The 62,384-nt window shown below is 40.8% G+C and overlaps 1 protein-coding gene across 1 annotated transcript; it reads left to right on the plus strand.

Moving 5' to 3' along the window:
• Positions 1 to 24,264: 24,264 nt before the first annotated feature.
• On the plus strand, positions 24,265 to 57,748 carry LOC127637996 (vesicular glutamate transporter 2.2). The gene is made up of 12 exons (XM_052119353.1): positions 24,265 to 24,765; positions 26,316 to 26,571; positions 26,886 to 27,004; positions 32,890 to 33,004; positions 38,847 to 38,934; positions 39,011 to 39,097; positions 52,482 to 52,624; positions 52,788 to 52,937; positions 54,942 to 55,074; positions 55,171 to 55,281; positions 55,418 to 55,545; positions 55,761 to 57,748. Exons 1-12 carry the CDS (start codon positions 24,680 to 24,682, stop codon positions 56,106 to 56,108), a joined length of 1,764 nt encoding a protein of 587 aa, XP_051975313.1. The 5' UTR covers positions 24,265 to 24,679; the 3' UTR covers positions 56,109 to 57,748.
• Positions 57,749 to 62,384: the final 4,636 nt, after the last annotated feature.

A 62,384-nucleotide genomic window follows, 5' to 3' on the forward strand; every position in this document is an offset into this window, starting at 1 on the left:
TGCTAGGGTAACCCCATGTGGTTGCTAGGCAGTTACCATAGTGATACTTATCAAGTCTCCTTGCCATCCTGATTGAAATAAATCAACCCAGTAGTCTCTCTGATTTTCTGGTGCAGAGATATGTGTTTTGTTACTCGGTTGGTAGGGTACTCTGTTTAGTTGCTAAGGAGTGGCTTGGCAGCTGCCAATCATGAAACTCCAAAGGCTGCTTGTCAGTATGAATGATATAAACCAACTCCCATGCCTCTGTTACATTCAGAATGGATGTTATCCCTCTATGGATTTTGGTTGCTAAGGTGCTCGACAATGGTTGCTAGGGAGGGGCTAGGAAGTGTTGAGGTGATTCATGATTGGTTGTTTGTTGTCCCGAGTCAAACGAGACCACCCTTGTGTTTCTATGACACTTTTATCCGGAGATATCCCTTTGATGTCTTTCATTAGAAGTCTATAGGACTTGTTGCTAAGGTGCTTTAAATTGTTGCTAGGGCGTGGCTTGATAGCTTCACAATGATCCCGAGAGACTGATTGGTTGTCTGAGTAAAATGAGCCCGCCCCCTTGTCTCTATGACACTGTGATCCAGAGCTATGTTCAATACAATATCCCTATGCAATGTCATTTCATGGGCCGTCCTACACCATTGTAAGTCAATGGGGCAACTTTGGGCAGCTCCTGCCCCCCAGGGTGCAACTTTTACCCCATATTGAGGTATGCTCTTACAGAGCCTGCCAGCCTCTTCAAATGTGGCAAATCACACGTTTCTGCTGAAATTCTCGCTCGGAGCTGTGACTCGTCAAAGTTTGTCGCAATGTTAAGTCTATGGGATTTTTTAGGCCGCTTTTTTGCCCCTGGGGCAAATACCGTACCCCGATCAGCTATAAAAGTCATTCCACACCTCTCCTCAATAGGCCGCATAATTTGACGCCTCACTCAGGGGTGTGTGACAAAAGCTGCGGGACAAGTTACTGCCGAACTTTTGTGTGGAAGAATAATTATTATTATTATAATAATAATAATAAGTATGGCGAATAACAATAGTGATGCCTTGCCTTTGGCAAGCACCACTAATAAGTATGGCGAATAACAATAGTGATGCCTTGCCTTTGGCAAGCACCACTAATAATAAGTATGGCGAATAACAATAGTGATGCCTTGCCTTTGGCAAGCACCACTAAAAATAAGTATGTGAGATTACAATAGTGATGCTTTGCAAGCACCACTAAATAATAATAAGAAGAAAAATAAGTATGTGAGATTACAATAGTGATGCTTTGCAAGCACCACTAATAATAATAAGAAAAATAAGTATGTGAGATTACAATAGTGATGCTTTGCAAGCACCACTAATAATAATAAGAAAAATAAGTATGTGAGATTACAATAGTGATGCTTTGCAAGCACCACTAATAATAAGTATGGCGAATAACAATAGTGATGCTTTGCAAGCACCACTAATAAGTATGTGAGATTACAATAGTGATGCTTTGCAAGCACCACTAATAATAATAAGAAAAATAAGTATGTGAGATTACAATAGTGATGCTTTGCAAGCACCACTAATAATAAGTATGGCGAATAACAATAGTGATGCCTTGCCTTTGGCAAGCACCACTAATAATAATAATAAGTTTAAATAGGATTTCAGTAAGTTGGCTTTCACAAGCCAGCTTAATAAGTTGAAGTACAATATCAGTAAGTTGGCTCTCACAAGCCAACTTAATAAGTATGTGAGATTACAATAGTGATGCTTTACAAGCACCACTAATAAGTTTAAATAGGATTTCAGTAAGTTGGCTCTCACAAGCCAACTTAATAAGTTTAAGTAGGATTTCAGTAAGTTGGCTCTCACAAGCCAACTTAATAATAATAAGTTTAAGTAGGATTTCAGTAAGTTGGCTCTCACAAGCCAACTTAATAATAATAATAATAATAATAATAATAATAAGTTTAAGTAGGATTTCAGTAAGTTGGCTCTCACAAGCCAACTTAATAATAATAATAATAAGTTTAAATAGGATTTCAGTAAGTTGGCTTTCACAAGCCAACTTAATAAGTTTAAGTAGGATTTCAGTAAGTTGGCTCTCACAAGCCAACTTAATAATAAGTATGTGAGATTACAATAGTGATGCTTTGCAAGCACCACTAATAAAAATAAAAATAATAAGTATGTGAGATTACAAGTGATGCTTTGCAAGCACCACTAATAAAAATAAAAATAATAAGTATGTGAGATTACAAGTGATGCTTTGCAAGCACCACTAATAATAAGTATGGTGAATAACAATAGTGATGCCTTGCCTTTGGCAAGCACCACTAATAAGTATGCAAGAGAACAATAGTGATGCTCTGCCTTTGGCAAGCACCACTAATAATAATAAGTTTAAATAGGATTTCAGTAAGTTGGCTCTCACAAGCCAACTTAAGAAGTTTAAGTAGGATTTCAGTAAGTTGGCTCTCACAAGCCAACTTAATAATCATACAATTTATTTATAGGCACCTTTAATACTCAATGACACCTAACAAGCACAGTATCGAATGGTTATCAGAAGACTGCAGTAGGCTACAACCTAATGAAATTTAAACAAGAGTTTTATAAACAGAATTACAGAAATATGGTGTGATAGGTATTATGTATCCTGTGTTATGACATTTCACAATAGATACAAATGCAAAAATGTAATTTTAAGTAATAAAACAAAAACCTAATATGAGAAGATTATTTTAGGTGTGTGCATTAGTGTGCAGCAGCCAGTCAATGCCACGCAGGTGCCAAAGCCACAGTAGACACTTGCAGTCTGATGGGTTGTACATGAGTACAACAGCATGCCGAAAGTGGTGTTGCAAGATGGACATAGTTGTTTTCTGAAATAAGAAAAGCAAATAATTAATAAAAATGTGATCATATTCAAGGACAAGGACATGACACTGCATAAGTATAATTTTTCTTTGTGTTATCAACTCTTTCTCCTTATCTCTATGATGTGACACTTGCTGTATATGGATTTTCATTTAGAAAGATCATTTTAAAGTTCATCTCAATGCCATATGTTTGTAATGATTCTGTCAAGGAGGAGGGGAAATGACAAATTCCAGTTGAGCAGATTCAATAGACTGCAGATTAAGGTAAACATAAAAAAAAACAGTTTTGCAGACTTAATCATCAGAAACAAAGAAAAACACCAACAACAAAAGAAACATAGACATAAGGATATAAAACGTAGACATAAGAAACTAAAGGTGAGGTTGTAACCATTAACCAAAATAAATTACTTCTCAAACGGATGATGAACATAATCATTTCTTATAGTTAAAAACAAGGTTTTCACTAAATTAAAATGACAATAATACGTAAAATGCAAGAAGACATTGTGTATATGCTGTATTTCCATGTAAATTTGTCCACTACTGTATATTAAATAGTGTAAGTTAATTATGAATACAAAATAAGCATGGTATGTTTGCACAACAATGACTTCAAAAATGAAAATAATTTAGTGTTTAACAATGGCACAATTAAATGAAAATTGATACAGTAATAGTCAGGGTCACTCTGAACAGGAATCCATTGAAAGAATGAGCAAACCTATGAAGGAACACTTTTTATGAGTGTTTGAACATGGGACATGGTGTAAGTGCTACAATGCACTTTGATGATTGGGGTGAATTGGTCTTTTCTTTTCTCCAAAACTACACAGTAAAATTACCTGAAAATAATTACAGTAATAGTCAGAGTCTGAACATTAGTCAAATGTAAGAATGGGCAAACCTATGAAGGAACACTTTTTATGAGTGTTTGAACATGGGACATGGTGTCAAGTGCAAGAATGCACTTTGATGATTGGGGTGAGTTTGCCTTTACTTTCCTCCAAAACTATACAGTAAAATAACTTGAAAATAATTACAGTAATATTAAGAGTCACTCTGAACAGGAATATATTGAAAGAATGAGCAAACCTATGAAGGAACACTTTTTATGAGTGTTTGAAAATGGGTCATGGTGTCAAGTGCAAGAATGCACTTTGATGATTGGGGTGAGTTTGCCTTTACTTTCCTCCAAAACTATACAGTAAAATAACTTGAAAATAATTACAGTAATATTAAGAGTCACTCTGAACAGGAATATATTGAAAGAATGAGCAAACCTATGAAGGAACACTTTTTATGAGTGTTTGAAAATGGGTCATGGTGTCAAGTGCAAGAATGCACTTTGATGATTGGGGTGAGTTTGCCTTTACTTTTCTCCAAAACTACACAGTAAAATTACCTGAAAATAATTACAGTAATAGTCAGAGTCACTCTGAACAGGAATATATTGAAAGAATGAGCAAACCTATGAAGGAACACTTTTTATGAGTGTTTGAACATGGGTCATGGTGTCAAGTGCTACAATGCACTTTGATGATTGGGGTGAGTTTGCCTTTACTTTCCTCCAAAACTATACAGTAAAATGACTTGAAAATAATTACAGTAATAGTCAGAGTCACTCTGAACAGGAATATATTGAACGAATGAGCAAACCTATGAAGGAACACTTTTTATGAGTGTTTGAACATGGGACATGGTGTAAGTGCTACAATGCACTTTGATGATTGGGGTGAGTTTGCCTTTACTTTCCTCCAAAACTATACAGTAAAATGACTTGAAAATAATTACAGTAATATTAGGAGTCACTCTGAACAGGAATATATTGAAAGAATGAGCAAACCTATGAAGGAACACTTTTTATGAGTGTTTGAACATGGGACATGGTGTAAGTGCAAGAATGCACTTTTATGATTGGGGTGAGTTTGCCTTTACTTTCCTCCAAAACTATACAGTAAAATGACTTGAAAGTAATTACAGTAATATTAGGAGTCACTCTGAACATGGATATATTGAAAGAATGAGCAAACCTATGAAGGAACACTTTTTATGAGTGTTTGAAAATGGGACATGGTGTCAAGTGCAAGAATGCACTTTGATGATTGGGGTGAGTTTGCCTTTACTTTCCTCCAAAACTATACAGTAAAATGACTTCAAAATAATTACGGTAATAGTCAGAGTCACTCTGAACAGCAATATATTGAAAGAATGAGCAAACCTATGAAGGAACACTTTTTATGAGTGTTTGAACATGGGACATGGTGTCAAGTGCTAGAATGCACTTTGATGATTGGGGTGAGTTTGCCTTTACTTTCCTCCAAAACTATACTGTAAAATGACTTGAAAGTAATTACAGTAATATTAGGAGTCACTCTGAACAGGAATATATTGAAAGAATGAGCAAACCTATGAAGGAACACTTTTTATGAGTGTTTGAAAATGGGTCATGGTGTAAAGTGCAAGAATGCACTTTGATGATTGGGGTGAGTTTGCCTTTACTTTCCTCCAAAACTATACTGTAAAATGACTTGAAAGTAATTACAGTAATATTAGGAGTCACTCTGAACAGGAATATATTGAAAGAATGAGCAAACCTATGAAGGAACACTTTTTATGAGTGTTTGAAAATGGGTCATGGTGTCAAGTGCAAGAATGCACTTTGATGATTGGGGTGAGTTTGCCTTTACTTTTCTCCAAAACTATACTGTAAAATGACTTGAAAATAATTACGGTAATAGTCAGAGTCACTCTGAACAGCAATATATTGAAAGAATGAGCAAACCTATGAAGGAACACTTTTTATGAGTGTTTGAACATGGGACATGGTGTCAAGTGCTAGAATGCACTTTGATGATTGGGGTGAGTTTGCCTTTACTTTCCTCCAAAACTATACTGTAAAATGACTTGAAAGTAATTACAGTAATATTAGGAGTCACTCTGAACAGGAATATATTGAAAGAATGAGCAAACCTATGAAGGAACACTTTTTATGAGTGTTTGAAAATGGGTCATGGTGTCAAGTGCAAGAATGCACTTTGATGATTGGGGTGAGTTTGCCTTTACTTTTCTCCAAAACTATACAGTAAAATGACTTGAAAGTAATTACAGTAATATTAGGAGTCACTCTGAACATGGATATATTGAAAGAATGAGCAAACCTATGAAGGAACACTTTTTATGAGTGTTTGAAAATGGGACATGGTGTCAAGTGCAAGAATGCACTTTGATGTGTGAGGTGAGTTTGCCTTTACTTTTCTCCAAAACTATACTGTAAAATGACTTGAAAGTAATTACAGTAATATTAGGAGTCACTCTGAACATGAATATATTGAAAGAATGAGCAAACCTATGAAGGAACACTTTTTATGAGTGTTTGAACATGGGACATGGTGTAAGTGCAAGAATGCACTTTGATGATTGGGGTGAGTTTGCCTTTACTTTCCTCCAAAACTATACAGTAAAATGACTTGAAAGTAATTACAGTAATATTAAGAGTCACTCTGAACATGGATATATTGAAAGAATGAGCAAACCTATGAAGGAACACTTTTTATGAGTGTTTGAAAATGGGACATGGTGTCAAGTGCAAGAATGCACTTTGATGTGTGAGGTGAGTTTGCCTTTCCTCCAAAACTATACAGTAATATAACATACTTGTATATATAAATTGTGTGTGTGTGTGTGTGTGTGTGTGCTTGTGTTTTAAATATCATTTGTGTTTCAAAAGCCTGTTGTATCATATTAATAATTTACATTAACATGAAAAAATAAAATAAATAAATAAACATTTATACATGATGTATAATAATTAAATGTATACTTTATATATACACAAACATTAAAATCAACAATACAAATGTAAAATAAATGTATGATAATTAACATCAATATTACAGATTTCATTAGCATTAATAAATATATTATAATAATTAATGTATACTAATATATATATATATATATATATATATATATATATATATTATATATATATTAAAAAAAATTATGTAATAATTAATGTTAATCATATTTAGGCATACAAACATTAAAATAGTAAAAAAAAAAAAAAATATTTGTGTCCTAATAAGATGGAAAATAGCAGAAAATAGAGTCAAAAAATCAAGTTTGACCTCTTTCAGCACCCATACCGTAAGGACACGATTAGACGCGCATACTAAAAAAAGATGTGCGGCTGGCTTGACCGTGTATTTTCAACGCGCGGCCCACTTGACCGCAGTTCGTTTACATAGTGTTTAGTTTACAGTTTTTATGTTTGATTTCCCCATTGTGGGTTGTTCCTTTGTGTTTACCTGTTTGTTAACTAAATAAAGTTTAGACTGCATTTGGATCCGCATCTCCTCGTCTGCCTCGTTACTCAAGCGTTACACAGGCACAGTTATTTGACAATACCATTAATCTCAAAATTGCAGAATATCAGACAGTAAGCATCCTAGTCAGCTAAAACCACAGGCAATAATTACATTTATGTTGGATAATATTATAAATCTACATTGCCTTTTTTCTTGTTTGCTTGTTTTTTACACTACAGCTCCAATCAACAATCTGACATGCATTTTTATTTTTTACATTTTACAAGTGAATATACAGTAGGCATCAAACTTTATTCTATACAATATAAAATATGGAGACCTGTTTAATACTTTTGTAAAGTGGCAGAGAGAAATTGTTGCAATTTCTAATAAAATATTCTTATTCTGTGTGCTTCAAGAATCAGCCAATTTAGACTCAAATTAATATTTTAGATGAACTGATAATTTAAAGAAACACCTGTATATTATCCTTATATCTAACCATGCCTTTATATCGGATGATCCAAAAAAAATTCTTATTTGCTTTTACATTTATTCATTTGGCAGATGCTTTTATTCAAAGAGACTACATATAATAACATCATAAGCAATTTATCTTGAGGAGACAGTAGTACGAAAAGTGCTGCATTACAAAGTTTCACTAGCAAAAAAGTAGTATCCAAGACCAATTAGAGTGCAACAAGAATATATATGTAGCCTGAATGGGCAGTTCCTCTGTAATATATTTGACAAGCCACACCCCTTAGAATTGTGTTAAGTCATTGGGATCCTATCGCTGCATCTCTGTGGAGCCTCCCTACTCTGGGGCCTTCAGCTCCTAAAATAAACACAGAGACTCAAATTAACAACAGAACATGAAACAACGAAAACACTGTTCACCCCGTAATATAAGAGAACTCTGGGCACTGTTAGAGAGCTCATAAAGAAACAAACATAACACAAATACTCAAATATCGAATTAACAAACAAAACAAGAATATGAAGTGCAGGAAGATAATGATTAGCAACCCAGCAAACATCAAATAATGTAAAAAATAAATAAAAAAATCCTCCAAAATAAATACAAGGAAAATGTTCAACCCACACCACTAGCACAGGCCAGGCATCAGGGTTTGAAAATGTTTTAAACAGGACTTCCTCCTCAGTCACTAACCCACCTTGCCAGGTACGTCAAAAACAATCGTCCCCTTAGTGCCCCTTGCACGGAGCTTGGACGCGGACGCGTGGCTCTCACTTACCAACCCGTCGAGCTGGTTGGCCAGGACCATCCGACTCAGCTACGCGATTCAGTTCACCAGGCCCCCGCTTTCGCTGGCATCCACTTTACCTTGGTGCACGGCGAAGACGCCAACACCCTGCATGTGGAGATCGGGACCCTTTTACTCAGATGCGATAGAGCCTGTCCCTCCAGCTGAGATGAAAAAGGGTTTCTACAGCCCTTCATCGTACCCAAGAAAGGCGGCGGCTTACCGCCGATCATAGACTTGCGAGTTTTCAACCAGGCCTTGCACAAACTCCTGTTCAAGATGCTCATGCAAAGACACATTATAACTTGCGTCCGGCATCGAGATTGGTTTGCAGCGGTAGACCTTAAAGAGGTGTACTTCCACGTCTCTATCTTGCCTCAACACCGGTCCTTCCTACGGTTCACGTTCGACAGCGAGGCGTATCAGTACAAGGTCCTTCCTTTAGGCATGTCCCTGTCCCCTCGCGTCTTCACGAAGGTGACAGAGGCAGACCTTGCCCCGCTAAGGGAAGTGGGCATTCGCATACTCAATTACCTCGATGACTGGTTAATCCTAGCCCACTTTTGAGAGTTACTGTGCGCCTACAGGGACCAGGTGCTCAGGCACCTCAGCCTTCTACGGCTTCAGGTCAACTGGGAAAAAAGCAAACTTACCCCAGTTCAGAACATCTGAGCATCAGTCTCAATGACAGTGCACCTCACCAACAAACGCACTCAGTCGGTGCTGAAATGCCTCACCTTATTCAAGCCAGGTACAGCGGTTCCTCTAAAAAAATTCCAGAGGCTCCTGGGGCATATGGAATCCCTGCAGCGGTCACGCCGCTGGGGTTGATGCATATGAGACCGCTTCAGCACTTGCTCCAGACTCAAGTCCTGAGATGGGCATGGTGCCTCAGCACGCACTGTGTGTTCATCACCCCCGCCTGCCGCCAGACTTTCAACCCCTGGACAGACCTCTGCGGACAGGAGTCCCCATCCAGCAGGTGTCCCGACACGTTCTTGTCACCACAGATGCCTCCAAACAGGATTGGGGCACCGTATGCAACGGGCATGCAGCCGCCCGCTCCGGCTGGGTTGGCACATCAACTGCCTAGAGTCGAAGTGAGCAACAGATGGGGAACATCTAGGTTACTGTTGTAACCTCCGTTCCCTGATGGAGGGAATGAGACGTCTGTGTCCCCCTGGCTACAACGCTGAACCGAGCCACTGCTATGGCTGGATCTTACTCTCGGCTCCTTAGTGCAAAACATGAATGGACAGATGCATGTTTCCTTCCGTTTATACCTGTATGTCCGCTGGAGGGACATGCAAATTCTGTCTGCCAATTTCTCATTGGCCTTTTCTCAATTTCAGAGGTAACCGAGGCCTTCAAAGGAGTGCCCTACTGTCACTTAATTCGACACAATGTCTTGTTCCCTCTATCAGGTAACGGAGGTTACAACAGTAACCTAGATGTTAACTGTCCTGTAGCCAATTAATTGTGTAATAATTGTCTTTTTAAACTGACTTTCTTTCTCATTGCCATAGTTTCTATTTCTGTTTTTTAAGAGATTCAATAAAGAAACATTATTTTTGTATCCACGTCTCTTGCCCTGCTTATTGGAAACTTGAACCTGTGTGCCCTTTTTTAGTTGGGTTATTTCCCTATGTATGTTTGAGGGTGTACGTTTGAGGGTGGCGTAGTCAGCTATTTAAAAGTCTTTAGATCTATCAAATGACATTTATCCCCCCATTCTTGCTTTCACCACACACACACACACACACACACACACACACACACACACACACACATATATATATAGGTGAAACTCGAAAAATTAGAATATCGTGCAAAAGTTCATTAATTTCAGTAATTCAACTTAAAAGGTGAAACTAATATATTATATAGACTCATTACAAGCAAAGTAAGATATTTCAAGCCTTTATTTGATATAATTTTGATGATTATGGCTTACAGCTTATGAAAACCCCAAATTCAGAATCTCAGAAAATTAGAATATTGTGAAAAGGTTCAGTATTGTAGGCTCAAAGTGTCACACTCTAATCAGCTAAACACCTGCAAAGGGTTCCTGAGCCTTTAAATGGTCTCTCAGTCTGGTTGAGTTGAATTCACAATCATGGGGAAGACTGCTGACCTGACAGTTGTGCAGAAAACCATAATTGACACCCTCCACAAGGAGGGAAAGCCTCAAAAGGTAATTGCAAAAGAAGTTGGATGTTCTCAAAGTGCTGTATCAAAGCACATTAATAGAAAGTTAAGTGGAAGGGAAAAGTGTGGAAGAAAAAGGTGCACAAGCAGCAGGGATGACCGTAGCCTGGAGAGGATTGTCAGGAAAAGGCCATTCAAATGTGTGGGGAGCTTCACAAGGAGTGGACTGAGGCTGGAGTTACTGCATCAAGAGCCACCACACACAGACGGGTCCTGGACATGGGCTTCAAATGTCAAACGTCTTACCTGGGCTAAAGAAAAAAAGAACTGGTCTGTTGCTCAGTGGTCCAAAGTCCTCTTTTCTGATGAGAGCAAATTTTGCATCTCATTTGGAAACCAAGGTCCCAGAGTCTGGAGGAAGAATGGAGAGGCACACAATCCAAGATGCTTGAAGTCCAGTGTGAAGTTTCCACAGTCTGTGTTGGTTTGGGGAGCCATGTCATCGGCTGGTGTTGGTCCACTGTGCTTTATTAAGTCCAGAGTCAACGCAGCCGTCTACCGGGACATTTTAGAGCACTTCATGCTTCCTTCAGCAGACAAGCTTTATGGAGATGCTGACTTCATTTTCCAGCAGGACTTGGCACCTGCCCACACTGCCAAAAGTACCAAAACCTGGTTCAATGACCATGGTATTACTGTGCTTGATTGGCCAGCAAACTCGCCTGACCTGAACCCCATAGAGAATCTATGGGGCATTGCCAAGAGAAAGATGAGAGACATGAGACCAAACAATGCAGAAGGGCTGAAGGCCGCTATTGAAGCATCTTGGTCTTCCATAACACCTCAGCAGTGCCACAGGCTGATAGCATCCATGCCACACTGTATTGAGGCAGTAATAAATGCAAAAGGGGCCCAAACCAAGTACTGAGTACATATGCATGATTATACTTTTCAGAGGGCCGACATTTCTGTATTTAAAATCCTTATTTTTTATTGATTTCATGTAATATTCTAATTTTCTGAGATTCTGAATTTGGGGTTTTCATAAGCTGTAAGCCATAATCATCAAAATTATATCAAATAAAGGCTTGAAATATCTTACTTTGCTTGTAATGAGTCTATATAATATATTAGTTTCACCTTTTAAGTTGAATTACTGAAATTAATGAACTTTTGCACGATATTCTAATTTTTCGAGTTTCACCTGTATATATATATATATATATATATATATATATATATATATATATATTATTTTATATTTTTATGAGTGGATGGTTAAGTGCTCATGGAAAATATGTGTTTTTAGATTTTTGTTGAAGACAGCGAGAGAGTCTGCTTCATGGATGGATTTGGGAAGGTCATTCCACCAATGAGGTACAGTGAAACCAAAAGATCCAGTGACTGTTCTGTATGCTAACATCAGAATCTTGAATTTGATAAGTGCATCAACCAGCAGCTAGTGAAGAGAGACAAGGAGTGGTGTAACATGCGCTCTCTATGTTTCATTAAAGACCAGATGTGCTGCTGCATTCTGGATCATTTGCAGGGGCCTAATTGCACATGCTGGGAGGCCTGCAATAAGAGCATTACAGTAGTCCAGTTTAGGCACGACAAGTGACTGAACAAGAAGTTGTAAAAAAAATTAACTGATCAATTGTCACACATTATACATACATTTCTGCATATACATGGTGAAATTATTTATTTTTCACATATCCCAGCTAAGCTGGGGATAGAGTGCAGGGAAAGCCATGATACGGTGCCCCTGGAGCAGAAAGGTTCAAGGGCCTTGCTCAAGGGCCCAACAGGGGTGTCTTGGTGATGTTGGGGCTTGAACTCCTGACCTTCTGGTCAGTAACGCCTTAACCGCTGAGCCACCACTGCCCTTTTTTTCTTTTTTCAGAGTGGAAGGATCTTATTTTTACGGAAGAGGATTAGGGCCAAGCAATAATAAAATAAAATAAAGCCATCTCGAGATTAAAGTCATTATAATGCGGATTAAACTCGTTAAATTTCGAGAAAAAAGTCGAAATACAATCTTGAGAATAAACTCATTAAATATCGAGAATCAAGTCATTATAATGCGAGATGAAAGTCGTTAAATTTCGAGAAAAAAGTCGAAATACAATCTTGAGAATAAACTCATTAAATATCGAGAATAAAGTCATTATAATGCAAGATTAAAGTCGTTAAATTTCGAGAAAAAAGTTGAAATACAATCTTGAGAATAAACTCATTAAATATCGAGAATAAAGTCATTATAATGCGAGATTAAAGTCGTTAAGTTTCGAGAAAAAAGTTGAAATACAATCTTGAGAATAAACTCATTAAATATCGAGAATAAAGTCGTTGTGTTTCGAGAAAAAACTCGTTAAGTTTAATCTCGCATTATAATGACTTTATTCTCAATATTTAATGAGATTATTCTCAAGATTGTATTTCGACTTTTTTCTCGAAATTTAACGAGTTTAATCTCGCATTATAATGACTTTATTCTGGATATTTAATGAGTTTATTCTCAAGATTGTATTTCGACTTTTTTCTCGAAATTTAACGAGTTTAATCTCGCATTATAATGACTTTATTCTGGATATTTAATGAGTTTATTCTCAAGATTGTATTTCGACTTTTTTCTCGAAATTTAACGAGTTTAATCTCGCATTATAATGACTTTAATCTCGATATTTATTGAGTTTATTCTCAAGATTGTATTTCGACTTTTTTCTCGAAATTTAACGAGTTTAATCTCGCATTATAATGACTTTAATCTCGAGATGGTTTTATTTTTTTATTATTGCTTGGCCCTAATCCTCTTCCGTATATTTTAAAATCTATATGATTGTTTTTTTCTTCTTTTTTGTCTTTGTAGTCTCTTTTGTTGTGCCAGGGCTGTAATAAAAAAATATTCTCTGTCTCTGATTCAATACAGGATAGTACTCCTTTTGTCTAAATCATAAATGACTGTGACATTTTGTCTTGGTCTTTCTGATGCCATGCTTCTTCTTCACAGTTTTGATGGTGTGTCTCCTGCCTGTTAACCTGTGAATAAATAAGTGCCTTGCATTGATGGACTTTTGGATTGATCAGTTTCCCTAACACCGGTGCCGAAATGTTGTTGTGGTAATGAAAGAATTGAAACAACAATCTCTCAGCCTGGCTTCCTGCTGATTTGTCTTTCACCATAGAGATATGTACAGTGGCAAGAAAAAGTATGTGAATCGTTTGGAATTACCTGCATATATAAAAAATGTTGTCTTAAAATCTAGTATGGTCTTCTAAGTAAAAAATTATGAACAAACAAAATCTGTTTTAACTAATATCAAACAAATTATTGTATTGTTCTTGAACATATTGAATACATCATTAAAACATTCACAGTTTAGGTTACACAAGAAGCATCTGCTGACGTGTACCATGCCTCGCAAAAAAAATATTTTAGAGGACCTTGGATGAATAATTGTTGCTATGCATGAAGCTGGAAAAGGCTACAAAGTTATCTTGAAGAGCTTAGAGGTGAGGGTGGCATAGTTACCATTTGTCCAGTTAGACAATAAATTGTCTGTTAATGGAGACAATTTTGTACTGTGGATACTCTCCGCAGAAGTGGCTGTCCAGCCAAGATTTCTCAAAGGGCACAGTGCAGAATGCTCAATGAGTTAAAAAAGAACCCTAGAGTGACAGCTAAATACTTAAAGGAATCGTGGGAGCTTGTAACATACTTTCCTTTCTACGGTATTTGTAAATGGAATTTGTGCATCAACAGCTTTTTTGTGGAGGCCTCTCTCAGACACAGGCTCTGGGAGGTTACAGTCACGGTTCTGGTGAGCCCACAGGTTTGTTTTGTTGGTTTTGTCATTTTCGCATCCTTATGTTTTGCAGGCATGCTCGACTGGCATGATCTGTTTCCATGAGAACATTCGGTGTTCTCAGGGTGGCACCGATCATGCCACTGATTAGCTTGCTGAGCAACACCTGTTCCAGCCTACATATGCCCTCATGCTTCTATGTTTCTTGATCACATTGTTATACTAAGTTGAGTACTAACCTCGCTCTCCTTGTTTAGCTGGTTCTGTCTTGTCACTTGTTGGTTGCCCATTTTTTTCAGGTTGTGGTTTGCCTTCCAGTCTTCACTGAGTTCAGCCTGGTAATCCACCAAGGAATTCTGGTCTATGACCATGTGCTGGGAATCTACACTTCTGCTGTTGCTCGCATTGTCTACTGGGCATCTCTCTTATCATCTATCTTCTATGGAGAATACTGCCAAGTTTCTCATGACTTCCACAATGCACACACTCCACTGACGAACACACAACTGTCTATTCTACATGGTGGTGCATTACTGACTTTGTGAATAAATATTTTGGAACTGTTACGTCTGCTCCTGGGTCATTCTGTCCAGCACCTACACGTTACAGAACAATCTCCCCACAACATGGACCCAGCGGAGGATTCCACTCTTCGCTCTGCCCTCTCCCAGCAGTGAGATCTGCTGGGACGTCAGCAGGATCAGATCGCTGCCACAAATCAGGCATTGTTTCCTCACCAACCCCCACGATGCCTGTGTCTTCCGGACATTTTGAAGCCCACATTCCTTATCCTAACCCGTATTCAGGTGAGGCTGAATCCTGCAGCGCATTCATCTCACAGTGTTCCCTGTTCCTTATGTTGCAACCTTCCATGTTCGCTTCAGACACCACGAAGGTGGCTTGTGTCATTACATTTCTCACCTGTAGGGCTGGTGAATGGGGCACTGCTATGTGGGACAACTGCTATCCCTGCTGTGCTTCTTATCAGACATTTATTTCTGATCTCCGGCAAGAGTTTGTTCGCTTGGCTCAAGGTTGGGAGGTGGCGAGGATTTTGTCCCATTTCAAAGAGATCGACAGGTTGTGGATTACGTGATCGAGATTCGCACTCTTGCTGCTTCTTGTGAATGGAATGATCACAATATGAGAGATCGCTTTCTGCACAGGCTTTCTGATGACATTCTGGATGAGATTTATTCATTGAATTTACCTCCACAATTTGGTGGTTTGGCTATTCGAATCGATCAACGCCTCACTCTACATCGCTGTCACCATAATATTCCACCTGCTATGGCAGTTGATCATACTACACGCTCTGCCTCTCTAGCTAACTTATCAGAAACTCGACCCAATCATGAACACTAGCAAGTTACCAGGACTCAGATCTCCCATAGGGAGAAACAGCGGCACCTTATTAATGAACTGTGTCTGTATTGTGCTGCTCCGGTCACCTTGCTGCCACCTGTCCATTAAAAAGTCATCGCTCTTCAGTAGGAGAGGGGCTACTAGTGAGCGCAACACCACTGGATAAATCCCCTGGACTTCAGACACTTCTTCCAGCTCGACTGTATTTTGGATCGGCCTGTCATACCATTTCTGCTTTGATTGACTCTGGCCCTGAGAGTAACTTTAAGGAAATTGAATTAGCATCCAAATTGCAACTTTCCACATTTCAGCTGGATGAAACTATCAATGCCCATACCCTGAGCGGAACACCACTGTCCATCATCACTCATTCCTCTAAGCCAGTCATGTTCATTTTGGGGAATAGTTGAATACTGAACAGTTGAACATTCCTCCTTATCCCATCTCTATCAGCTCCGGATTTGTTAGGGCATACTAGGTTGATAAAGCACAACCCACACATCGATTGGTCAACCAACACTGTTCTTGCTTGGAGTCCTTATTGTCTGTCGCACTGTCTCAACTCTGCTGTTTTCCTAATCCAGTCTTGTATTACATTGCATGATGAACCAGCATACTTAACCAGAGTTCCGTCGACATACCTTAATCTGAGGGCGGTGTTCAACAAGTCCCATGCCGCAACCCTTCCTCCTCATCGCCCGAACAACTGTGCTATCGAATTGCTCCCTGCCGCACCTATTCTAATTAATCCCAACCCGCAAAACAGTTTATGGTGGAGGTGAATGCATCCGAGGTTGGTGTCGGAGCAGTCCAGCGCTCCCCCTCAGATGGAAAGATGCATCCGTGTGCCTTTTTTCTGCATAGTTTAACCCTCTTGGGTCGATGCATCCTGCTGGATTTTTTCGTCATTCCAGCGGAAAAAATTCTCTGTCATTTTGGGGCATACAGATAAGTGTAAGACATAATTAGAGACTATAAAGGGTCTACTTTTATTTGTGTACAATCATAATAACAACAAAACCTTTTGTAAAATAAAGAAAATAAAAAAAGGTGAGCTGTCAGCAGTCTCTGGGTTCGCGAGCATATATCTGAAACACATCACAAAAATGAACTGAAACTCTGCGAATACTTATCACACAAACATGAAACATATGTCTACAGAAAGCTTAAAATGTCTACTTTTAAATAAAACAATTCAAATTTAAAACAAATATTCTCCTGCAATGTGATCTATATGAAACAAAGCGATGTACAATTTCTCCTGGCTCCACTAATTATCCCTAATGTGATCACACCCACGGACAGAGGGTGCTATTCATACGGTAATATGCTGAGGCGATGAATGCAAATGGTAAACGCCCCCGACTGTGCCTTAAAATCAAAGTTCACTCACTTTTCTGTGCATTTGGAAGATCGCATGATACACAAGTGAGAAAACTCCTGGATAGTGACGAAGAGTTAACATTTTTCTCAGAAGAAGAGCGGGACTCCGATGAACGTTTGCATTTTGATGAGTGACTTGATCCAGCCGAGGATACAATTTCAGACGAGTAAGTCATTTAGTTTTCATTAGTTGACATGCTATTTTAAACATGTACATATTTTACTAGTGGGACTGTTTCCAGACTTGCCAGCCAGGATTCAGAGTATTGAAATTTTAAATATGTCCTAATGTGCTTGCAAATATGTGTTCAGGTTAAATTAGTAAAATGCACTTTAAATATGCCCATATTAGAAAATCAGCATGTTATAATGATTTCTGAAGGATCATGTGACACTGAAGACTGCAGTAATGATGCTGAAAATTCAGCTTTGATAGCAATTGCATTTTACAATATATTCCAATAGAAAACTGTTCTTTTAAATTGTAAAAATAGTTCACAATATCACTGTTTTTACTGTATTTTGGATCAAATAAATGCAGTCTTGGTGAGCAGAAGAGACTTCTTTTAAACGGTGTAGGTCTAAAATTAAGTAAAAGTCTTTATGTAAAGAAAATGTATAGTCAGATTACTTCTTTTAATTTAAAACTTGATAATTAAGTCTCCTCACATTCATTCTCTTTCTGTCACATTCCTCATTGATAGACCCCTCCGGTCTTTGTCTCCTCAGGTGTGAATTACAATCAGTATTCATGTTGGTTCACGCCTCCTCGCATATGACCTTTCTAACACTAAAAGTGTCTTACAAAAGTTCAATTACTATATTGTTTTGTATGAATGAGTGATCAGGATGGTTTTTTGTAGCAAAAACTCTAGGCTACAAGATCCAGTTCTCAAAAGGCTTGTGGACAAATGTTTAGTATGTGTTATATGGCCTTATTTCAGTGACTTAGTTTTTTTTATTCTAAAAACACATGCATAAACGTTATTTTCTCCAAAATACAAACATGTACACACATGTTGCTCACATATTATTGTAGCTCATTAATGTGTTTTTAAGCAACTGAAAAAAGCACAAATGTCAAGGCATGTCAAAACTTCTCCAGGGCCCAAAACATCCTCAGACCCCAGAGGGTTAACCCCCAGCTGAGGGGAATTACGATGTCGGCAACCGAGAACTGTTGGCTGTTGCCACTAGTTAGAGGGTTCGGGAGCATTTAGTCTGGGGCGAATATGCCCATAACTCCTTGCAGTCATCGTCTATGGGGTTATCGCCCTTCCAGTACAGCCTCGGTTGCCAGCCCCCTCTGTTTCCCGTACAAGGACCCAATGTCCAGGTTCCATCCATTCATGCCTTTTTGAGTTGCAGACTCATGCAGACTGGCACTCACATTAAGAGGTCTGCGGACTGGCTCTGGGTTAAGGCCCCAAATGATGTGTTTGAGCAGTAGGTTTGGTTGTCCTCTAAGGACATCCCTCTCCAATTCCCTATCGTAAGCTGGGTCCCAGGTTTATCTTACCAAGGTGAAAAAAACCACACCATCAAAAAACCACGTGGTAGTTTGTCGCAAACAACTTCTACACCTTAAGTATAATCTTTAATTTTTTCACATTTCAAGAATCAAATCCATTTTACATTTAGTATTACATCCCGCCACTCCCGTCCCTCCTCCTCTGCGTCTTATTGATGGCTCTCTGGCGTACATGGTCAGGAGACTGATCGATGTTAGGCAGAGGAGCAGAGGGTTCCAGTACCTGGTTGACTGGGAGGACCTGAGGAGAGGTGTCAGGTCACATCCTGGACCATGCCTCTCTGTTTCTTTGCCAGATTGTTGCCTCTGCTCCTGGGTCATTCTGTCCAGCACCTAAATGTTACAGGTTTTCTCTGAGTTCAGCACAATAAGAGTCAGACCAGAGAGAAGAGTAAAGGATGCAGCGACAGTAACTGGAACACTTAAGTTAATCCTACTGTATGTAACTGAATGTAATGGCTGTCCATGTGAACTGGAAGGATTTATATTGTAGTTGCTCCATTATGACACAAAAAAACTCTTAATTCACCACATGCCATCCCAGATGTTTATGACTTTCTTCTGCTGAACACAAATTAAGAATATTTCATCTCTGTAGTTCCTCACAATGCAAGTGAATGGGTACCACATTTTTTAAGCTCCAAAAGGACATAAAAGCAGCATAAAAGTAAACCATAAGACTCCAGTGGTTAAATCCACTGTCAGAAGTGATTTGCATACTTTGTGCATATTGCCACCTACTGGGCAAGGAGGAGAATTTATAGAAAAAATAGGACCTAAATATTGATCTGTTTTTCACCCACATCTATCATATAACTTCTGAAGACATATTTTAAACCACTACTGTTTTATGCAGACTTTATGTGCATTTTAGAGCTTCAAATTGTTGGTACCTGCTCTCTTGCATTGTGAGGACCTACAGAGCTGAAATATTCAACTAAACATTGATGTTTGTGTTCAGTAAATGATGAGAGAATTACATTTTTGGGTGAACTATCCCTTTAAACAATGCCTTGATTTTGAGATTTTCAGCCTTCTTAATCCTTAAACGCGTGTTTATTTTCCCAAACACAATTACATATTCTGGTCTTTAGAGACCCGGTACTTATATCTATCAAAAATGGATGTACAAAATGCCCAGATAGTGTCAAATTTTCTAAGACAATTAGAAAATAATTAAATAAAATATATTTGTATATTTTTATTTGTTTTATTTTTCAAAAATCTAAGAGATAATGCAACAAATCAGGACAAATATATAACAGGATTCATTATTTTCACACTGAAATTTCATGAGGTGCAACTGGCTGTCAAACACATATTGAGCTACACATAAGATACATCAGCTACACTTAAGTTACACATATGTTACCGATATGTATTTTCTACAGCACTTATTGAGTCTAAATAGGTGAACAACTTACATTATTTCAGTAGTACACCCAAATTATAATAGTCATATCATACTGTTCATGTGTTACACTGGCTATAGGTTTATTCAATGTTATTTCTACGTCAGCTTGCAATGTCAAATGTAAATGGGACTGTGGTGGCTCAGTGGTTGAGGCTCAGGGTTACTGACCAGAAGGTTGGGGGTTCAAGCCCCAGCACCAACAAGATGCCACTGTTGGGCCCTTGAGAAAGGCCCTTAACTCCAGGTTGCCCCGGGAGTCCCTGTAATAACTGCACTGTAAGTTGCTTTGGATAAAAGCATCTGCCAAATGCATAAATGTAAATGAAATCAATCACTGAAGCATAAGTGCCACCTTTAGTAATAAATAACAAGCAGCTTATGTTCAGTATATGTACATGCATAAATGGGATACTAATTCACATATTCAACAATTGATAATTCATTGTTGCATAAATAAATAAATGTGATAAAATATTTATTTGTATGAGTACTAATTTATCTTGTAATAAACAAAGAAATAGATATTCTGTGATAGTAATAAATAGATTAAAATTATTATAAAAAAATATTATTTATGGAAGCTTTTTTTTGTGTTACACTATTTATAAGAGATAGACTGAGGCATACTAAAGAGGTTTGGGCACAACTTAAAAAAAATGGATGAAAAGGCCTGAGGTAGACTATGTGTTTTAGGGTTAAAAGCTGCCTTTTCACTGCATCCGTCAAACGACAGAAGATAGACCGGAAGTCATTCATTTCCAATGGAGTGTAGCACAGGGGCTGCATGAGGTCCCAAAAGTCATCGGATCAGGGGCGGGTTTACGGTTTCTGAGGCCCCAAGCAACCGACCAAGCTGGGGCCCCATTTCGAAAATGTATGCTTAAAAAATTACATAAAATTTATTTTAAATCATAATTTTACATTCATCCTATCAACCATTGTATCCAAGTACATTCAAAATGTTTAATGAAATAAAATTCTTGTTAAAGATAATTAATGCATTTTTTCCACAATACAGTAATATTTACCTACATATATTTTTACAATACTCATATTTATCCTTATTTTTTTGTGAGCAAAACCTACTACACCCAGTAACATTTTGGAATTCAGTTGTTATTTATTAATATTATAACCCAACAATTATGTATTGTTGTCCGGTTTGTCATTATAATATGATACAGTATTATTATTACTTTGAGGATTTTGACTTATTTACTTTCACCTGGAGTTTATATACTGATGCTGAGGCTGAGGCTGTATTTTATGTACGCATCGTAGGCAACATTCGTTACAGTAACAATAAACATACAAGGCAGGGCGGCCCCTCAGCACACCATCAGGAAAAACCATCGCCATTTATCAAGCGCTGAAGCTTTGCTTGTTGAAGAACAATCTGGAATAATGTTAAACATTGTAACAGTCCCCTCTTTGCAACCTGAACTTGTTCATAACGTTAAATCTGACACCTGCACAAAAACAAAAAACAATCTAGACACAGTTCAACGACTGAAACAGAACGCATGTGTCTCGGCATGCATTTTTGAAACCTGAAGCTCTTATTAACTTGACACAGTGTCTAAAAATGTGCCAGTCCTCCGTGAGACACTGAAAAAACAGCGAGACGCGGTGCTGCGGGTATGGGCGTTCATCCAGAGCGTGTTTACACAGGAAAACAATGGAAAAACAGAACAGATGCAGGCACAAACACACTCGGTGTGAACGGCCCCTAACTCATCCGTTCGAGCGTATCTGTGAGTGAGCGCGCGTGCGTGAAACAAGTTCATAAATTACAAACCCGAACCCTACTTAAAAAACCCTCCTGTCCCGACCTCGGCGGCGTCTAACGTGAACCGCTCTAAGACCGCTGACAACAGCGTATTTGCGCATGTACCCAGAACATCATGTCACCCCTCAAGCATTTTTACATTAAAATAAACACGTGCGACTAGACCGTATATGCTACCGCCCGACCGGAAGTGATGTATTCATGCAAAACTAGTGAGACACTTTTTTTCTAAACGCCTGATACTTCTGAATTAATAATGTTGAAGTCAGAAATTATTAAGTTGAAAATATCACAACAAGCTTTTGGAATTACAGTAAACGTGTGATTAAATGTGTACAGGTGGTTTTTATTTCTGCACACGAAAAACCTACATCTATGAATTTGATTCATATTTGCTGAATTAGGGTTGTTGTTGCTGTTAAATATCATAATATTAACTGTAAAACAGTAATAGTGATAAATAATACTATTAATAATAAATACTGAGTGAATATTAGTCCTGAATTGTATTGAATTCATTCATCTGCTCAACAAAATCATACACAGTATTGTCATTCTGAGGTAAACATTTGGTAGCTTCAAATGAACGAAATCATCGACTGCCACTAGAGGGAGAAATACGACAGTGGAAAGGCGGCTAAAGGGTTAATACATAATAATAATAATAATAATAATAATAATAATAATAATAATAATAATAATTTAAAATTCTGTTATTGAATAACCTTCATATTGTTCCAAACCTGTATGACTTTAATGCGTGGAACACAAAAGGAGATTTTAGGCAGAATGTTAGCCTTAGTCACCATTCATTTTTATTATATGGACAAATAAAAGAAAGATGCAATAAAAGCGAATGTGACTGAGCATGCCAATTGCTAACGTGCTTTTGTGTTCCATGGATGGGATAAAACATGTGAAAGCTAAAACAGTGAGCTTAACAGTCATTCTGTTTTTTTCTATTCTAGATACATATCAGTATAAGAATTTAGGTCAACAGAAAAAAAAAAAAAAAAACACTTTATTAACATTATCACAAAAAAAAAGATTATTACATTTTCTGGGTGACTATCGAGATGTTCCTATGCATTTTCTATGGTCCTGTCAGTGTTATTCAGCGCATTGCTATGTGGTTGCTAGAGTATTCTGGCCTCAGAGGTTACCAGGGCATTGCTATGTAGTTGCCAAGGTGCTCTGTGTTTTTTACCTCATTGGTTGTTAGGGTGTTTGCTTACTGGCCCAAGCGAAAAGAGCTCACCCCAAAGTCTCTGTGACATTCTGGTCACTAAATACGGCTCAGATCTCTTCTTCAATGTTCCAATGTGTTGTGGACTTGTTTAGCTGATTTGTGTGTGTGTGTGTGTGTGTGTGTGTGTGTGTGTGTGTGTGCATTTACAACATTACCAGACAATGTCAAAACCACATACACACATTAACAGTAATCTAAATTCTATTTCAGGTCTGTTGTGTGGCTCAGTTCCATTTCTTGGCTTTATTTATTTTGTTCTGTGCACCAGATGGCCACTGAATACTTGAATCAATTTGTCCCTAAAAAGTAAAGCCAGAAACTTTCGCATGATATTCGATATTCAAATGATAGAAAGTACATGACATGTAGGCAACTTTTTACCACAAAGTAGGCTGCTTATAACAAACACCATAACATAAGTGTACTAGCCTAGAACAGTAGTTACTCAGTTACAGTTATGCAACTTTACAGCTCAAATAACATATTTTCGCTAGTAAGCCTAATGTAAGACCTTAAACTATTCTGATTTTAAAACTTAAATTAGATTAACCCTCTAATAAAGTATTTTATTTATTTATTTTATAGGCTGTGGTGTAGGCAGCATGTGATTCTAACTTGTATTGAACACAGAACACTAATTTCTTAGGAACAATGCCGTCCTGTCTTAGAGCGCCCACTTGTGGTCATATTTCGTAGATAAAGACAACCTTCTCTCTCTCTCTCTCTCTCTCTCTCTCTCTCTCTCTCTCTCTCTCTCTCTCTTTTTTTTTCGTTAAATGACTAAGCTAACATCATTTGTTATGACCTATGATTTATTCTTGGATGAAAGAAAAACAACTAACTCCAGCAGCAGCTTGTTATATTGTCTTGTCCACTTTCCTAATCCTCAGTGAAAACTGATTCCATGAAGGTGTGCGTCTGTGAAAGCCCACCTGATACAGCCACTCAATGATACTAATATAAGATTACTGCTAATTGTGTTTGTCAAATAATCTTTGTTTAGTGCTAGATGCGTGCCTTTGTATTAGTTCATATGCCTGAGTGATTGGTGGAGCGCGCAGGTGTGGAGCGCGCTCATTCACTGTCTGCGGGTTCATGGAACAGCTGGACGGACGCGCGTTCATTCTCCACGATACTGAAGGATCTCCTGCACCTAGTGCTGTCTTCCACCTATCCACATTTCGGTTTCTTCTTCTTTTTTCTTTTCTTTTTTCTTTATCTTTTTTTTTTTGTGCATTTCCTGCCATTTACCGGGCTTTGGCTTTTTCAAATGTGAATTCTGAGATTATATTCTTTATTCGCGAAAGAATGGAAAAGCGAGCATTAACAGAAGTCGAAGGAAAGGGAGATTCGAAGGACATTTCAGAGACTGTGAAAAAATATTTTATTTGACTGATTATTAAGGATATAAAAACAAAAAACTTTTCTTTTTTTTCCCCCACTGTGTCAGATAAATACTGCTCATTATTCCACACTAAAGGAATATGCTGAAACATCTTGCAGTCCTTTCAAATTGAAAATTCTCATTAATATCGAGTGGAATATCATTTTTGGAGATGGATACGATGAAGGATCGAGTTTTGGCCCCCGGGAAGGAGAGACTGAGGAATCTGGCGGGGAAAACCCTGGGACACATGCACAGGTCTCAACCCATTCTATTGAGAAAATCAGACATACAATTATAAACTAATTTATTATAACACTGTCATAAATATGTGTTATTCGATTATTATTTCAATGTCAATGTATGCTATAAAGATCCCCTGGAATTCACATCATGTTTTCCCCCTTCAAATAAATCCATAAGGATACATAACATATTATTTATATGTATCACTTGAAGTGTATATTATAATTCTTTTCAGTATTTTTCGTTACGAGTAGAAATAGATCTATAGATAGAAGAATTCCTCGAGGATCGTTTCCTCTGCCCACAGCGGCATTAACTTAATTAATAATTCATGAATAGAAAGTCGTGACACGACGAGCTGAGCATATAGCTTACTTTTATTAAAATTATTATTATCGAATACGTTATTTGTACGTTTTTTGCTTGTCTTTAATGAAAATAGCTAAAGACTGTAATGATTTTATTGTCACAATTAGATTTCAGATTAGTCAAATGTAGGACCTTGATTTTTCGCAGCTTTTCCCGTTTCATTTAATATTTTCGTTTAATATATATATATATATATATATATATATATATATATATATATATATATATATATATATATATAGTCGGAATAATCTTAATTGTTATTTTTGTAAGAGAACTTTATTAAAAAAATTAGTTGAGAAATATTGTACGCAGATAAATAAAAGAATCACTTTGTATTTTGGGTCAGAAATTATGAAACGTTCAGATGTGAGAGGTTCAGTGGATGTGTATCACAGTGAAAAAAACAATCTTCACTGCCATTCGATACTAGCCTATATAGGCTTTAACAGTCAATAGGCTGGCACACAATTATAGTGACAATGCGTGTATTTCGTTTCGTTTACTATTATTATGTTTTATTATGGGATATGTAGCCTAATTGTTAAGGAATTGTAAAATAAAAGAAAAAATGATTTCAACGCAGCGCGGGGGGGGGGGTGGATCATATAGTCTATCGAGATATATTTCTGCCTGCATTTCTAGGCTACATGTAGGCATATTTCGATGATCATGTAAGAGATAGAAATGCTGCAATGCGGTGCAAATAACTCCAGTCGTGATCAGACAGATCAGAGAAATGTCTAATGCTGGATAAAAAAAACTCTGTCTGTCCTCTACTGATGCTTGATGGATTTCATTATTAAATCAAATAAACCACTTTTTCTAACGTGTTCTCAATCGAGTGTGTTATTAAAAAAGGGGGAAATAACTCACTCTATAAACACACAATTGGCAATCACAGAACGTTGCCCTAACGTTAGGTACCGTTTGGTAATTTTTACAAGCAATTTGGACATTCTGAAGAAAACCTATATAGTTCCCAGAACATTACTGGGTCGTTTATGCGTGATAACTTAATAACAACGCACAAATAACGTTTTCTAAATGTTTTATTATTATTATTATTATTAAAAAACCTTAAAGTTGTATTTTTCATAACCCTAGAATAACGTCCACAGACCGCCTGTGAACCAAAAATGGTTTGCTAGATATATGCAGATCATGAAATGAGAGCTGCTGTATCTTCACAGGGTGATGGAGAAGAAGCAGAAAACGGGTGAGGTTATCGAGCTGACGGAAGATGGGCGGCCCGCGCAGATTCAGGAGAAAAAACCTCCTCTGTGCGACTGCACGTGCTTCGGGCTCCCGCGCCGGTATATCATCGCCATCATGAGCGGCCTCGGCTTCTGTATATCCTTCGGGATCCGCTGTAACCTCGGAGTCGCGATCGTCGGCATGGTCAACAACAGCACCATTCACAAGGGTGGCAAGATCATCATTAAAGAGGTGAGAGAGAGAGAGAGAGAAAGAGAGAGAGAGGGGAGGGGGCAGATAACATAGAATTACCCTCCTCTCAGAGAGAATGCCCCTCCCTCATGTTCCCCTGTCAATCAGATCTTCACTATCTGATTCCTTATAATAAATAAATACATTATTCTTCCAGATTTTATCATTGCAACACATGTTATTCTGATTTATAGGGGAAAAAAGAAATGCAGAATCACATAGTCAGAATCATAGCTTTTGAAGTTATCCCTTTATGGATTGGCAGTTGAATTAACAGTGTTGTTGTTGTTTTTTTAATATATTTTTTTTATAAGAAAGCCAAGTTTAACTGGGACCCTGAGACGGTGGGAATGATCCACGGCTCATTTTTCTGGGGATATATAGTGACACAGATTCCGGGAGGTTATATATGCTCACGACTGGCGGCCAACAGGTAATTCACTGCACACATTTATCTGGTTATGAAAAAATATCCCTTATAGATAAAATAAATACATTTAAATAAAATGTCGTTTATTTAATGATATGTTTAAATAAACAAATTACTTAAATTAAGTGTATTTATTGATTAGTAAATTGATTGATTTATTAAGTCTATATCTAATAATAACAGCCTATTACAGCCAAAGGCAGTTTTGTTAAATTAGTTTTGGTCTTGCAGAGAAAAGACTTCTAGGTGTTGGTGGAGCATGTGAGCATGTCTGTTATCATTAATGACGAAAGCATGTCTTCTCTTCTGCTTTCAGGGTTCATGGCAACCAAATAACGCACAGAAAAGTCTGTCTTTACAAATGCCTGCCACAAATATATAGTATAGCAAATAATAAATCTATGTACAATGACAAAATTATTTTTATTTTCATATGAGTCATAAAATATTGATTTATTAGTAGGCCTACTTCACTCCAAAAATGAAGTCATTACATTACTTAATTGAATTTGAGAAAGGTTTTACAAGCAATTAAATTTATTTTATTCAAATTAAGTCATTTTCATTCAGCCAACATCATTTATTAGGATTAGGTCAAATAAATGTACTATAGTAGTTTTAACTCAACTTTATTAAATTTGTTAAACTAAATTGACTAATTTTAAATTTTATTTATTTTCTTATGTTTGTCCATCTTAATTTACTTTATTAATAATTAATATATGCCAGGTGAGCAAAGGACTGTGAATTTGTTGCACTGTCAATTTGAAAGTAAATGTCTAGCAAGAGAGATAATGAGCTTAGCAGCACTTGAATCAAAACATCATTACAATTTGAAAGTCCATCCTCAACCTAAGCACAAGCACCAATCTTCACCACAAGGGTAACCCCCAACACTTCAACCAAACAGACACTTTTTAAAATACCATAATAAATAGAACAGAACATTAATCTCCTTTTCTCATCTTGCACAAAAATGCATAAAATAACACTTAATTTCAACATTTATTCACCCCATACAGTCCCACACAAAGCATGCTGGGAAATGGAAATCCCCTGCCCAGTTTCATCAATGCTACAATGCTAAGTATTCATTTAATCCAAACTCAAATGGATTAACCCCTTAAACCCTGGTGTATGATGCTGCCCACCATTTTTCACACTCAAATTTAAAATCTCACCATTCACACAAACTAATTTGTCAGATAACTGAATATCTCGGCCTCTGAGTGGACTAGAAGCTCAGTCTCAGTGTCATTAGAAAGCTGAGTTTCTCCCCTTTGTGAGAATATAAAACATTTTATCATCAATAGTCGAAAACTTCTTGGTTACTGTCGTAACCTCCGTTCCCTGATGGAGGGAATGAGACGTTGTGTCGATGTAATGACACTAGGGGTCTCTCTTGAGAGCCTCAGTTACCTCTTATCTTTGAGAAAAGGCCAATGAGAATTGGCGAACAGAATTTGCATGCCCCTCCCTCATACATACGGGTATAAAAGGAGGGAAGCGTGCATCTGTTCAGACAGGTTTTGAGTTGAGGAGCAGAGAGTAAAGTCCTGCCATTTCAGCAGCTATTACAGTGTTGTGGCAAGAGGGACACAAGGTCTCGTCCCTCCATCAGGGAACAGAGGTAATGACAGTAACATAGATGTTCCCCTTCTGTCACTCACTCCACATTGTGTCGATGTAGTGACACTAGGGGTCCCTATTTAAAAATGGCACAACACTGAACCGTGTTACGTAGAATGCTGATGCAAGTGAAAGCAAGCTGCTGCGTGCAAAAATTGCAGGTGCATCAGACTGCACGTAACCCTCTCCAAAGTCCCAAAAGACGTTGTGCATTCCCCACATCCCTGAGGGGGGAAGCGACGTAACTAGCATGGGAGAAGGCCGTGCCAGCCACAGCCTTTTCTCTCTATGTTTTCTCTCCATAGAGTGTCAGATGTGGCCATCTAATGCTATAACATGCATCTGGGAAGGCGTTCTTTTCCTATCCTATTCTTTCAGGGGGAAAAGACCCCGCGGAGACCACATCCTGCCCAGCAGGGGAGGTTAACATGTGGCAAAATACGTGACATGGGCTTACCAGCCACATATGGATGTGGCGCGGTGGTAGGTCCTGCCTCGATGGAGAGGAACTCTACAAACACAGCGACTGGGGGGTGAGATGCATGTCCACTTCACTGGGGGAGTAGAGCACACGTTTTTGTCTCAGGAGAGGGGAAAGGCACTATCGCAAGCGATACACCCAGCCAGCTGTTCCGTATTAATTAATTCTACGTGTTCAGACCAGACAAAACACGGGATGAGACCGGCTCAACCCGGAGATTGTAAAATCTTGCAAAGGTATTGGTTGTTGCCCAGCCCGCCGCTCTGCAGATGTCTGCTTGAAAGGTGCCAATGGCCAGTGCCCACGAGGATGCCACACTCCTCGTAGAATGGGCTCGAACCCGCAATGGGGGCAGGCACGGCTTGGGTCTGGTAGGCCAACGCAATGGTGTCCACGATCCATTGGGCAAGCCTCTGTTTGGAGACAGCATTCCCTTTCCGCTGTCCACCAAAGGAGACAAAGAGCTGCTCTGAGCGTCTAAAGCTCTGCCTGCTATCCAAATAGGTGTGCAAAGCACGCACTGGACACAGCAACGCTAAGGCTGGATCTGCCTCCTCCTGGGGTAGCGCTTGCTGGTTCACTGCTTGATCCCTGAAAGGGGTCGTAGTTGAGTATGCAAATGCCCACTACCCTTAACGGGGCAAGAGCTGCCTCTGTGAATTTCGTGAAGCCGCGAGGGGACAGACCAAAGGGTAGGACCTTGTACTGATACGCCTGGCCGTCGAACGCGAACGGTAGAAAGGGTCTGTGACAGGGTAATATTGAGACGTAAAATATGCCTCCTTCAGGTCTACTGCCGCAAACCAATCTTGATGCCGGATGCATGTCAGAATATGTTTCTGCCTTAGCATCTTGAACGGGAGTCTGTGTAAGGCCCGGTTCAGAACTCGCAGGAGCATCCGAGTGCATGCACTGTGACCTTTGTGGCCTGGAGGGTGAGGTTGGTCGGCGAGCGCAGATCCTGCAGCACATCAGGATCAGGACTACCCAGGTGCAGATATTTTAACGCCTTGGCCTGGTAGACATGCAGGAGGTCCATGGCGTGCAGGGCGGAGTTGGCCTGTCCAGCGGCACTGTAAGCTTTGGTCACCAGAGACAACCTACAGGCCTTGGAGGGGAGTGACGGTCGATCCCGCCAGGTGCACCGCAACTGCCTTATCCACCTGGGGTAGCTCCATGTACCCGTGGACCGTCCCGCCGTCAAGGGTAGTGAGAGCGGACGAGCGAGGAAGTCGGTTTTGCCCTCCACAACTTCGTCAGCTCATTATGCACCTCCGGGCAGACGAGCCGGTCTCGTCTCAGAACCAGACTGAGGCAGACGCGCGTGCTGGGGAACAGGTTGTCTGCTTGGATTCATCAGGCAAACCCACAACCGTTAAACTCCCAAAATCTCCTCCAGTGCCAGCCGTGCCAGCCCTATACCCATGGGTAGAAGGTGCGACATGGGGGGCGGCTAGAGTGGCTTTCCGTCGGAAGAAGGAAAGCTGCTACCGGGGCTTAGTCTGCACTGACGTGCAGAAGAAAAGAAAGCCACTGAAAATGCGGCGTATCTCCAACAGTGTATGTTCTTTTAGAAGTGAATGGAACAGCAGTGGGTTTTACTCAGCTCGCTGAAACACAACCGCTCGACTCAGAAAAAATCTGTCTGAACAGACGCACGCTTCCCTACTTTTATACCCGTATGTCCGGGTGAGGGGCATGCAAACTCTCATTGGCCTGTTCTCAAAGATAAGAGGTAACCAAGGCTCTCAAGAGAGACCCCTAGTGTCACTACATCAACACAACGTTGAGTGAGTGACAGAAGTGGAACATATTTTTTGATGATTTGTTCTGCATGCTTTTCCTACTGGACGGCATATGTTGTTCTGGACATCAAAGACATAACATTGGATTACTCACACATGCAAGCTCACAGACAAGTAATTTTAGAGAACTTCCTAAGGTAAAAGCAGATATAAGATTTTTAGCTATTTGGGGCTTACAACTACAGTGATCGGAGCATAAATAAGACGTTTGTATTTGATGACTTACAGAAATCATATTTTATGTTGTGATTCTTTTGAAAATCTTTCGAACTGTGGTGTTAAGTGCAACATAATTAACTGTTCAATCACATTCCTGATAATAAAAGCTTTAATTTGACATATGACTTCTCCATTTATTTACTATGTGAAGAAATATATATTAATATGCGCTATTTTTTCAATGCAAATGTTTTGAGGCCTTCTTTTGTTATTTTAAGTAACATAAATTCAGAAGTGATGTTATCTCCGAAAAGTTCAGTTTCTGAGCTTTCAAATGATACCTCGTATGACTTATGTATACAGAGACTTTGAAGTTTTAAGGGTAAACTTTTCTCACGGTATTGCGTCCCCCCTTTGGATTCACCGGTGAGTAATTGGATAGAACACAGTTAAATCAAGTTGTGACAAAATTTTCTATAATTGTGTTGCTTTAGTACATTTTAATGAAGTAAACTGAACAACCTGCAAAAATATTTTTTTTAGTGTTTAACGCTAAAATTCTAAGCAGACAATGTTCTCGTAATTGTCACTATTCTTAAAAATTGGGCTTGCATGAAATAAATGATGTTTAAAGCTAACTTGTGTCATTTTTACAGTGCTAAAATACTTCCCAGCAAACACAACGTTCCCCTAACATTAGAGTGTGAGTCCCATTTAGTTAAATTTAAAACTTCTAATGTTCTATGGGTTTATATATATATATATATATATATATATATATATATATATATATATATATATATATATTTATTTATATAACCATAAATTAACACTCCAAGAAATTGCAGGGAGGTTTTTGTGTGACACCCTATTGAGAGGTTATAAAGAAAATATAATGGATCAAACAAGGCATGGTTTATAGACTGATTATTGATGTAATATTGCAGTTTGGTTGGGAGAACCATTATTTTAACCTAAAACAAACTTTCTATTTCCATAAAATTAAACTAATAATTAAAAAAAATCCTGACTAAACAAAGTAGAACCTTAAAGCACTGTGCTGGGAATGTTCAGGAACAAAAATAAAATAATTGGGTTTGTTAATAGCAGAGACAACCATAAGAAACAATTCATAGGTTGATTTCCTCAAAAACGGCAAACACTGTCTCTGTGGTGCTGTCCATCATTGGTTTGTTTATTTAAGTGGCCCATCCAGTCCAGCACAGCAACATTGACTCAACCTATGGTAGGAATTGTGGGTGGGACTATCTGGTTGTTTGACCAACTATGGCAGATGGAGGGTGGATTCATAAAATCAGTTGCAGAAATTACACACTTCATCTATAAGGAAATTATGTTCTGTTGACTGTTGTAAATGGTGCAGTAGTGGATAAAACTGCCATCATAAAATGTAGCCTGTCTTCATCAGAATAAAATGAATAAGTTAATGTAGTTTTTAGATTTAGTTCTCTGCATGTCTTAGCATTGAGAATGTTGAAATGTATGCCTCATTAACATAAATCTGATGGATTTCACAGTGTGAAAACAGATGGCTGTAGCCTGTAAAATAGATTAATAAAATATGTGTTCCTTTGAGAATGCCTAATTATTTCTCTGTTAGACAGTGACAACTTTGGGTACTATTGCCTTTATAAATATTCTTTACTATGAAACTTTTTTTGCTGAATCCAAAACATGCTTTAAAGATTGCATTCATTATGACATTTAAACAATGCTGGCCAATGATTTATTTCATGGTTCTAAACAATCAGAAATGATTGGTCAATGCAGTTTCTCTATACTTTGATTTGCAGAGTGTTTGGTGCTGCTATCCTGCTTACATCAACACTCAACATGTTCATCCCGTCGGCTGCACGTGTGCACTATGGCTGTGTCATGTTTGTGAGAATTCTGCAGGGCCTTGTTGAAGTAAGTACATTAAATGACTAATTCCCCAGTAGTTACCAGTGGTTAAAGGACCAATTCAACTTCAGATCTATTGACAGCATTTGTGACATAATGTCGTTTACCAAAGACAACAATTTTGACTCATTCATCAGTTTGTGAGGAAGTTTAGTTGACAGTAATGCACTTAACATGGAAGTCTATGGGGCAAGATATTGTTAAAATACACAGTTTCAAAAGTAAAGCCACACGATTTAGGCACTAATACTAAAAACGTTTGTGGTTTGAGAAGGGTTTAGAAAGGGGCTTATTTATGACTAGAAAGTCATTTACAAATGTATGCAGTTATAACAATATAAATAAAAGGCTGACTTTCATGCAATACTTGCTAAACAGTGAGCATTTGAACTTATATGTTATATGTTATAAATGCTCAATAAATACACTTATTATTACTATATTAATCAAAAACATAAACATTCCTGAATTTATGATTTGTGTCTAAATGCTGAAAAACTAAACTATAATAGTTAGATTAAAAAGTGAGATTATGTCATTTTGCTGCAGTCTTTGTGTTTATATTTATTACTCTAATCAGTGCTGAGTAGTAACAGATTACATGTAACCTGTATTACGTAATCAGATTAAAAATCAAGTATTTGTCATTTGATTAAGTTATGTTTTTAAATACTTGTAATCAGAATTCAGTTCATTTTTTATGGATTACATGATTACAAGTTAATTAGACAACAGCAGTAAATTGTTCATAATTTATTGATCACCGTAATTTTTTTAATCTACTTTTCACTCTAAATCAGCCTACCTACAATATACGTTCAGTAACTCTTCGAGTGTTTTGGAAAGAGAAAGGGAGGGTTGTGAAATTGCACAGAGACCTGATACTCTGTATTAGCCAGGTGAAGATGAAGCAGTATAAATCAGCATTTGACCACTAGGTGTGAAGAGATCATTTCAAGTTTAAGTGACATGGGGCAAAACTTCACTGTGCAGTAGGCACAGAAGGTTAAAAGTTCATACTTCACTGTTTTAAGATGAAAGCTTTGACCAAGCAACATCATTGCAATTGATTTTATGATAATTGATTTTCGTTAATTTTCTGTTGATTTTAAGTTCATTAATGTTTGTAATATTGCAATTGTTGCAAAACTTGATGTCTCAGTATAAGGGACATCAACAACTTTTAAACAATGTCATAAGGAGCTGTTTACGTGAGTGTAAAGCGATTACAATGGAAAGGAGGAGGCAAGAACTGGCCTGGCGATATAAACAATATTTTAATGATGAACTTATACAAAAGACAAACACACACATGACGGACATGTCCGTAAACGATCTCTCTCTCGTCGCACCACCATCCGCAATCGGCCTTTATCCCTCTCAGAGGCTTAATTAGCCTGATAAGGGACCGGGTGTGTATAATCACGACCAGGCCCCGCCCTCCACCCTGTCACATTCCTCCCTCATTCTCTCAAGCAGGGGAGCCCCCGGCATGACATACACCCCCCCCCCCCCCCCTCTTTCCCTGGGGGAGGGCATGCCCTAAGCCCCGTCTGCCGGCAGGTCATCCCCGTCCAAGGAGAGGGAAACAGAAATGTTAAAAATGGTGTAACAGTGTAGTTTACCCCCCAAAAAACCCTGTCAAATTTAAACGAGAGGGAAAAGGCCAACGCGGATCGGCACTTAGAGAGAGAGAGGAGAGAGAGAGATGAAAAAAAAACACTTAATCGCCAGTTCTCCGATACGCCGTAGCTTGTTCCTCGGCCACTCCTCCACCCTCTAACGGACGACAGCCACGCCTCTCCGGGCGGATCTTCCAGCCCCTGGCAGACGGAACGCACAGCCGCATTCTTGGGGAACAGAAGGGGTATCCCCCGCCCCTGGCAGCGGTTCTCCTGCTCCAGGCGGTCAGCAGCGAGCCCTTCCCCGCGTTTCAGCGGCCGGTAGGGGACTCCTCCGCCCCTGGCAGCGGCGCTGACTGCTCCAGGCGGTCGGTTAGGAGCCCCTTCTCCCCTCACGGTCGGCGGCCATTCCTCTGCTTCCATGTGGCCGGGCTCCTCCGTCCCCCTGCAGGCGGCCGCGGCTGCTCCGTTGGGATGGATGGTAGTGGCGAGAACTCAAATAAAAGAGTTATGTTGCAAGTAATCCAAAAGTAATCCAAATATAATCAGATTATATCACACCAAAAATGTAATCTGCTAGATTACGTTACATTTTGCAATTTTTCACTTAATTTTTAATCAGGACCTGATTAAAACTCATAAGATATCTGACTGTAATGTCTTGACTCAGATGTGTTGTCGCTGTCTTTGTCACACTAATGTCAAAATAATTATTTTACCTAAAGTCCTCTACGAAAACACTTTTCAGGTCTAAAGTCCTCTACGAAAACACTTTTCAGGTCTTCAGGCTCATTCACAGCATATATCATATAATAAAGTATTATTACCATCAAACCATACTGAAGTTACTGTACATAGGTTTATAATATTGGCAACTGCTTAATAAATGCTTCACATGTGTCCACTTTACAGTAAAGTGCATTTTCATAGGTTACTAATGTTAAATGTGTATCATTAAGCATTTACAGCATATTAGGTGAAATGGCTCACTATTTGGCAAGTACTGTATGAAAGTCACCTTTTTTACACATGTTGTTATAATTGCATACCAGTGATTAGGAATGCTTTTGTGAATTCACAATTAATCATTAATAAAGCACTTTATAAATGCTTAACAAAGGGAACATCAACATACAGTACATGGTACCAAATTAAAATTGTACTTACATCCTGTTAACTTATCACACTGGAATGTCAAATGGAAGGTCAAGTTGAGTGCATGCATTGTGAGACACAGCATTCACAATATTGCAATAAGTCAAGTCAAGTCAACTCAAGTGTATTTTATTTGTATAGCGCCTTTCACAACACACATCATTTCAAAGCAGCTTTACAAAAGATCAGGCATTAACAGACGATAAAACTATATAATGTCAATGAATCATCATTGTGTAATTAGATAAAATAAGATTTTTAATCGGGTTTAAAAATAATTAATTAAATAATAATTGTATTAATAACCCCAGAGAGCAAGCTGAAGGCGACTGTGGCAAGGAACACAAAACTCCATAAGATGTTGATTAATGAAGAAAAATAAGCTTAGGAGAAACTAGACTCACTGTGGGGGCCAGTTGACTAACAGCATGAATATAATGCCAATATTACGTTCAAGTCATTAAATTAAGTAAGAGTTAAGGGTCAGTGTTTAATTAAGTTTGAACTGTAAGATTAATTACTAATGTCTTTGAAGTTGTCAATTGTCCCAATTGTCCTTGTTAATTGGCTGATGAAGGCTATTGTTGGCAATTGTTAGTCTATGCATTTCATTTCAAGATCATAGTCCCTCAATAGACCGAGGTGATGCAGGCAGAGATCAGGGATGTGAAACGCAGTTCAATCACGGTGTGGTCCATCCTAAATCCAAGGTTCAGACAATGGCATATGAAGTATCCCATGTCTTATGGTTGGAGTTGGCATCAGTTAATCCTCTGAAGCCCATCATAATAGACTGAAGTGAATGTTTGGCTGGCACTGTCTGCATTTAGTCATCATCATTCAGCGAAACGTAGCAGTGGAGTCCAATACGAAGCAGGAATGGTGCTGGATTCAGCCAGTTCTTTTGACCTCAGGATAGGAGTCCCGAGGTTGAGACAGGGAAACAAATAAAATAATATAAGCATAGATGCCATTCAATTTACTGAAGAGTTATACCAGAAACATTGATCATGATGATCAATGTTTCTGGTTTCTGGTTCCAGCAGACCCAACTAAAGCAGCCTAATTTTGGGTTGGAGTATAAATTAGGTGTATGCCTAGCTAAATAGATGAGTCTTTAGTCTAGACTTAAACTGAGTGAGTGTGTCTGAGACCCGAACAGTGTTAGGGAGACTATTCCATAGTTTAGGAGCCAAATATTAAAAGGATCTACCTCCTTTTGTGGATTTTGATATTCTAGGAACTATTAACAGGCCAGAATTTTGCGATCTTAATGAACGTGATGGAATATAGAGTGGTAGAAGATCACTGAAGTACTAGACCATTCAAAGCTTAGTACGTAGTTAACAGAATTTTAAAATGAATATGGAATTTAACAGGTTGCCAATGTAACAATGATAAAATTAGGCTAATATGATCATATTTCTTGGTTCTTGTTAGCACTCTGGCTGCTGCATTTTGAACCAATTGAAGTTTATTTATTGATCTTGCTGGACATCCTCCCAGTAATGCATTACAATAATCTTGTCTTGAGGTCATAAATGCCTGAATTAGATTTTCGGCATCAGCAACAGAGAGCATGTGCCTTAATTTAGCAATATTTCTTAGGTGGAAGAATGCTGTTCTTCAAACATTGGTAATTTGATTTTCCAAGGACAGATTGGTATCAAATATAACACCTAAGTTCTTCGCTGTTGAAGATGATGTAACAGTGCATACATCGAGAGTCAAATTATATTGTAGTGGCTTATTTTTAGAATTTTTTGGTCCAATAATTAGTACCTCTGTTTTGTCAGAATTGAGTAGAAGGAAATTTCTGGCCATCCAATCTTTTATTTCATTGATACACTCTGCTAATTTGGAGAATTGTGAAATCTCATCAGGTTCTGAAGAAATATAAAGTTGTGTATTTTTGGCATAGCAGTGGAAACTTATTCCACGATTCCTGATAATTTCTCCCAGGGGAAGCATATACAAGGAGAAAAGCAGAGGCCCTAAAACTGATCCTTGTGGCACTCCATACTTTACTTTTATTTGGTTTGACAATTTTTCATTTACACAGAAAACGTGGTAAGTCATTTGGGTATTCCATAAATACATAACATTAGCATATTGTGAACATTCAGTATACATTCTCTTTGCTACAGGAATAGTAAGAATAGTGCTTGTAAACTTGTCCGAACATACTGTAGCATATTTTATTATTAGAACCTGTGTAATCTTTTGACATGTCGCTTATGAGTTTAAAAAAGCAGATGTTACTTGTTAAGGTACCAGGATAGTTAAACAAGGTCCTTAAAACCAACCTGAAACAGCAAAGCAAACACACTGAAAGCACGGGAGTGACAAGAGAACAAACACATAAAAGAAACGCTTGAAAAGGGGAGTGCTGGCTTGTGACGCCATCTCTTACTCAAACAACACTCACAATGATGAACATTGAAAGAGTATTAGCAGCTGCCCTCTTTGACTTTCTGATGCTCATCTACTATTCTCTGCAACTGTTAGGACAAGAGAGTGTTTATTGTAGAATCTACAATGTAGATAAATTGCAACCCATTTAAGGTTTTATTGTAACTGCAGCCATTCGTGCGGTGTGTATTGACATTAGCTCTCATTCGCTTGCTCCAGCAATTTGTGTCTATCAGTGACTGATTTTGTGACAATTAGCTACTAATGAAGATTTAATGGGAGGCATTAGTGTGTTGTGGTGAATCAGATTGGGTCTGCTCGAGTTTGCAGAAGTCGGCATGGATCATTAATCCTTATTTGAAATGCTATTGTATGTGTTAATGTTAATTTGTTAAATGACTGAGGTTAGATTTGTGTGTTTTATGCACTCTTTGTAAGCCATTACTTAAATGGCTTATTATTTTAATTACAACAACAACAATTAATAATAATAATAATAATAATTATTATTATTAGCCAATAATATAACCAAATAAACAAGATCGGGGAACCAAATGTAAAAGTTGAATTATCTGTCATTGACGAACTCACATTGATTGACCAATAAACTGAATATTGTAAAAAAATTATTTCATACTATTATATCTTTGTGTGTTCAGGGTGTGACCTATCCAGCATGCCATGGCATTTGGAGCAAGTGGGCTCCACCAATGGAGAGAAGTCGCTTAGCAACCACCTCTTTTTGTGGTAAATGCACATCTCAATTTATTACACAGAATTATTGAGGCTGCCTCTGTAAACCTTTAAAAACACCCTGTTTCAGGTTCATATGCTGGTGCTGTGATCGCCATGCCATTGGCTGGAATATTAGTGCAGTACTCAGGCTGGTCTTCTGTCTTCTATATATACGGTACAGTTTTTTTATTTACATTTTGTATCTTTGTTATTTGATATGAGGATATGTACCCAATTTTAAGGAAAAGTCCAGCCAAAAATCTAATTTCTGTCATCATTTACTCACTCATGTCATTCCAAACCCGTATGGCAGAGTAGAACAACAAAACCATATGATTTCCTTTCTTACGTGAAACGTTAAAAGAAAAGTTGAGCAGAATGTAGAACTGATATTTATTATTAAAATTATGGGGACTAGAGGTCTCGAACTGAACCCAACCTAAACGTGAAATCGCCCACTCTCTTTATAATTTCTTTTGAAAAGATAAAATAAAATTGACCTAAAAAGCCCATTGCTCATCTGTGTTCATCTGTGTTCCATTCAGATAATATATGAATAATTTGCACTTCACATACTGCATTATTGTAATCGGTAAAAACGTCATACTAATCAAATAGCTGTGCGTCATACAACCAACCACTAACCTTGTACACCTGAGAATGAATTGATAGGTGTGTCAGAAACAAGCTGTAGCAAAGTCAATGAAATGGAAAAACATCCCGCACACTATCCTGGCTTGCAAAGATTATCAAAAATGTTATAAGCAACATTTCAAGCCAGGATAGTGTGTGGGATTTTTCAATTTCATTAACTTTTTTACTCACAGACAAAAATATTGCAAGTTATTGCTAAGTATATGTCTTTGACATACAGTTGAAGTCAGACGTTTTCATACACCGTAACCAAATACATTTAAACTCATTTTTTCACAATTCCTGACATTTAATCGTAGAAAACATTCCCTGTCTTTGGTCAGTTAGGATCACTACTTTATTTTAAGAATGTGAAATGTCAGAATAATAGTGGAGAGAATGATTTATTTCATCTTTTATTTCTTTCATCACATTCCCAGTGGGTCAGACGTTTACATACACTATATTAGTATTTGGTAGCATTGCCTTTAAATTATTTAACTGGGTCAAACGTTTTGTGTCACCTTCCACAAGCTTCTCGCAATAAGTTTCTGGTATTTTGGCCCATTCCTCCAGACAGAACTGGTGTAACTGAGTCAGGTTTGTAGGCCTCCTTGCTCGCACATGCTTTTTCAGTTCTGCCCACAAATCAGATTGAGGTCAGGGCTTTGTTATGGCCACTCCAATACCTTGAATTTATTGTGCTTGAGCCATTTTACCACAACATTGGAGGTATTCTTGGGGTCATTGTCCATTTGGAAGATCCATTTGCAACCAAGTTTTAACTTCCAGGCTGATGTCTTGAGATGTTGCTTCAATATATCCACATAATTTTCCACCCTCATGATGCCATCTATTTTCTGAAGTCCACAAGTCCCTTCTGCAGCAAAACACCCCCACAACATGATGCTGCCACCCACATGCTTCACAGTTGGGATGGTGTTCTTTGGCTTGTAAGGCTCACAATTTTTCCTCCAAACATAATGATGGTCATTATGGCCTGAAAGAACATTATAACAGTTCAATTTTTGTTTCATAAGACCAGAGGACATTTCTGCAAAAAGTAATATCTTTGTCCCCATGCGCACTAGCAAACAGTTTTTATGGTGCTTTTGGAGCAGTGGCTCTTCCTTGCTGAGCAGCCTTTCAGGTTATGTCAACAGGACTCATTTTACTGTGTATATAGATACTTGTCTACGTGTTTCCTCCAGCATCTTCACAAGGTCCTTTGCTGTTGTTCTGGGATTTGTACTTCACACCAAACTATGTTCATCTCTAGGAGACAGAATGCATCTCCTTCCTATGATGGCTGCGTGGTCCCATGGTGTTTATACTTACATTTACATTTAAGCATTTGGCAGACGCTTTTATCCTAAACGACTTAACAGTGCACTTATTACAGGGACAATCCCGATCATAATGGGACACAATGGTGGTGGCTGTGGGGATCGAACCAGCAACCTTCTGATTACCAGTTATGTGCTTTAGCCCACTACACCACAACCACTCCTACTTGCAGACTATTATTTGTACAGATGAACGTGGAACCTTCAGGCATTTGGAAATTGCTCCCATGGATGAACCAGACTTGTGGAGGTCCACAATTAATTTTTCTGAGGTCTTGGCTAATTTCTTTTGATTTTCATGTCAAGCAAAGAGGCACTGAGTTTGAAGGTAGGCCATAAAATACATCCACATATACACCTCCAATTCAGTACACCTCCTATCAGAAGCTAAATGGTTAATTGTCTAAAGGCTTGACATCCTTTTATGGAATTTTACAAGCTGCTTAAAGGCACAGTTAACTAGTGTATTTAAACTTCTGACCCACTGGAATTGTGATATAGTTAAATAAAAGTGAAACAATCTGTCTGTAAACAATTGTTGGAAAAATTACTCGTTCCATGCACAAACGACTTTTCAAAACATCTAGGTTACAGATGTAACCTCCGTTCCCTGATGGAGGGAATGAGACCTTGTGTCGAAGAAGCGACACTAGGGGTCTCTCTTGAGCGCCGAATATGCCTCTGATCTATGAAAAAATGGCAATGGGAATTAGGCAGACAGTATTTGCATACCCCGCTCCGGACATACGGGTATAAAAGCAGGCAAATACGTCAAGTTCATTCAGGAATTTTCTGAGGAGCAGGAATGGTCCGGCCACTACAGTGGCTCGGCTCAGCGACGTGGCCGGGAGGACACAACGTCTCGTTCCCTCCATCAGGGAACGGAGATTACATCCGTAACCTAGACGTTCCCCGTCTGTCACTCACTTCGATGTTGTGTCGAAGAAGCGGCACTAGGGGTCCAATTGAAATCACGCCATGCGCTGATTAACGTGTATTTACGTGCAAAGGCAACCAGTTGTGTCAGGCTGCACGTACCCTTCCCCAATGCCCCATAAAAGACGTCGGAGCCCTTTTGGTTACCCTAAGCCGGGGAACAAGGCGACTCTTGCCCATCTGGGAACAGGCAGAGCGAAGCCGGGCCTCTTTTCTCTCTATATTTCTCGCATAGAGCAAAGCCCTTACATTCATCGTGGGAAGGGGGTCTTACCCAGTTTCCTATTCTTTCAGGGGGAAAGACCCTGTGGAGATCACACCTGCCCAGCAACGGGGAGGTAAGTGGCGAGATACATCACATGGATCCTTAGGTCGCATGTGGAAAAAATGGCACGGTGGTAGATCCAGCCTCAAGGAGGGGGGAGTTACTACAGCATGGCGACCGGAGGGCAGCTGGCACTGCCTAAGGGAGACGTGGGTCCACTCGCAAGGGGACCGCACCGCTGAAAATACATACAGGAGGAGTCCACGCAGGAGTCCGGACCTGTGCAGCACCTATACAGTACGGGTAGATTAAGTACCCATAGTGGATTGGGTCAGCGAATTCCTCTGCTGAATTGCGAACCATAGGGCTAGGGAGGAATCATCCAGGGATCCGAATATATGGAATCTCCTGGGAGAGAAAGCACACAATTTTACCTCGACCGAGGGAGGCTAGGTGCAAGTGATCCACCTGGTCAGTTCATCACCGAGTTCTACCGGCTCGGACCTGAGAAGACACGGGATGATACTGACTCAACCCTGAGATTGTAAAATCTTGCAAAGGTATTAGGTGTTGCCCAACCCGCTGCTCTACATATGTCTGCCAGGGAGGTACCCTGGCCAGTGCCCACAAGGACGCAACACTCCTTGTTGAGTGAGCTCGGACCCGCAAGGGGGGGTGGCATGGCCTGGGTGTGGTAAGCCAATGAAATGGCATCCACCACCCAGTGGGAGAGCCTCTATTTGCAGACAGCGTTCCCTTTCCACTGTCCACCAAAGCAGCAAAGTGCTGCTCAGAATATCTAAAGCTCTGTGTGCGGTCCAAGTAGGTACGCAAAGCACGTACCGGACACAGCAATGAAGGGGCTGGGTCTGCCTCCTCCCGGGGCAGCGCTTGCAGGTTCACCACCTGGTCTCTGAAAGGCGTGGTAGGAACCTTGGGCACATAGCCCGGTTGCGGTCTTAGGATCACATGAGTGTCTGTCGGACCGAACTCCAGGCAGGCGTCGCTAACAGAGAACGCTTGTAGGTCCCCGACCCTCTTGATGGAGGCGAGCGCGATCAGCAGGGCCGTTTTTAGAGAGAGGGCCCTGAGTCCAACTGATTCTAGCGGCTAGAAGGGGGGTCTCTGAAGGCCTGTGAGGACCACTGAGAGATCCCAGGAGGGGAACAAGCTTTGCCCGGGAAGGATTTAACCTTGAGTCACGGCTGGCTCCAAAGGAGGAGACGACGGGTGAGTCGGAGTAGAAGAGTAGTGATTTCCACGTGCAGGGATTTGGCATGTTCACCGTGTACTGTGGTGAAGTGGACGCCAGTGAAGAGGGGCGAGGGCCTGGCAAACTGAATTGTGTAACCAAGTCGGATGGTCTGGGCCAGCCAGCCAGCCTGACGGGTTGGGAAGTGAGAGCCACGCATCCAAGCTCCATGCTAGGGGCACCAAGGGGATGATTATTTTTGATGTACCCGGTGGTGCGGAGCAGGTAGTATGGCGTCGGGAGGTGCGGACGCGTCCCGAGGCTCTAGTGCTGAGAAAAGTCTCAAAGCACTTACCTTGCTCCGCACTCCCGTCAGGGGGCGAGTTCGTGATTGAGGAGGAGGTCCTGTAGCGGCGTCCTCTGGACTCGTCTGAACCGGCCGGCCGGAGAACAGTCGTGGGGCTGAGGGTGACAGGGTGCCGTGAGAACGTCATTTGCGGGCCAGGTGACCCAGAGACAAAGGAAATAGCTCTTTTATTGAGAACGTGGGTACCACAGCCCCGTGTAGATGTTGTCCTACAGGTCTTGGAGGGGAGTACCGGGCGACCCCGCCAGGTGGTAGGGTTTTCGGGGCATAGGTGAAGCGCAACAGCCCTATCCACTTGAGGAATCGGCGTGTACCCGTGGGCCATTCTGCCGTCGAGGGTAGCGAGAGCGGATGAGCGAATGGCTTTGTGACGTGTGGAGGGCGGTGCCCTCCATGCAGACATCAGCTCATCATGCACCTCCGGGAAAAACATCAGCTCATCATGCACCTCCGCGGCTGTGAGCGGCGATGGCTGTGGGGAGGACGGAGGGTTCCAGTCCAGCCCCACGCTGGCAGCGGCCTGGGCAACCATATCGGACATCTGCGTGTCGGCCTCATCCTGGGCATGCAGGCCCAAAGGCGGCAGCCCAGGGGAGTCCTCAGCGTTCTAATGCAGCGGCGAGCTCATACACATCAAGCTCTAGAGGATAGGCAGACTGGCCGCGAGATGAGCCGCTGTTGCTTCAAGCACGGACGGGAGTCAATGAGCATGCTGGGGGGCGGGTGGTCCTAGGGGGCATACCCGGTGGAGCTGCACCTGCTGCCATCCCCAGATTGCCTCCATCGCCAGCCGCACTGTCCTCAATCACGTGGGAAGAAGGAGCAATGCGGGGGGTGGCTGGAGTTGCATGCTTTCGGTTGAAAGCAAGCCGCAACCACAATGTTGCCATTGTCATGCTCTCGCAGTGAGAACATGAACCATCCACAAACGCTGCCTCTGTATGATCGCAACCCAGACACACGAGACAACGCCTGTGGCCGTCTGAAGCCGAGAGCACTCTACCGCATCCAGAAACTACGCAGGGGCGGAAGGACATCTTTATAAAGACGAGTCCTGAAAAGTACGTTCAACACCAGCTGCGTATTTGCTCTTTTAGAGAAAATCACTCTTTTATAACTCTTTTAGTTTATTGCACTGTTGAAGCGCCCAGGGGCAAACTGCACTGCCGTGCAGAGAAGGAGAAAGCCGCTGTAATGCGCCGTCGAATCCAACAGGCAAGCGTCAGAGGAAAACAGGAACAGGTGTGTAACTCGCAGCTGACTGCAACATGACCATCGGCTCCGAAGAAGATTTCTGAATGAACTCGACGTATTTGCCCGCAGGGTATGCAAATACTGTCTGCCTAATTCCCAGTGGCCTTTTTTCATAGATCAGAGGCATATTCGGCACTCAAGAGAGACCCCTAGTGTCGCTTCTTCGACACAACGTCGAAGTGAGCGACAGACGGGGAACTATAGTTTGCTATTGTTAAATCTGTGGAGTGGTTCAAAAATGAGTTTTAATGACTCCTGACTTCATCTGTAACTGTAACATGTAAACAGGTGTTGCTTATATGCAGCGTTTTTGCTTATAACTTCATGAAAAGAGGATCATTCTCTCTAATTACATATGGCCACCAGGAGACACTACACAGACAAAATGATGACTCAAATGACACAGAATGAAACTGAATGAGATCTCGTTACTCATGCCTGCATGTTTTGGAGAGAGAGTACACTTTTTGTTATTGTTGTATTTGCATGTGTAATTACTTATGTACAATTAATATATTTTATTTGTTTGGAAAGTCTTTTGGACACTTGGAGTTGTTTACGGACACTAGGATAAATAATTATTGTTATGCTATAAATTTTGATTGCTTTGTCGTATAAACAAAATTTTACTCGGTTACATTTGATATGATTGGGAACAAAACAAAAGCAGTTCCCCTTCTGTCGCTGTCTCCACGTTGTGTCGGAGAAGCGACACTAGGGGTCTCTCTTGAGCGCCGATATTCACCTCTGACCTATTGAAAAGGGCCAATGAGAGTTGGCAGTCAGTATTTGCATACCCCGCCCTCGCATACGGGTATTTAAGCGGGGCAAATACGGAAGTTTAGTCAGAAAATTTCTTCGGAGCCGATGGTCTGTTTGCAGTCTGCTGCGAGAATACAAACCCTGAACATTCCTGTATCTCTGACGATCTGCTTGCTGTTGGATTTGACGGCGCACAACAGCGGCTTTCTCTGTACTTTGCACGGCGTGCATTGTTGCCCCTGAGCGCTTCGACAGCACAGACACACACACACATACTGTGTATTAAAAGAGCAAATTTCCTGTAAAAGAGCAAATTTCTCTAAAAGAGCAAACACAGCGGCGTTGAACGTCCTTTTAAGGACGCGTCTTTTTCAAGATGCCTTTCCGCCCCTGTGTCGTTCCTGGATGCGGTAGAAGCCTCTCCGCTTCAGACGGCCACAGGCGCTGTCTCGTGTGTTTGGGCCGCGATCACACCGATGCGGCGTTTGTGGATGGTTCATGTTCTCGCACGTTGCGGTCGCGGCTTGCCTTCAATAGAGGGCAAGCCACCCCAGCTGCACCCGCATTGCTCCTTCTTCCCACGGGATTGAGGACGATGCAGTTGGCGCTGGGGGTGATTTGGGGGCGGCAGCGGGTGCAGTTTCGCCGGGTAGCCCCCCGCGAACCTCCCGTTCCCCGACACGCTCACTGGTCCCCGTCCATGCTCGCGGCGATAGATGCTCGCGGCGATAGCAGCTCGCCTCATGGCCCGGTCGTCTATCCTCCTGAGTCCGAAGCGGATGAGCTCGCAGCTGCATCGGAGCGTGCGGTGTCTGATGCCGAGGACTCCCCTGGACTGCCGCCTTCGGGCCAGCAGGCCCAGGCTGAGGCCGACGGTCAGATGTCTGACATGCTTTCCTGGGCCGCCGTGAGCGTGGGGCTGGATAGGAACCCTCCATCCTCCCCACAGCCTTCGCGGTTGGATGATTGGTTCCTGGGGGCAGCGCGCCGTTCGCGGCCTCGCATCCCCCCGGTCCCGTTTTTCCCGGAGGTGCATGATGAGCTGACGTCTACATGGAGAGCCCCGCTCTCTGCTCGTCTAGGTGCCAACCGCTCCACTCTCTCCACCCTCGACGGCGGAGAGCGCCACGGATATGGCACGATTCCCCAGGTCGATAGGGCAGTTGCGCACCATCTATGCCCCGGTAGCCCTACCTCCTGGCGCGGTCGCCCCGTACTCCCATCCAAGCCCTGTAGGACAACATCCTCGCTTAACGCGAAGGCCTACAGTGCGGCTGGACGCGCTGCCTCTGCCCTGCATGCGATGGCCCTCCTGCAAGTCCACCAGGCCAAAGCTCTCAAGAACATGCACGGGGGTGGACCTGATCCTGATGTGCTGCAGGAACTGCGAGTTTTCAATCAGGCCTTGTTAAAACTCCTGTTCAAAATGCTCACGCAGAGAAATATTCTGGCTGGCATTCAGCATCTAGATTGGTTCGCAGCGGTAGACCTGAAGGACGCGTACTTCCACGTCTCAATTCTGCCACGACACCGACCCTTCTTACGGTTCGCGTTCGACGGCCAGGCATTTCAGTACAAAGTCCTCCCCTTCGGCCTGTCTCTGTCCCCTCGCGTCTTCACGAAGGTCACAGAGGCGGCCCTTGCCCCGCTACGAGTAGCCGGCATCCGCATACTCAACTACCTCGACGACGCTCATCCTAGCACACTCTCGAGGGTTACTATGCACACACAGAGACCAGGTGCTCTGGCACCTCAGCCGCTTGGGGCTTCAGGTCAACTGGGAAAAGAGCAAGCTCACTCCGGTTCAGAGCATCTCTTTTCTCGGGCTGGAGTTAGACTCAGTCTCAATGACAGCACGTCTCACGAGCAGGCGTGCTCAGTCGGTGCTGGACTGCCTTGCTTCATTCAAGCCAGGCACAGTGGTCCCTCTAAAACTTTTCCAGAGGCTCCTGGGGCATATGGCGTCCTCCGTGGCGGTCGCGCCACTGGGGTTGATGCATATGAGACCACTCCAGCACTGGCTCCAGACTCGAGTCCCGAGACAAGCATGGCACCACGGCACGCATCGGGTAAGAATCACCCCCGCCTGCCTCAAAACACTCCGACTCTGGACAGACCTCTGCTTTTTACAGCGGGAGTGCCCCTGCAGCAGGTGTCCCGACGCGTTCTGGTCACAACCGACGCCTCCCGGTCCGGGTGGGGTGCCGTGTGCAGCGGGCACGCAGCAGCGGGCCGTTGGAAAGGGGCCCGCTGCGTTGGCACATCAACTGCCTGGAGTTGCTGACCGTCCTTCTTGCTCTCAGGAAGTTCCTCCCATTAGTTCGGGAGAAACATGTCCTCGTGAGATCGCACAGCACTGTGGTGGTGGCGTACATAAATTGCCAAGGCGGCGTACGCTCCCACCAAATGTCACAACTCGCCCACAGTCTCCTCCTATGGAGCCAGCAGCGACTCAGGTCGTTGCGTGCCACTCACATCCCCGGCAAGCTCAACGTCGTAGCGGACGTGCTATCACGACAACGCCTGCCCGGCGGGGAGTGGAGGCTTCACCCCCAGTCGGTCCAGCTGATTTGGGAACGGTTTGGCAAGGCCCAGGTAGACCTGTTTGCCGCCCAGGAAACCTCCCACTGCCCGCTCTGGTACGCCCTAACAGAGGCTCCCCTCGGGACAGACACGCTGGCACACAGCTGGCCCTCGGGGCTGCGCAAGTACGCATTTCCCCCAGTGAGCCTTCTTGTACCGGTGCTGTGCAAGGTCAGGGAGGACGAGGAGCAAGTCATGTTGGTGGCCCCCTACTGGCCCACTCGGACTTGGTTCTCGGAACTCAGGCTCCTCGCGACAGCTCCTCCCTGGCGAATTCCTCTGAGAAAGGACCTCCTCTCTCAGGGACGGGGCACGCTCTGGCACCCACGCCCAGACCTCTGGAACCTCCATGTCTGGTCCCTGGACGGGACGCGGAAGAGCTAGCCGGCTTACTGGCGACCGTTGTGAATACAATTAACCAAGCCAGAGCCCCCTCTACCAGGCACCTTTACGCCCTAAAGTGGCGCTTGTTCGCAGATTGGTGCTCTTCCCGAGCTGAAGACCCGCAGAGATGCGCGATTAGGTCAGTGCTTCTGTTCCTACAGGAGAGGCTGGACAGGAGGCTGTCCCCGTCCACCCTCAAGGTGTATGTTGCCACTATTGCCGCCCACCACGATCCTGTAGACGGCAAATCTCTGGATAAGCACGACCTGATCCTCAGGTTCCTGAGAGGCGCCTTTCTCTAGGTAGTCTTGGCAGGACTCCAGAGACCTCCCTTCGAGCCGCTTGAATCAGTTGGACACAGGGCCCTCTCCCTTAAGACGGCCCTGCTGATCGCGCTCGCCTCTATCAAGAGGGTCGGGGACCTGCAAGCGTTCTCTGTCAGCGACACTTGCCTGGAGTTCGATCCGGCAGATACGTCTGTGATCCTAAGACCGCGACCGGGCTATGTGCCCAAGGCTCCTACCACACCGTTCCGAGATCAGGTAGTGAACCTGCAAGCGCTGCCCTGGGAGGAGGCAGACCCAGCCCTTTCGTTGCTATGTCCAGTGCGTGCCCTGCACATTTACCTGGACCGCACACAGAGCACCAGACGCTCTGAGCAGTTCTTTGTCTGCTTTGGGGGACGGCAGAAAGGGAATGCCGTCTCCAAACAGAGGCTCGCCCACTGGGTTGTCGACGCCATCACACTGGCTTATCACACCCAGGCCGTGCCCCTACCCTTGCGGGTCCGAGCTCACTCAACAAGGGGTGTTGCGTCCTCGTGGGCACTGGCCACGGGCACCTCCCTAGCAGACATCTGTAGAGCCGCGGGTTGGGCAACACCCAACACCTTTGCGAGGTTTTACAACCTCCGCGTTGAGTTGGTTGCATCTCGTGTTTTATCAGGTCCGAGCCCATAGAACTCGGTAACACGTAGACCGACCGGCCGGGTGGATCGCTTGCGCCCAGGGCCCTTTTCCTGACGTCAAGGTAAAGTAGTGTGCCTTCTTCCCAGAACTCGCCGACCCAAGCCACTGCGGGTACCCTAATGACTACCCTGTACTGGTATAGGTGCTCCACAGGTAAGGCCTCCTGCTCAGACTCCCCCTGTGTGTAACTCCACGGTTCTGTCCCCTTACGAGCGGTTACAGCTGCCTCGGTCGCCGTGCTGTAGCAACTCCCCCCTTTCGAGGCTGGATCTACAACCGCACCATACTTTCTACACGAGCTCTAAGACGGCCGTGTGACGTGTCTACCACTTTTCCTCCCCAAGAAAAAGGGCAGGTGTGGTCTCCGCAGGGTCTGGGATAAGACCCCCTTCCCTATATGCGTGTAAGGGCCCCGGCCATGATTGCTCTATGCGAGAAACATAGAGAGAAAAGAGGCCCAGCCAGGCTGGCCCGTTCCCATGTTGGCAAACATCGCCTTGTTCCCCTCCCAGGGTAACCAAAAGGATTCCGATGTTTTTATGGGGCATTGGGGAAGGGTACGTGCAGCCAGGTACGGACGATGCGTGGCACTGGATTGAATCCCTGCCCGCCTCTGTATCGGCGGTTCACGTACACGTTTCAGCACATGGCAAGATTGGAATGGGTCCCCTAGTGTCGCTTCTCCGACACAACGTGGAGAGAGCGACAGAAGGGGAACGTTTGGTTACGTATGTAACCTCCGTTCCCCGAGGGAGGGAACGACACATTGTGTCTTTCCTCCGCCATGTTGCTGAACCGAGCCACTGTTGTGGCCGGACCATTTCCGGCTCCTCAGAAAAATCCTGACTAAACTTCCGTATTTGCCGTATGCGGGGGCGGGGTATGCAAATACTGACTGCCAACTCTCATTGGCCCTTTTCAATAGGTCAGAGGTGAATATCGGCGCTCAAGAGAGACCCCTAGTGTCGCTTCTCCGACACGGAACGGGGAACGGAGGTTACATACGTAACCAAACGTTTTTTTTTGGAGCCACCTTATTTACACCCAGATATATATAATGTCAAAAAATTTAAATAACAAAAAAGTAAAATTTTGGCTCAAGTTGTTTTTGTGATTTTTCAGCAGTTTCTTAGGCTGTGAATCTCAGAATTTATCATAATATCATTAAAATATTTGAAAATGATTCTTTAAAATGGTACCAAACACTTGACCCTCCTAAATGTTTTGATGAGTTATAAGCCTTTAATGCCACTGAAACAAGGAATCTTTAAATACAAATTCAGAGCTTAAAGTAGATATACACTCACCTAAAGGATTATTAGGAACACCTGTTCAATTTCTCATTAATGCAATTATCTAATCAACCAATCACATGGTAGTTGCTTCAATGCATTTAGGTGTGTGGTCCTGGTCAAGACAATCTCCTGAACTCCAAACTGAATGTCAGAATGGGAAAGAAAGGTGATTTAAGCAATTTTGAGCGTGGCATGGTTGTTGGTGCCAGACGGGCCGGTCTGAGTATTTCACAATCTGCTCAGTTACTGGGATTTTCAAGTACGACCATTTCTAGGGTTTACAAAGAATGGTGTGAAAAGGGAAAAACATCCATTATGCGGCAGTCCTGTGGGCGAAAATGCCTTGTTGATGCTAGAGGTCAGAGGAGAATGGGCCGACTGATTCAAGCTGATAGAAGAGCAACTTTGCCTGAAATAACCACTTGTTACAACCGAGGTATGCAGCAAAGCATTTGTGAAGCTACAACACGCACAACCTTGAGGCGGATGGGCTACAACAGCAGAAGACCCCACCGGGTACCACTCATCTCCACTACAAATAGGAAAAAGAGGCTACAATTTGCAAGAGCTCACCAAAATTGGACAGTTGAAGACTGGAAAAATGTTGCCTGGTCTGATGAGTCTCGATTTCTGTTGAGACATTCAGATGGTAGAGTCAGAATTTGGCGTAAACAGAATGAGAACATGGATCCATCATGCCTTGTTACCACTGTGCAGGCTGGTGGTGGTGGTGTAATGGTGTGGGGGATGTTTTCTTGGCACACTTTAGGCCCCTTAGTGCCAATTGGGCATTGTTTAAATGCCACGGCCTACCTGAGCATTGTTTCTGACCATGTCCATCCCTTTATGGCCACCATGTACCCATCCTCTGATGGCTACTTCCAGCAGGATAATGCACCATTTCACAAAGCTCGAATCATTTCAAATTGGTTTCTTGAACATGACAATGAGTTCACTGTACTAAAATGGCCCCCACAGTCACCAGATCTCAATCCAATAGAGCATCTTTGGGATGTGGTGGAACGGGAGCTTCATGCCCTGGATGTGCATCCCACAAATCTCCATCAACTGCATGATGATATCCTATCAATATGGGCCAACATTTCTAAAGAATGCTTTCAGCACCTTGTTGAATCAATGCCACGTAGAATTAAGGCAGTTCTGAAGGTGATAGAGGGTCAAACACAGTATTAGTATGGTGTTCCTAATAATCCTTTAGGTGAGTGTATATAATGCTATCAAAATATGTATAATAGTAATACTTTTATTATACCATTAATTACATAGTTGAACCCAAAGTTATAATTGAAAATTATAACCCGAGCCCATCAGGTAGCAGACCTCTGATGGGGACTGAAGCTGTAAAGCTCAAAAAATGACAGAAAAGCATATTTGTTTTATTGACGTGCCAAGGCCTGCGTTAACACTTCTCCTTGTTTGTTCCATGGAAGAAAGAAAGTAATACAGGTTTGGAACAACATGAGAGTAAGTAAATGATAACAAAATTGTCATTTTGGGGTGAACAAACCTTGACTCTTATTGTTCTCCCCGACTCTTGGCCCATTGGAGTTTAGGTTGTTTCGGGATCCTCTGGTACATGTTTTGGATTCTGGTGTCGTATGAGAGTCCAGCAGATCATCCCACCATTACAGATGAAGAGAGAACTTACATAGAGGAGAGTATTGGAGAAAGTGCCAAGCTACTTGGGGCAACTGAGGTATGTTTGTTCCCTGTGTGGTTTCTGCTGATTACATTTATGCAGAGAACATCAAACCCTGTAGGCGCAGGGAAATGTCCACAGCATACAGAAAAAAAGAAAAAAAAAAGGCACTTTTCACAGGCAGTGTGACATGTTTATGTTCATTTTTGTATTCCTGCAGAAATATAAGACGCCCTGGAGGAAGTTCTTCACCTCTATGCCGGTCTATGCAATCATTGTGGCCAATTTCTGCAGGAGCTGGACCTTCTATCTGCTGCTCATTAGTCAGCCAGCATACTTTGAGGAAGTGTTTGGCTTTGAAATCAGTAAGGTATGAGAACAAGTTTATTGGATTTAGGAGATGAATGCATTGCAGTAAATAGAGCGCAACTGTCAGAAATCCCATTCATTTGTTTCATAGGGTAATTGATTTAACAACAATATATAAACCTTTAAAGGCAGACGGTCTGTAGAGTGGCAGGTGCTACAAATAGCAAGAAATAGCACATGATTTGATGGACTTTTAAAAACCATCAAAATCTGTGACTTTATTAAAAGGAATGGTCTGGGTTAAATTCAAGTTAAAGAAATTGTTCACCCAAAAAGGGAAATTCTCTCATCATTTTCTCACCCTCATTTAATCCCAGATGTGCATGACTTTCTTTCTTCAGTAGAGCACAAACAAAAATCTTTAGAAAAATATTACAGCACTGTAGGTCTATGCAAGTGAATGATAACTAAAACCTTGAAGCTTCAAAAAGCACATAAAGGCAGCATAAAAGTAATCCATAAGACTCCAGTAATTAAATCTGTCTTCTGAATCAATCCAATAGTTTTTTGGTGAAAACGGAACAAATTATAATTCCCTTTTCACTATACATTTGAACATCTGCAGTCTCCTTGGCGATCATGATTTTAAGCTTGATTACACTTCCTAGCACCATCTAGCGCTCTGAGCATGCATCATGCACTAGGAAGTGTAATCAAGCTTGAAATCATGATCACATATAGAGGCTGCAATGGCAAGATGTACAGTAAAACATTTGTTATATTTTGTTTTTATTTCCACCAAAACCGATTGGATCGCTTCACAAGACATGAATAAAACCACTGGAGTCATATGGATTACTTTTATGCTGCCTTTATTCAAAGCTTCAAAGTTTTTGCCACCATTCACTTGCATTGTCTGGACAAACAGAGCTGTTCGTTTGAGTTCGGCAGAATAAAGAAAGTCATACTCATCTGGGATGGCATGAGGGCGAATAAATGATGAGAGAATTTTAATTTTTGGGTGAATTATTAACTTGTATTTAACACTGAACTTTCCTTCTAATCATGAAGTCATATCAGTCATATCAGAATTTGACAGTTTATAAAAGCCTGGCTTGTTGCTAGTATTTGCATATATGCATCAAGTCCGTGCTTGTGTATTTCCTGTTTGAATTAGTCTCAGACACAATCAGGCTTCAGTTTGAATCATTACTTTGTGCTGTGTTTGAACTCTCATTCACTACTGCCTAGATTGGATTGTGTTTCTCTTGTTGGTCATTTAGAGACGTGTGCTGTACATAAATAAACCTGACATTGTTATTGATCTTCAGTCCCTGAGCAGAGAGAGTGATATAAATCCTGTAAGGCTGACAGGTGTAATTGAACCTCTGCTTTGATTCTGCTGCTCATAACTGCCACATACATGCAGCATGGCAGATTGGAGGATATGGAAATGAATGTTTTATCAGACAGGACAGGCTCAGTCCAAAGCATGGTGTGAACTAGACACACACATACAGCATCACATTGTCGGAAGTGTATCAAAACAGTCAAAGACATCCATCTAGCAAAGTTCACATACACCAACAATTAAAAATGGGTTAAAGAATGTGCCCATGACGCGATTGTGCTCAGAACAACAAGAGGCACAGCAGCTGAATGAAACCAAATAGAGTCTCCTCTTCAGAGATTTAAAAGTGGCAAGAGATATGTATCAACCAGTCAAAGATGTCGGTTTAGTGCATGAATATATACAAAAATAATCCAAAATAGTCCAGATGGGTCCTCTTTGGTGTTCAGGAATAGTGAGGCCACAGAAGGCCTGTTTGTCCTGCTCTCTTCCTCTCTGAGATTAAATGAGTCCCAGTGGGCGGGGCCAAGGGTGCGATGATGTAAAAGTAGGATTAAATTAGACTTTTCCAAGTGAGGTAGAGTGAACAGAATGAGAATTACATGTTTACAAAATTCTCTGAATAATAAGACCAATTTTTTGCAATTCGACCACACTGTGAATGGTGAGGTGCTGTCATGAGCACTTATGGGTTGTATGTGTGTGTGCTCTCAGGTTGGTATGCTCTCTGCTCTGCCCCATCTGGTTATGACCATCATTGTGCCAATCGGTGGTCAATTGGCCGACTTCCTCCGCTGTAAAAACATCTTGTCAACCACCACCGTCAGGAAAATTATGAACTGCGGAGGTAAGAGTGATGATATTTCTTTCTTACTGGTCTTGATTTCAATTTCAAAAGCGATTTTTTTGTTGATTTTACATTAATCTCATACAAATATTGTAGGGTTTGGGATGGAAGCCACTCTGCTGTTGGTGGTTGGTTTCTCTCACAGTAAAGGGATGGCCATCTCATTTCTGGTGCTAGCGGTTGGGTTTAGTGGCTTTGCAATATCAGGTGAGGCGCATCACAATTCTGTTACACTGGGACCTGTTATTGACATTATGTGTGTAAATTCTCTAAAATTCCCTTTTGATTTCTAAAGTCTCCCAACATTTCTGAATTTCTTCTTTTATATTTATCTCTTTTTAAGGTTTCAATGTCAACCACCTTGATATTGCGCCCAGGTATGCCAGTATACTGATGGGCATTTCTAATGGAGTGGGCACACTTTCTGGAATGGTGTGCCCTCTCATTGTAGGTGCCATGACAAAAAATAAGGTGAGAAATGGAATTATGAAGTTTCCTTGTTTTTGTTAAAATTGTTTGACTATGTTTAGAATCACGTTACTATAACTGCATTTTGGCAAAATGGTTTTTACGTGTCTTGTTAGTTAAACACTAGAGGCGCTTCACCTCAGAACTGCCACACTGACACAGAGGATAACACAGAAAGACTACGATTGCATTATTAAATGATCCTTTATGCTCTTTAGACACGCGAGGAATGGCAGAATGTGTTTCTGATCGCCGCGCTGGTGCATTACGGTGGCGTGGTGTTCTATGGGATTTTTGCTTCGGGAGAGAAGCAGCCGTGGGCTGATCCAGAGGAGACCAGCGAGGAGAAGTGTGGCTTCATAGATGAAGATGAGTTAGCAGAGGAGACCGGTGACATCACATTGAGTCACGCTCCTTTTGGAGGCCAGAGCGCTATTGGGGGTCCCGCCAAAACATATGGGGCCACAACACAGCTGAATGGGGGATGGGCAAAAGGCTGGGAGAAAACTGAAGAATACGTCCAGGAGGAAGCTGAGCAGAGATATAAAGGTGACCGGTATTCGTAGATAACCATTCAGAATCATTCATCACGTAAAATATTATAAAAATTACAAAAATAAAGCTGAGATATTGAGTTGGAACAGTGGTAATGTTGCAATACCTGAATAGAATAAACTGTGGAAGTGAGAGACATCTTTGTATGGAGTACATAATGTATTCAGAGAGCAAAATATTAATAAGAAAATACTCCTAATTATATAGAAATCATATTATGGAGTATAGAAAGAATATAAAGACTATGTAAATGTTTCTTTAAAAAGAAAAGATATTTATGTTCAAATATTACAGCATTTAAGCAACTGACAATATTTAATAGCACAGACATATCTGTAATCAAAGCACAGGTCTTGGCATGTTTCAGGGTTTAGACCAGTTTTGCTTTAGTTTACTGTAGTCTACTGAATTAATTCAGTAGATGAGTACTTACATAGAGTTTAAAAGGTCAAAACCAATTAGAGAAGATGAGTAGATTGTAGTATTGTTCAAAAGAGACAAATGTTTCACATGGACGTTTTTTGTTCCTCTGGTTTACAGAGCTCTTGCCATTGACCTTACAGAAAATATGCAAATTAGGATTATGTAACAATACTATATAAATGTAAACCTACAAAGAGTGCTGTTTAACATGATGTACTTGTACTATATTATGAACCTGTCCCTTTATTTGGGACAAAAACCTAGAAGATAGAGCAAATAGAAGTTAACCAACTACTGTAAATGGTACAGAGAGAATCTAAAATAGCACAAACATAATATAACTGATATATCTGAATATTGATGTGTATTTAAAAAAGTGTGAAATTTATTGATACCTTTAAATGTCCTAAAAGTACACTTGAGAACTTTTTGAAGTGCCATTTTGTATAAATTGTGGCACAAAGCAAATTTAATTCAGCTATTTACATCAACAATACATTTAAGTGTGTGATACTTTATTGTTTGGCAATACAGTCGTGTGTTTTCAGTGGTATTAAGCTGGTCTTCATCTAAAACGTTCCATTTTAGCCAACATATAATGACAAACCTGACATTTTCTAATATACTTTGAATGCACTGACATGTTGTTATTCTGAAAAATAGTTGTTTCTATCTTATGTGTTTGACATAGATTTATCGTTTCTGTGAGACAGTTAGTGATTTCTATGCTTATTGTTCTTATTGGGCCATATTTATCAAAGACTGTCAGTGTGGATGTCAGTTTAGGACGTATATTGTGATATCAGAAAGGACATTCCATATTTATGGTTGAATCCTGCTTAAGGATTTGTTGATCACTGCAATGTATTTAAATGTTGCCATGCAAAATGTATGTAATGTGTGTGAAAATGTTGATGGGTGTATCTCACGCAACCTTTCAAGAAAATGCCTAGGTCAGACTTCAACAAAAGAAATGATATTTTGTATAAACATTAAACCTTCTCTTTATTCTCAGTACCTTAATACAAAAAAGTATCATTCTAGTCACTGAAATCTAAAGGAAACAATTATGTTATTTAAATCGTTAAAGGGATAGTTCCCCCAAAATGAAAATACTGTCATTGTTTACTCACCCCTGTGTTGTTATAATCCTATATTACTTTCTTACTTTTTCTTAACACAAAGGGAGAATTTTTGAAAAGTTTGTGCTCAGTTTGTGTACAGTGGTAGTTTATGGTGACCACCTCTTCAATCTTCAAAAAAACACAAAATGTTTTATTCAGAAGTCTAATAAATTATTGTATGAGACTCATGATATAAAAGCACATGATAAGGTTTGGTGAGAAACAAACTGAAATCTAATGTATTATTGAGTAAAAAGGTTCACTGAGCGTTGATCTCCTGTGTGCATTCATGATAGGGAACGAGAGCAACAGTTCATGCAGCCCCCTCACGACATTGGGGTGTTCAAGCGCTTTCAAACTCTTTTGTTTTTCTAAAAACGGGTCTGCCACAGCAATAGTTATGCATTTCTATGCACAGCCTTATTTTTTGGATAGTTTTTGGACCGGTGCAAGTTCACAGCGGACAGAGTGATGCCGAAAATATAAAACAAGTGATCGATAGAATGTACTGTCACTCATCACTGCTGGTTAAGACAAAAACTAGAAAAAAAAAAAAAGGCTGGGTATAGAAATGCATCAATTCTTCGACTACAAACTCTTCAGGCGTGTTTCATATGTTCTATTCTCTGTTTTGTGTGCAGCTCTGTTGTGTTCTTTTTAAACTATCACCCGTTTTTTAGATAAACAAAATGAGTTTTCACTTGAACACCCAAATATCACGAGGGGGCTGCATGAACTGTTGCTCTCGTGCCCTATAATGAACGTGCAAAGGAGTTCAAAGGTCAGTGAACATTTTCACTAAATAATACATTAGAATTTGGTTTGTTTTTCACCAAACCTTCGTATGATTCCATAACAATCACGAGTCTCATGGAATAATTTATTAGACTTCTGAATTCTACTTTTGCATTCTTTTGACGCTTGAAGATGTATTCACCATAAACTGCCATTGTAGGACATCACTGAGCACAAAATCTTTTCACAATTTCTCTCTTTATGTTAAGGAAAAGAAAAAAGTAATAAAGGGTCATAACAAAAGGGTGAGCAATAACAACTGAATTTTCTTTTTTTGGGTGAACTAATGCTTTAAGTATTTATACATCATGGTTGTATTATTTGTTCTGTGTTGATTAATACAAAGGTCTTGATTAATAATGCTGAAAAAAGCATTGTATTACAGTAATTATTACTGTTTTACAAAAACAAAAAGTCAATTTGCATAACAGTAATGTAAAAACTCAAATAAAATATCCGGATGCATTACAGTAATGACAATTTGATTTGATGGTAATGAAATTTATTTGGATAAAGTACATGAAGCCTGTTTTTTTTCTCTCATTATAGTAATTGTTATTATCGTGATGACAAATCGTATTCCTGTCTGTAACTAAAAGAAAATAATTGTATTATTTAAATAGTTAAGTATTTATACATCTTAGTTGTGTTTTTTGTACTGTCTTTAATATATTAATTGAATTATGCTGAAAGTACAAACTTAACGTAAATATGTGATATATTATTGAGAATTTGATTTGATGGTAATTAAACTGAATATCATGAATATTATCACGTCACAATGCAAAACACACTTATTTTCCTAAAAATAGACTTCATATACTTTAAACAAAATATAATTTCTTTCTCTTTTTTCTTTTTGGGGTGAGATGTGATTTTTTTGTGTTTACCCTGATACGATTCATGCCTGACACAAACCAGCGTATTGTGTTTAGTTAACGAGCACTTATGTAAGACGATGTGTCTTAAACGGTTACTGGAACAAAACGAAAAACGCTTATTACAAACATGTTCTGCAATAATTGACTGGTAATTGTTTTGCTATAAATGGACATCTGAATTATTCACAAAATCTAGATGTTTACAGAATGTTTGTGAAAGTCTTAATGAAACATCAGTTTCAGCTTAAACCCAAATGTAATGTTTGTTCTTCATGGATTAAAATATATATAGACATTTTCAGAAGTTGGAATCTGAGCCATGCTTTAAGTTGTTCCAAAACTAAACTAGATGTATAGATGTTTTCTAGATTTGTGCATTTTGTGATTAATCACAAACTGAAGCTCTATTCAAGGCCTCTTGCCTAAGACTGAACAAGTGATTGTTATATTCTATTGTTGTGTCAATCAGAGAGATTTGTTGATGTCAAAAGTGTTATACTGTCTGAATTGCTCACTAAGTGTCATTTTATATAAAATGAATGAATTTAAGGCATTGTTACAGTATGTCTTACCTTTGATTTTCAGACTGATGGACCAAACATTTAGAGGCAATTTTCTGGTTTTGAAAAGATAAGAGTTGATGTTCTTTGTAGATTGTGATGTTTATTTTTGCATGATATAGTCATTAAACCATCCTGGGCATTGATTTGAAATGGTTGTGTCTCTGTTGTGTATTTCCAATTCTCTCTTGTCTTTCAGACACTGTTTGTCTCTGAAACAAAGGAAAGTCTTTTTTTTTTCAAACTTCTTACTGTTTAGACGGCATCCTTGTTAAAGCTTTATATGTGGCCAGAGTCGATAGATTCAACTCAATTCACTGGTGGATCACATTAAGGTTAATGATCTTTTACAAAGGACAAATTACCACCAGCAAATTGGATGGTAACAAATCGTCAATCAATTCCATTTAACAGTCTTGCATCAGACTGCTGACAACGCTAGTCTTAAGTTATTAGGCATGTGAGCATGGAACATTACCAGAGCCCCAAAGATACAGACCAAAAAAAAGACCCCCTAGAACCAGACCAATATCAATTCCCATAAGAAACAGATGAAACTAGATCCCCTGAGATGCAGACCAATACTAGACACTCCATGTCCTAGACCAATACCAGACCCCAAAAGACCCAGAACAATACCAGATCCCCTAAGACACAGGCCAATACTAGACCCCAATGTCCCAGATCAGTACGAGACCCCATAATACCCAGACCAATACCTGACCTCATAAGACCCAGAACAATTCTAGACACCATAAGACCCAGACCAATATAAGAATCCCAAAGACCCAGGCCAATACCAAACCCTGTAAGTATCAGACCAACACCAGACCCCCTAAGACCCAGACCCAGACTCCTTGTCCGTCCTTATACTGTTACAGTCGTGCCGAAACCAGGGAGGGAGGAGCTGGTGGATGCCAAATGCGCCTCACCCAGCGGACGGCAGCAAGTCCTTCAGCCCCTGGTGGACAGAACCGCTCCTCCCCTTCTCGGTAGATGGCTGCTGTTCCTCAGGCTCTCAGCGGCTGGCAGCGACCCCTCCATCCCCAGGCAGACGGCCGCTGCTGCTCCCCTGGAGGATGGCAGCTGAGAGGACTCTGTGACTGTGCATCTCTCCTTCCTCCAGGTTTCGACACCATTGTAACAGTATAAGGACAGGCAAGGAGGGCAGGAACTGGCTGAACAGTAAACATAAAATTTTATGGTAAACTTAAAACCAACATAAACAAACGTGCAGCGTGGCCATGTGCGTCTCTCTCTCTCGAACTGGCATCTCCAGCCGCTCCTATATCTTGCTTTCCCACTCATCAGCTTATTTAAAACATTCATTCTGTAGAGCAGATAATTAGCCTATTAGAGCCTTGGAATCCTTGTGAATCCCTGGAATGGTGAAAATACCATGAAGACGTGTGTTTAAGGAATTTATGTTACACAGAAAAAAGAAAGTCAAAAAGGTCTGAAACAACATGAGGGTAATTCATAACAGTTTTTTCTATTTCTGGGTGAAATATTCCTTCAATCATCTTTAGTATGTTGTAAATAGATTGCGGCCTTATCTGACACCATAAGCTGAGACCAAATGCCAAGTTTTTGTGGTCTGAAGAGGCCTTATGACCAAGATCAAAGGAGAAAGACTCCAAAACTGTCAAGAAAGTCTTAGAATGCATGTTACTTAAAAAAATCAATTAGCAATATGCTAAATTCAGCATGATTATTTTAAGTCAGAAATACAGGTCAAAATATTCTTAAAACTATCCTTTTACCATTTACCTCCAACACGCTTGACTGGACGATGTTAAGCAGATCTGCTCAGTTAAAGCTAAAGGATGGGCCGTCACACTCTAATGACCTGGGCTGCTTCCTCTGTGCCGTTTGTTAATTTGACAGGACACACAATGCTGTCACCAGCCGACCTGAACGTGTTTTCCCACAGCCCACCAATGACACGTGTCACGCTAATTGCCTCTGTGACATGATATCCGCCCATGATAACCATCGGCTCAAAAACTCAAGATGCGTCATATGTTATTCCATTTGTGATGGTGTATAACATGGTAGAAATGATTGTTTCACTTAGGGCCAATATTTGCCCCTTGGAACTGATTTCAGGGGCATTTTTTACTTGTATGAAAGCATTTTGTTTCTAACCATATGAAAACAAACAGCTTTACATTCATTTATGTCAAATAGTTATACAAAATTTTAAGAAATTGAAATAAATTCTTAGACTGAGCAATTGTGGCTGTTACTTATAAAATCAAATCAACATCAAATCACATTCTTTATTTATTTATTTTTCAGACTGAACAAAGAGAGCTATTTTTTTGTTTTTTGGTGAGTGTGTAATAAATTAGTTTGATCCAGTGCTGTGCTCAGGGCAGCAGGTGTGGAAGTGTATCCCAGCCTCTCTAGGGGCCGCAGAGCCCTAATCAGCATCCAGAATGAGTATGTAATGACCAAACCCCTGCAGGACTCAGGGGACATGAGGATCCAAACAGAATTAT

Source organism: Xyrauchen texanus, chromosome 46, assembly GCF_025860055.1.
Source record: "Xyrauchen texanus isolate HMW12.3.18 chromosome 46, RBS_HiC_50CHRs, whole genome shotgun sequence".
Taxonomy (NCBI): domain Eukaryota; kingdom Metazoa; phylum Chordata; class Actinopteri; order Cypriniformes; family Catostomidae; genus Xyrauchen; species Xyrauchen texanus.

Bases quoted from the DNA above. Each gene is read 5' to 3' on its own strand.
- LOC127637996 (XM_052119353.1), top strand. From the start codon at position 24,680: ATGGATACGATGAAGGATCGAGTTTTGGCCCCCGGGAAGGAGAGACTG. The intron at 55,075-55,170 runs GTAAGAGTGATG...CAAATATTGTAG, and splicing joins GAAAATTATGAACTGCGGAG to GGTTTGGGATGGAAGCCACT. The intron at 55,282-55,417 runs GTGAGGCGCATC...TCTCTTTTTAAG, and splicing joins TAGTGGCTTTGCAATATCAG to GTTTCAATGTCAACCACCTT.